Consider the following 72,089-nt stretch of genomic DNA (forward strand, 5'->3'; position numbering starts at 1 on the left):
CCCCGTGCTGATGTCGGTGACAGTTTGTATTGAACAGCTTTTCGCCCGAAGCTTCGCGACCTATTTGGATCGACCTTGCGACCACCGCGCGGCGCACTTCCATGACCGTTCCTTTTTCTGCGGCCAAGTGGATTTTTGCCTTATAGAGTTTAGGACGCTTTGTGGCTAGCAGAAGACTAAAAAAAATCGATGCACGCGGTCGCTCACCGCCATGACTGCGGGGACATTAATGCTCTCATACAATGGGTTCAACATGGTTGCGTGACATAACGGACACTCCGAAAGTTGAACAGCGTCGTGTCGTGAGGCTTTTGGCAGCTGAAGGTGGTTCGCGAAACGAAATGATTCGCCGTATGGCTGCCCTGTACAGTGTACATTATATTTCATTGGCCACTGTGAAGCGGTGGAGCAACAAGATCAAAGAAGGACATGAAAGTTGCAAAGACGATCCAAGGCCGGGTCAAAGCCAACACAATTGCAATGTTTGGTTAGACAAGAACGGAACATAAGCATCGATAAATTGGCAGGGCGTGTGAGCATCAGTCACGGTTCGGGTCACACCTTAATTCATGAACATAATGGTTAGCGGCCCTTGTGTGCGCAATGGATGCCCAAGATTTTCAAACACCGCGAGAAGACGGATAGGCTGGGTGCTGCCTTCACTTATCTAATCCGGTATCACGATTAGGGTGAGGAATGTTTGTCTGAAATTGTTATCGGTCTGAACCATGGTGCCACTACTACGAGCCTGTAACAGGATGACAAAGCTAACAGTGGAAACGTTTAAATCCACCTCCCCCAAGAAAAGCAAAGGCCGTTATTTCTGCTGGAAAGGTGTTGATCACTTTTTTGGGATCGTCAGGGGCAATTATTGATCGAATTTGCTGAACCTGGAGAGACTATCAATCGTTTCCGATATTGTGAAACGTCGGATCGGCTGCGTTCCGCAACCAAGAACAAACGACGTGGAAAATTGAGAAATGGAGTAGTCTAGCTCCGCGGCAATGCCCGTCGCCACGTCGCTGATGTGGTTAATACAAAGCTGGGAAAGTTCAAGTAGGAAACTTCGCAAAATCCGCCATACAGCCCACACCTGTCTCCTTGCGACGTCCACATTTTGAAACATTTAAAATAAACAGCTGAAGGGAACCAGATTCGTGTCGGACAATGACGTGAAAGTGTCAGCTACCGATTTTTGGAAGCAGCAACTGAACGAGTTCTATGAGACGGGAATCACGCGACTCGTTATTCAGTGGGACAAATGTCAAAATGCTCAACGAGACTATTTTTAAATAAAGTGCCCCGCTTGTAACATATTAGCATTGCATCACTTTGACTTGATTCATCCTCGTATATTGTGCAGAACTCCTGCTTTTTCTATGTGCTCTCTCTTGCGACTATAATTTCGGAGCAATTAAACTACACGATCGGTGACAGCTGCTCTTGCGCAATACATTCTAACAAAGGACAGCGTCATTGAGATTTTCCCTTGGTCGTTGCATATGTACAAAAATGTAAACAAGGTTCTTGAATGACAGAGAGAGAGAGCTGCAAAATAGAGAAAGGTAGGGAGGCTAACAAAGTTTTAGTAAAATATTTGTCCTCATCTTGTTCCTTTCATGGCCATTAAATTTTTCATAGCAGCGACATGCACTGCTTTGCTGGCCTAGGTTAGAGGTCCTAGGTGCAGGTTATATAGTCCTAGGTTCGTGCGATATGTGCTTCACTTGTTAAATATACAGAAAACATGAAAGTATTGATATCAGTTATTTCGGGCACAATGTTTTAGACATACCAGTTCATTCTTTAATGAAAAAGATACATATTCTACTTCTCATTACAGTGCGTAGAGTTCAAGAATTTGTTTGCAGCATCTTTCCTTTCGCAATGGCAACGCAGTTATTAATAATGTTTACTTTATTTGATCCGTCGACAATTTCTATAAGAAGGAGGCCGAGCTGCAAAGTCCACTTCCCACTTCCACTTCCAGCGCCTCGCTACCCGTCGCAAATTTCTGTTCACTGCCGAGAGTGTTAAGCATTACTTTAGTTTTCTACAGATTAATCTTTAGACCCACGTAACTTTCTGCTTTGCCTCTCGAGGTCAGTGAGCATGCATTACAATTGTTCCCCTGAGCTACTAAGCAAGGCAATATCATCAGCGAATCGCAAGTTACTAAGGTATTCTCAATTATTTCTTATCCCCAATTCTTCTAACTCCAGGTCTCTGAATACCTCCTGTAACCACGCTGTGAATAGCATTGGAGAGATCGAATCTCCCTGTCTTACGCCTTTCTTCATTAGGATATTGTGGCTTCCTTTATGGAGGTCTACGGGGGTTGTGAAGCTGCTACAAATATCTTTCTGTATTTTTGCATACGGCTCGTCTACACCCTGATTCCGTAGTGCCACCATGACTGCTGAGGTTTCGACTGAATCAAACGCTTTCTCGTAATCAATGAAAGCTACATATAAGAGTTGGTTATATTCCGCACATTTCTCTATAACCTGCTTGATAGCGTGTATATGGTCTATTGTTGAGTAGCCTTTACGAAATCCTGCCTGGTCTTTTGGTTGACAGAAGTCTAAGGTGTTCCTGAGTCTATTTGCGATTACCTTAGTAAATATTTTGTAGGGTACGAACAGTAAGCTGAGCGATCTATAATTTTTCTAGTCTTCGGTGTCCCCTTTCTTATGGATTAAGATTTTGTAGGCGTTCTTCCAAGATTCTACTACGCTCGAGGTCATGAGGCATTGCGTATACCGGGTGGCCAGTCTTTCTCAAACTATCTACCCAGCATCCTTCAACAAACCTGCTGTTACCTGACCCTCCCAGCCACCTTCCCTCTTTACATAGCTGCTAAGGCTTTCCTTACTTCTTCCCGGGTTTCTTGTGGGATGTCAAATTCCTCTAGACTATTCTGTCTTCACCCGCCGTGGTTGCTCAGTGGCTATGGTGTTGGGCTGCTGAGCACGAGGTCGCGGGATCGAATCCCGGCCACGGCGGCCGCATTTCGATGGGGGCGAAATGCGAAAACACCCGTGTGCTTAGATTTAGGTGCACGTTAAAGAACCCCAGGTGGTCAAAATTTCCGGAGTCCTCCACTACGGCGTGCCTCATAATCAGAAAGTGGTTTTGGCACGTAAAACCCCAAATATTATTATTATTATTCTCTCTTCCATTATCGTCGTGGGTGCCGCGGGCACTCAATAAATCTTTTTAGAAGAAGTCAGCCACTTGAATCACTTCACCCATATTAGTAAAGATATGCCCGGCTTTGTCTCTTAGCGCATACATCTGATTCTTGCCTATTCCTAGTTTCTTCTTGATTACTTTCACGCTTCCTCCGTTCCTGAGAGCATGTTAAATTGTATTTATATTATACTTCCTTATGTCGACTTTCTTACACTTATTCATTACCTTGGAAAGTTCTGCCTGTTCTATTCTAGCTGTAAAGTTTGAGGCTTTCATATATTTGCGTTTCTTAATCAGATCTTTTGTCTCCTGCGATAGCTTACTGCTATCCTGTCTAACGAAGTTACAACCGACTTCTATTGCACACTCCTTAATCATGCCCATAAGATTGTTGTTCATTGCTTCAACCCTAAGGTCCTCTTCCTGAGTTAAAGCCCAATATCTGTTCTGCGGCTTGATCCCGAATTTCTCTATTTTCCCTCTTACCGCTAACTCATTGACAGGCTTCTTATGCATCAGTTTCTTCCGTTCCCATCTTGTATGATGCCAGGGTTAGCAAAGAGTGTAAATTCTATTTCATTTCTAGTTTCACCATTCTGGCTCCTCCACGTCCACTTTCGGCTATCCCGCTTGCGGAAGAAGGTATTCATTATCCGCATTTTATTCCCTTCTGCAAACTCTACTAATAACTCTCCCCTGCTATTCCTAGAAGCTATGCCATATTACCCCCTGACTTGTCTCCAGCCTGCTTGTTGCCTACACTGGCATTGAAGTCGTTTATCAGTATAGTGTATTTTGTTTTAACTTTACCCATCGAGAATCTACATCTTCATAGAAGCTGTCGACTTGCTGGTCATCATATACGGATGTAGGGGCACAGGCCTATACAACATACAATTTGTACCTCTTATTAAGTTTCACAACAAGACGTGCTACCCTCTCGGTAATGCTACAGAAGTCCTGTATGTTACCATCTATATCCTTACTAATAAGAAATCCCACTTCTAGTGCACGTCTCTCCGCTATGCCACGGTAGCACAGGACGTGCCCGCTTTTTAGCAGTGTATATGCTTCTGTTGTCCTCCTAACCTCTCTGAGCCCTATTATATCCCATTTACTGCCCGCTAATTCCTCCAACAGCACTGCTTGACTCGCCTCACTAGAGGACGCTCTAGCGTTAAACGTTGCCAGCTTCAGATTCCTATAGGGGCCTGTCCTGACCTAGAGATCCTTAGCACCCTTTGCTGCGTCACAGGTCTGACCGCCGCCGTGGTTAATTGCTTTGCAGCTGCTGGGGACTGTGAGCAGGGGTTTGATTGTTGTATTCGTATAGGAGGTTGTGGCCAAGTACTGCACCAGGGTGGCCAATCCTGCACTGGTGAGTGAGCGCACTGCCAGTTCTGTTCGCCTGGATCAGGCCGCACTCCAGGCCTTCGTGGCAAGCGGCTAGTGCCGCTTGCCACGAAGTCCTCTTTCGCGTGCAAGCGGGCTGTGTTCGTGCTCTCTTAAGGTCCGCTGGCCGCTGGGCGGCACTAACCAAATCGCGGAGCAGAACCCGCTGAAGTGTGCCGTGTTTACTAAGCTCTTCTGCCGTGTTTGCATTGGAAGGCTTTATTAATTTTCTAAAGCACTCGGACAGCATTGGTACACACCTGCGCCAAACAATTAAAATCATAAATATTTAAATGGCAAACCGTCGTTAACTCTCAATATTCACAGCTAATATATTTCGTCATTGCATGACAGTAGTCGCTTCGATTTTCCTAACTTGTGATTAAGTTTAGGGCTCTAGTTCAACTGGTACAAAGACATGGGGGGGGAGGCTAGTATAAAGACAAGAACTTCCTGGCACCATCAACTGTTAATTTTGTTCTTGTGTTGTGAAGCGGATCAACTAAAGCTGGTAGAAGTCTTAGTCAGCCAAAACTCAATGAAAGTAAAAGTTCAACGTCTTGTTTTTACTCACACCTTCCTTACTGGAAAAGACTGACCTCCACACAGTGCGGAAGCGTCAATCTGCAGAAACAATTCTCATCCACAGCTGAAATATTTGCTTAAAGGGCGAACACCGATTCCGGAACATTCAAACGAATGCGCAAATTCACCATCACGAGCTGGTCACACGGAACTTGATTATCACGTATGTTACGACGGCGACACATTTTGTGGCTTACAGACAGAACGTAGAGGACAATACATGTATTTCACTGAGAGTATGTGAAGGACGCACAGAATCTTAAACTGGCTACAGTCGTTTCTTTGAACAGGAAGTAGCCTGCTATTGGTGTTATTACTTGAACTACCTTTCTAATGAAGGGGTGTATTTCTATAGCGATTGCAAGCGCATATAATCTGCCTGTCGTCAAACAATGCGACATATTCATATATACAGAAAAGCACGGCGACTATTATAGCACTGTTTTGACACACCAGCAACGCAAGGCACCGACAAATCACCAAAAAAGAAACACTTAATATCACTCTTGATCACACAAGGGGAATAACCAGTTCGCACGTAACTAGCATTATAGAATATGCTTCTCGTACTGGTATTATTAAATACATTTTCGCCGGAAAAACATAACATTGCGCCTCGTCAATAATAGAAGCGCTCAAAAACTAACACACCAAAGCTGCGCCTAAAGCAAGGGGACGAAGCATATGGTACCATCTAAGCTCCAAAATTCAGAGAAAATAGAGAGCTCCAACCTTCTTCAGTACAACATCTCAGTAATGGCTCTTCAAAACGCAACAAGCAATTACGCACGTGCATCCTTTTGCCGTCATTGCTCATTAAATTTGATAAAATATCACGGCTTTTTTATTGCTTTAGCCTTGGCCGTATGTGTAGACAAATATAAGAGTGCATAAAATGTATAGCCCAACAAACACTCACTCAAGCCCTTCAGTAGAAGTGTTTCACCGGCAGCGTTCAGATGGGCTGTTTGATGACGAACGGGTCGAGCGACACCGCGCTCCTATGTCAGTCCGCTGAGGCTTGAACAGAACTGGTTTACTCACACGATATAAATTCCGGTTCAGAAAATAGAGTGAATTACTTGTGCTTACCAGCTGTCACTAGGAAACGTGAAAAAAACTTCGCAGAACTGTCAATCACGGTATTAAAACAACACACAGCCGCGCAATACATGTCATGCCCCGGGTTAGCCATCTTCGTCGAATGCTTGGTTCACCAGGTTCCCTTCGTCTTCCGTTCGTAGCACGCCTGATCAAGCTTCTCTGTCTTATCTTTCCCATCATCGTGCTTGAGGTGACAACCGAAGCAGATGAGTAAGCGTGATCCGACTTTTGATATCACTGAGCGAGTGGCGAGGCAACTTCGACGGACGCACAAAAACAACCACTTACCGCGCTTCGACCGATTTAAAATTTATAAATAGCAGAAATAAAAGAATGAGTTAGGATATCCTGCAACCGATTGGAGCGTACATGCTCCTTGAAACCTAAACTAGCATTAGTCTTCCGGGAGTTGTTAATACCTTCAAGCTTGGGCAAGGAATACACAACTTTAGAACAACAGCTCACTGGTGCAAGGAAATCAGCACCATGCATTGACTCTGCATTCGTGATAGCGTACAGTACAAGAGAGAGACAGAGAGAGAAATGCAGAGGAAAGACACGGAGGGTAACCAGAAATTGTTCTTTTGTTGTTCTTTTTTCTAAAGCTGTATCAGACTATAGATTAACTTCTCGCACGTCGTCATCAGCAGCTATTTTAGAGAAATAATTATCGGCAAGTAAAAGGGGCTTGTTCTGAGCTATAGCAAATTTCGCGCTCAGGTTGTAATGTCCATATTCTTGTATATCACCAATTCAGCAACTTATTTTTTTATTTTATTTCTGCCAAGGCTTCATAAAATAGAGCTCAAAGTTTTGATGTGTTATATATTGCTTAATGTACTGTGGATTGTTCTCGTCATGCATGTTTAGGTTCAATGCATATTGCACATTGCATCGGTGATAACACGCATGGGCAAGGCCACTGATGTCCACCAAGATCAGCAGGCATTGTCAGTAACTGCAACTTGACAGCTATTTTAGATGCAGCTCCCTGTACACTTAATTAGCTGCCCTCGGCTTCATAGAAGTGAAGTGTGCGTAGTTTTTCTTTTTGCTTAAGTGCTAAGAAGGTCAGTGCTTATTGTAGCTCTGATGCTTTGTATTTCTAAACGAGCTCGAAAATGCAAATGTCACATATGCATTTGTTTAGATATGATAAAATACCAGCTACCGAGATTGTTAAATACATTGCATAACAGAAACATTCAAGCTGAGAACATTATTTTCGAGAAACTTCATGACTACTTAAGTAGCTGGAAGAAAAAAAAACTACGAAACCACTTCGCTATTCCTGCATTTGCTTTACATTATTTACAATGCTTTTTGTACATATTCACTGCGGTAATCTCTTGTCGGAGTTTCTTGAGCAAAACGTTCGTGTAGATTTATCATCGTTAAAGTAGTAACTTTTGTTTGGTTAATTGATTGTAAACTTAGGCTTTGTTAAATTTATGCAGTAACTAGTGTTTGTTTGTCCTGAACTTAAAAACTTTGTTAGACGTATGACGTCATGAAATTTGAATGCATGCGTTTCGTACATCTGGACAATTGAAACGCCATGGCACAAAAGTTGAATGAATCATTTTTCTTTCTTATGCAAGCATTTCAATGCTTCTAAATTTCTATGTGACATTTTAGATGATTTGCTGGCCGTTACGTTAAGTGATGCGGTGGCGTAGATGTAGAGCATCCACCTCGCATGCAAGAGGGTCGTGGTTTGAATCCCGGTGCCGCGCAATTTTCCACAGGATCCGCGTGTTGATAAAACTGTATCAACAGGCCTGGAGTGCGGCCTGGTCCCAGTGACCAGAACCGTTAACGCACTCCCTCGACAAAGTAGGATTGTCCACCCTGGGGAAGTATATGGCCACAACCTCCTATATGAATACAACAATCAAATCCCGGTCCTCCGTCCCAAGCAGCTGCGAAGGAACTGACCACGGCGGCGGTCAGACCAGTGACGCAGCAGAGGGTGCTAAGAATCTCTGGTTCTGAAGAGGCCGCCATTGAAACCTGAACCTGGCAGCATTTAACGCTAGAACGTTATCTAGTGTGGCGAGTCTAACAGTGCTATTAGAGGAATTAGCGGGCCGTAAATGGGATACAATAGGGCTCAGTGAGGTTAGGAGGACAACAGAAGCATATGCAGTGCTAAAAAGCGGGCACGTCCTGTGCTACCGGGGCTTAGCGGAGAGACGGGAAGTAGAAGGCGGATTCCTTATTAATAAGCATATAGCTGGTAACATACAGGAATTCTATAGCATTAACGAGAGGGTGGCATGTCCTGTTGTTAAACTTTATAAGTACAAATTGAAGGTCGTACAGGTCTACGCGCCTACATCCAGTCATGATGACCAGGAAGTCGAAAGCTTTTATGGAAACGTGGAATCGGCGATGGGTAAAGTCAAAACAATATGCACTGTACTGATGGGCGACATCAGTGCCAGAGCAGGCAACACGCAGGCTGGAGGCTTGTCATTGAGGGAATATGGCATTGGCTATACCAGTAGCACGGGAGAGTTATTAGTAGAGTGTGCACAACGGAATAATTTGCGAATAATAAATACCTCCCAGTGACAACAACTCGACTCTGCCGGCTCCGACACCTGCTGCCACTTCGACGACCTGCATCACTCTCCCCGCTCCCCGTGATCCTGGCGTATTCTCGAGCAAAGATGGGGCAGACGTCGATGACTGGATCTGCCTGTACGAACACGTCAGCCGCAATAACCGGTGAGACCCTACTATCATGCTCGCCGACGTAGTCTTTTACCTCGATGGCACACCTCGAGTTTGGTTTCGGACACACGAAGATGAGCTTACCAGTTGGGATTCACTTAAGCAAAAGCTTCGAGACTTGTTCGGCAACCCCTACGGTCACCAACTTGCCGCGCAGAAGCCGCTTTCCGGCCGTGTGCAGACGTCAACAGAGCCCTATGTCACGTACATTCAGGACATCTTGGCTCTGTGCCGCAAAGTTGATGCACACAGGCTTGTGTCAGACAAGGTTTCCCACATGCTCAAAGGCATTGCCGATGACGCCTTCAACTTGCTCGTTTGAAACAACGTAGCGACGGTGGATTCTGTTATAAAAGAATGCCGCCGCCTGGAACTCGCTAAAAGCCGACGTATTGGCCAGCAGTTTGCCCGTCTGCCCAACACCCCAGCGACATCTTCCTGTGCCGACGCTCCTCGTCCCAGCAACATTGCCGATGTTACCAGGGTCGTCCGGCGTGAGATCGAGGCCGTCTATCCGGCTGCCTTCGACTGCAGCCCCACCAACGCATCTGCAGGCACGGTTTCCCTCATCCAGGCAGTTGTCCGCCAGGAGTTCGAAAACATGGGTCTTCACACCATCTGCTCGGCCCATCGCCCTGATACCCGTCAGACTTCTTCGATTCCGCCCCGTCCCGCATCTTCTTACCCACCATGTTTCCGCAACCCATCTGAATGGCGCACTGCTGACGACAAGCCCATTTGTTTTCACAGCCATCGAATCGGGCAAATTTCTCGGCACTGTCGCAGTCGCTGGAGTTCCCCGACGCGGTCTACTTATACTGCCTGCTCTCGCCCCCAGGTGGCCCTTCTCGTCCCTATGCCGCGCGCTGCGCTAATGCCGCCGCTGATTCACCTGCACCGAACCGCCCCTATACTCGTTCGCCTTCGCCACAACTACGACAATCTCGCCCTCCCCAGCCCGTCGCTCCTATTCGCCGACTCTCTTCGGACGCCGCTCCCAGCCGGAAAACTAGACGATGCAGCCCCTCGAGGTGACGCTGCATTGCTCCCTACGCTGCCAAATCCTCCACTGACGTTGCCCACTCATCCGAAAATTCTTGACGTGCAAGTCGACGGTGTAAATGCACCCAATGGTGCGAGAAAGGCTTGATTTTAGTTGAATAACGTGAGTATTCCATGAGGGGTTGTGGTTAAACCAGACACCTAAAAACTTTTGTTCAGTAACCTGTTCCAGCAAGCGTCCTTCAAATCTGATGTTTAACGGGTAGCAGTCATGTTTATTAATTGGCTTAAAATTACGTACTTTGTTTCATGTGTATTTAGACTCAAGCGATTTCTTTGAAGCCATGCAGATAACGGTAATAAGTAGTCATTAGCAGACGTCTCTAAACATTGCATGGTTTCTCAGGTGAAAATAACATTAGTATCGTCTGCATACATTATTAATTGCGGGGATTTATGTATTGCTATAATATATATATATATAGATAAGAAAAAGTAGGGGTCCGAGAATAGAGCCCTGGGGAACGCCCTCTTGCACTTCGAGTTCGCTGGAGGAGCAATTGTTAACACGTACATATTGATAACCTTTCTCTAGATAACTCCGGATTAGTTTTATTGCTACTGCTCTAATACGATATTTTTCTAATTTTCTTAACAATATATTATGTTGAACAGTGTCGAAGGCTTTGCTGAAATCTATAAATAAGCCAAGAGTGAGCAATATTTTTTCTATATTTTCAATTATCTTATCCTTTATCTCAACGAGAGCAATCTCTGCTGATTTGTTTGCTTGTGAGCCGTACTAAGCTTCTGTTATTACTCGGTGTTTATTAAGGAAACCGCTTAGCCTGTGATTGATGACGTATTCAAATACCTTGGAAAACACTGTCAGAACTGAAATGGGCCTATAATTATTATGTTGGTCTCACCACCGCCTTTGTAGACAGGTGTAACTTTTGAGATCTTTAAATCGTCTGGAAAATTTCCGCTAAGAAGCATCCGATTTAATATGTGCGATAATATGGGGCTTATTAAGCATACCACATGCTTAATAGGCAAAACATTTATCCCGTCGTCTCCACAAGCGACTTGGTTCTTTAGATTTCCTATTGTTTCAATTTCATGAGACGTTGTAGGGGCAAGCATGATTGGCTCCATCAAGCTATGTTTATGTACGCAGTCGCTGGAAGTGCCATGCCGTCCTGAATAAACACCTACTTTGACGAAATGCCGGTTCATTGCTTCTAAATTGTGCCCAGTTAGAAGCACATTGTCAATGCAGATTTTCTTCACACAACAGTCAGCTTGATTTCTTGCTAACATGTTGTTTAGTAGCTCCCATGTCTTTTTGCTGTGATTTTGAACGTCCTGGAATTTAGTTTGGAAATAATTGGACTTCGCGTATTTTAGATCCGAGTTGAATTTGTTTCTCAGTTGCTTGAATTCATTCAGTACCCATGGATCTCGGGTTTTAAGAAACTGTTGAAATATTCGGTTTTTCTCTTTTATTCTTCTGTACAGCCAGCTCCCTAGTAACCCATGGTTTTCTAATCCGTTTACTTTTCTGGGCACTTTCTCTGAGTGGAAAGCCAAATCGTAGCAATGCTGGAATTTCATCAAAAGACCTGGTAAGCCAGTGTGGCGTTGCGTTGCTTGAACACATCATCCCAGTTCTCTTCTGCTATATAGCTATGGAACGTCAAGGTTTCATTAGTTATTGCTCGATACAAAATTTTCTCTTGAGGAAAAACTATTTTTCTCGAAAGGAAAGCCCAAGCAGAACACTGGCAAATGATCGCTGATGACATATCTGAGAACAACAGCCGTAACGTTTGCATCATCTATGTTGGTAACACACACATCAAGACACGTGACAGTATCTACTGTGAATCTGGTCGGCAGTGATATCAGATTAGAACAGGCATAGGAATTTACTATGTCATGAAAGTCTCTTGCGCGTGGACTATCTGATATGGTGTCTATATTGACGTCACCAAGAAGCATAAATGATTTTGCTATAGTCTGTAAAGTGCGAAGAGCATTGTCGATGAAGTCAATAAATTCGATCGATTTGCCTGCTGGCGGCCTGTAGATTGCGCCAACAGTGACGTTCGACAATTTGACAAACAGGCTTTCAATAACTTGATCGCATCTACTCAGGTCACTCAGCACTTCATACTGTACACTCCTTTATAAATAGTGCTATACCACCGCCCCTTTTTATATCCCTACTAAGGCTTACGCACTTGTAACCAGGAAGGTGTGGTGGCGTGTCCGTGTGTGTTAGCCAAGTTTCTGTTAATACTATTGAAAAAAACCTAATGGGGGGGGGGGGTGTAGGGACTGAAGAAGCATTTCAAGACTATCCACTTTGTTTTTTATGCTTCGCATGTTTATATGTATAACTGAAAATTGTCTTTTGTTTGACCTGTGCTTTTGATTAAAAGTTTGGCGATCGTAGTACTGGCAATCACTTTGTCCTGCCATCATTTTTCTGAAGTGTGTCGAACAGGTGGGTACACCGTTATCCTTAGTTTATGTTCTCCAGATCAGAATGTTTAGCAATTCTGATAGCAACCGAGCCCTCGTCTTTTCGAGCAAGCATTTTCCCTCCAGAGCACCACACGAACTTCCATCCTGCAGACTTTTTCGTGGCGATCGCAGCCCCCAGAAGCCTCTTGTTTAAGACGGTCAAATGTTCATTCACATATACCGGAGAAGCTTTTCCTCCGTAGTCAAGGTCTTTGGTAGGTATGCTTTGTTTTTTGCAGGATTACATTTCTCTTGGTACACTGTACAAAACGAACCACTATGTTTTTCTCCTCCGAGTTGTGTACAGAGACGCGATGACAAACGTCAATATCTGTGTCAACGTTTGGCTCGCCCAAGAAGACGCCAATTTTCTTAACCACCTCTGTGGCATCTCCTTCTGTTGGCGCACCCTTGATTTCCAGATTGTTAGATCTCTGATGCTGTTCCAGCTCTTTGACTCTGTTGCTCAATTTGCGGTTCTCGGCTGCAAGTTCTTCATTTCCTTTTCACTAACCCTTGAAATTCTTTTCGCAATTCCTTCAACTCTTGCTTGATATCATTTACACCATCACATATGTCACTGCAGAATTTCACACTTTCTTTCAAAGCCCTTAGGTCAACCCGAAGCTCGCGCTTCAAGTCATCAAGGGCCTTAAAAAATCTTTGGCGTCCTTAGTCATAACTAGGTCGAAAGCGGGCAGTTAAGGGAAGTAGGGTAAGGATACGAAGACAGTGCACAGTAGGCTCTCGATCAACGAGAAACAATACGACACTCGTGGCGCACGTTGTGTTCGGCAACAGTGCAAGGACAGTAAGGATTTGTTTGAGGATAGCAAGTAGCCTCACCTGCAGTGTAACAGGAAAAAATTAAGTCCGTGTTCCCTGTACCCTGTCGCCGAACTGTAGTCGCAGCTCGCTGTCGTCCTCCTTAAGTACGCTAGTGTGGCGCCGCCGTCGTAGCCAACTTCTCCATGGAGCACGCATGCGCCAGGTACCCACCCGAACGACGACCGAAGATGATGAGATAGCAGCTGCCTTTGCTGGACGAATCGGCCCTTCACAGCAGTTGATCCGTGGCAGGGACTGCAGTGTAACAGGAAAAAATTAAGTCCGTGTTCCCTGTGCACTGTCGCCGAACTGTAGTCGCAGCTGGCTGTCGTCCTCCTTAAGTACGCTGGTGTGGCGCCGCCGTCGTAGCCAACTTCTCTATGGAGCACGCATGCGCCAGGTAGCCACCCGAACGACGACCGAAGATGATGAGACAGCAGCCGTCTTTGCTGGACGAATCGGCCCTTCACAGCAGTTGATCCGTGGCAGGGACTGCAGTGTAACAGGAAAAAATTAAGTCCGTGTTCCCTGTGACCTGTCGCCGAACAGTAGTCGCAGCTGGCTGTCGTCCTCCTTAAGTACGCTGGTGTGGCGCCGCCGTCGTAGCCAACTTGTCTATGGAGCACGCATGCGCCAGGTAGCCACCCGAACGACGACCGAAGATGATGAGATAGTAGCCGTCTTTGCTGGACGAATCGGCCTTTCACAGCAGTTGATCCGTGGCAGGAACTGCAGTGTAACAGGAAAAAATTAAGTCCGTGTTCCCTGTGCACTGTCGCCGAACTGTAGTCGCAGCTGGCTGTCGTCCTCCTTAAGTACGCTGGTGTGGCGCCGCCGTCGTAGCCAACTTCTCTATGGAGCACGCATGCGCCAGGTAGCCACCCGAACGACGACCGAAGATGATGAGATAGCAGCCGTCTTTGCTGGACGAATCGGCCCTTCACAGCAGTTGATCCGTGGCAGGGACTGCAGTGTAACAGGAAAAAATTAAGTCCGTGCTCCCTGTGACCTGTCGCCGAACAGTAGTCGCAGCTGGCTGTCGTCCTCCTTAAGTACGCTGGTGTGGCGCCGCCGTCGTAGCCAACTTGTCTATGGAGCACGCATGCGCCAGGTAGCCACCCGAACGACGACCGAAGATGATGAGATAGCAGCCGTCTTTGCTGGACGAATCGGCCTTTCACAGCAGTTGATCCGTGGCAGGAACTGCAGTGTAACAGGAAAAAATTAAGTCCGTGTTCCCTGTGCACTGTCGCCGAACTGTCAAAGTGATGCCATTCGGTCTATGTAACGCCCCTGCCTCTTTTGAACGCATGATGGACTCCCTTCTTTACGGTTTCAAATGGTGCACGTGCCTGTGTTACTTGGACAACGTTATACTATTCTTTCCAACGTTCGCTACGCACCTCGAGCTCCTCTCAGCAGTCCTGGACGTTTTTCATCGAGCCGGTCTGCAACTCAACGCATCGAAGTGCCAATTCGGCCGTCGCCGGATTACCGTCCTTGGACATCTCGTTCACGCGAGCAGAGTGCAACCGGACCCAAGCAAGATCCATGCTGTTACGCACTACCCTATTCCGTAGTGTGTCAAGGGTGTGCGCAGCTTCATCGGCCTTTGTTCGTACTTCCGCCACTTCGTGAAAAATTTCGCGCGCCATAGCACGACCACTAACCGGGCTTTTGAAGAAAGACGCCCCTCTCCAGTGGGGCGATAACGAGGCCTCAGCATTCTCGCATCTAATCGACCTTCTGACATTGCCTCCCGTTCTGGCCCATTTAGATCCTTCTGCGCCTACCGAAGTCCGTAGTGATGCCAGCGGTCACGGAATTGGCGCAGCAGTGGCACAACGCCAGCGCGGCCACGACCGTGCGATCGCTTACGCCAGCAGGCTCCTCTCACCCGCGGAGCGCAACTATTCGATCATTGAGCGTGAATGTCTCACCCTAGTTTGGGCGGTTGCGAAATTCCGCCCATACTTATATGTCCCACCCTTCTGCGTTGTCACAGTCAATCACGAGCTTTGCTGGTTATGCTCACTGAAAGATCCTACAGGAAGACTTCGTCGCTGGGCCTTACGCCTCCAAGACTATTCGTATACTGTCACCTATAAATCTGGCTGACTACACAAGGACGCTGACTGCCTGTCTCGCTACCCGGTAGACGAGCCTGACGACGCCGACAGTAGAAGCGCCAAAGGCATTTTCTCTGTGTCTGCCTTCGCTAACATCGCCGACGAGCAGTACCGAGACCTATCGCTGCGAGAACTTATCGAGCGTCTGCGCTCTACACCTACCGACGCATCCGTTCGCCGATATGTCCTCCAGGGCGGCATTCTGTATCGAAGGGACTTCCTCCCTGGCGGCTCTGATCTTCTTCTTGTCGTGCCAAAACAGCTACGACAGACTGTGCTCTTTGAGATGCATGACGCACTCACTGCAGGACATCTTGGGGTAACCCGCACGTACGACCGCGTCCGCCACCGCTTCTATTGGCCTGGTCTCGCTCGCTCCGTCCGACGCTATGTTGCTGCCTGTGATCCCTGCCAGCGTCGGAAAACACCCCAGGTGCAACGTGCCCGTCATCTCCAGCCGATCACCGCCCCTGTGGAACCGTTCTTTCGTGTTGGATTAGACCTCCTCGGTCCCTTTTCCATGTAACAATATAAATGCAAGCCAAGTAAATTGTTCCGGCTTTGACTTCGTCCACCTCGCTACCGCTAGACGCATATATCGGGGACTTCAAACACTCCTGATTGCCAACGATTATCTGCGCTTCGACGATATCTTACTGCCTGGCTGCAAAGTCACAGTGATATGCGACATGTCTACGGGTCATCCTCTACCGTACGTCCCACTATAACTTCGGCAGCATGTTTTGGCGCACTACACTCACACCCTGGAGTGCGTGCCACTCAACCTCTGGTCACTTCCTATTATCTGTGGCCGCGTATGAACGCTGACCGTTTGCTGATCGCGGGCATGCATACAGTGCCAGCGCGCCAAGGTCAGTCGACACACTATGAGCGCGCCTGGTCAATTTGCACCACCATGGGTGCTATAACGTAAAACTATTCAAAATTTTCTATTACAATTCTGAATCAGCTCTGCGCGATTGGTCAAAAACTTTTTGGACCGCCCTCACTTCAATTGTCGGTAACGCGACGTCACGACATCCGCGATAGCTCTCCAACTGATATGTCTTGCGTACACTGATTATGCATGGTTTGACCGAAAAAACAAAAATAGCTATTTCTGAATTGACGCGTCTTGGCCATTAGCCCGCTGCTATTGGGGAAAGTTTTCGGGCTGCACTCACTTCACCTGCCTGTCACGCGACGTCAAAAAACCGCAAAAACTCACTGCGTCAAAGGGACGTGTACGCATTAAAGATGCATTAATATGCTGAACAGAACTGATTTTTTTTTTCTGAATAGCCGCAGGCTGTCCCGTGCCGAAAAGAATAAAAAATGGCTGCCACCGATCGCTCAGGCGCTGGATACTCCCACCTGCCGTAGAGCATGGGTTTACTTGCGTATAATTAAACTTCTGGCGTGGCCATGTAACGTTTTCGAGCACTTTCGGCACGTTTACCACCTCATTCAGTCAACTCTTCTTTGTTGAGCATCTGTTTTAGCGTCATTCTTAAGATTCCGTTGCATGCCGCCGCGATTTTCGACCAGACCAATCGCACACGCCGGCACCACCTTCTTCACCCGGTTATCGATTTTCAGTGCTGTGACTCGGCCCTATCGAATTCCTTTCCAGCGTGCTGCTCGCCTCTTGTCAGCCAATTAGATAAGACAAGCTGCTCAGTGTCGGCAATGTTATTCGTTTTTCAAGCAAACAGAAGTGACCTCCTAAGAACGAGGAGAGCGTTTGATTGGTCTGTTGAGACAACCTTGCGGGTGACCGCCTGGTGCTTGCGTCGTCGTTTACGCAAATTTGGCGTTAGTAGATTGTAATAATAACATATTGGAATAGTTTTACGGTATAGGGCCCCATATGTTCGTTTCAGCCACGTTCACATCGATATGGTTGCTCCGCTGCCACCGTCCTCGAACCAACGATACATACCCACTTGCATTGACTGCTTCGCACGCTGGCGTGAAGTAATGCCACTCTCTCACAATACTGGAGAGTCCTTAGCCTAGGTCTTCTTAAATACCTAGATTTCTCGTTACGCCGTGGCACACACCATAACGTCAGACATAGGAAGACAATTTAGCTCCTCTCTCTTTCCATCCCTCTCCCGTCTTCTGGGTGTAACCCACATATTAATGACAGCTTGTCACCCAAAGCAACGGCGTGGTAGAACGCTTCCATCATCAACTAAAAGCAGCACTTCGAATACCTGTCTCCATAATTCCATGGCCAGTGTACCTGCCTTTGGTTCTACTAGGTCTTCGCACAACTCTGAAAGCAGATACACAGTGCTCCTCAGCATAACTAGTTTTCGGCGCGACATTTCGGTTACCCGGTGATTTCTTCGGCTCTGAACCGTCATCTGCTGATCTACAATCCTACGCCGACCGCCTTCGCATTACAATGGCCACTTTTATACCACCATCTCTTCGTAACGACCACATCAATGTTTACTTAAGCTTATCTTTATAGTACTCACGTCACGACGCTACTCCCGCTTCTTTACAAGGTCCTTACGACGGTCCCTTCGAAGTCCTGAAGCGTGACGCCAAGTTTTCGCACTTCTTCTCAACGGACGCGAATGGGCAATTTCCATCGACCGTGTGAAGCCAGCTCATCTAGACTCTGGCAGTGCCATCTCCACAATTTAGACCGTTCAACAGTAGTGTCTTCATTGCTACGGGGGGCAGCCATGTAGTGGACAGTACTCATCAAGCAAGAGACTTGACTAGCGCCATCAAGCATATCGGCTCGACGAAAGTAGCCACGACATCCAACGCAGTCATCTTACAAATAAATGGCAATTCTTTGTGGGCCTTCTGTTCCTGCACATTTATCACAATAACATATGCAACGTACAGAAAGGCGGCGTCTAGTCGAGAAATCAATAGAAGCACCGCCCACACAATTGCATTCCCGATACACGCAGGTGTGGCCATTTACGTGTGGGATGGCGTCGACGTAAGGTGCATGAAATTAAATGGACTGTTCGACATCGGCAACATGTGTGCCACAAGAATCTCTCTACTAGGTTAAACATACTCTATGCATACATGTTTCAGAACGTCTCAGAAGCAAAAGAAAGTCGCTTCCTGATATTCAATGTTCCGCATACATTTATAGACCAACCCATGCTCCTATTTGACGATCTCAGCCAGAACTCTCAAACTATTGTGGCGTTTGTAAGTGAAGGGGATCGAGAGCTAGGTTTTTAACTAGGTCACTCCCAACAAGATTTTTCACAACAAACAGGGCAACATGCATAGACTTGTTCCAAAACCATGATGGCGTTAAAGAGTTGCAGTACATATGCTACCTTTTACCGAGCGTAAGGCCATGATTATGTCTCCGAACGTCGAGAAAGAAGCCACCGCGTGGCCCCAGTGATGGTGTGTGGTCAAAGGATTTCTTACCACCGGAAGACGATGCAAATGAACGTTCAGTAATAAACAGTCATCAGGTACAACAATCATATGGGGGGTCTTTTTCTGTAATCGGGTTCTGTTACACATTCGTAACACTTACTGGCAACAAGCAAGATGCACCTTTACATTGTGCATTAAGTGCTCGCATGTGTCGTCGAGGAGGCCGTCATAATGGGCTTCATGTGCACTCCACACTGCAGTTCGTTAAGTCTTGCAAGCAGTCGCACCCCTCAGATCACATAAATTAACCCACCACCAAGAGTGCAGTTGGCTTTCGCCTTAGCGTGCTACAGGAGTGCAACATCCTGACGATCTTTTTTGTCTGTTGTGCCGGTGTCAGTATAAGTGACTACACCGACCACTGCACGACTAGTACCACAAAAGCCACGTTTACATGAGCCCGACGAGAGCGCATCGAGTTGTATATCTGGCTAACCGAGCTCGAAGTGAGCGTGTTTACATGAACTCGCCGCTGACGAGATTGGCCCCAACGACAGCACAGAGCGTCGAGCCGAGATACCAACGCCTTCGAACTGGGATTCCAGTTCCCGCTGCCGTCTGCAACAACTCTATTTGTTGGGTCTTATCAGTACGGTGAGGTTGCACTGCACATCATCTTGTGTTGGCCTTGTCCTGGTTCTATCCCCTCTGCCGTTGCATAAATCGCGGCGTCCCAGTATTCCCGCGCAAGTCTCGGCGCTGGTGGGCCGCACCCGCCCGCGTTTACATGCACGCTGCAAACGGGCATGCAGTCGGGTTGACTCGGCCCGATGCGACTCAGTGCGACCGGCTAACGTTTACATGAACTCAGCAGGCATTTTCCAGCCCGACCACCCCACTCGACGCGTTCCTTTCGGAGTCGCGTAAATGACTCGAAAGACGAGAAAAACATGGTGCAAGGTGGCCTAGGTCGAGAGTATAGTGCAGCAGCAAGCACAGCTCTAACTAAATTGTGCTTGAATATTTATTTAATTCAATAGAAACGCTCTATACACATGCTACATTAATTTCAATGCAAACAATATTGTCACGTGGTGGTGACGTTGAATAACAGTAGCAATACTGTGAACGACAAAACTAACTTTTATTGGGCGATCCTGTGCCCACAAAACAGGCTACACTTATAGCACAACGATAGCGGCGAACACGCTCGGCGATCGTCGAAAATCTGATCAGCGGGTCAAGCGCGTCAGCTTTTATACAGCAGTCATCGAATGTTCCAGACTAATCGTTGGGACCCGCATGCCTTCTAAAAGTTCTACATCATTCGTGTCAAGGGATGAAATCAAATAACACAAGGTTCGGCGACAACAGACAGCGGATAGAAGCATCGATAACTTTCCAGAAATTTCGGATACATGCAGGCGCGTCCCACGCTGTGCAATAACATTTCTTAGGCAGCAAAACATGTCGCCCGATAAAGACAAGTACACGTGTCAATACCCCCCTCTTAAAAAGCATCGACCCGATGCTGCAAACAAACGAAAGTAATAAATAAGCACTCGTAGCAAAGAAAAAATACAATATAAGGAAAGTTCGTTAGCGTCCGTAAAACGGTTTAAGACGCACCACGTGGACCACTTCAGGTCGTGCGCGACGTCGCTGTGAATGCTAATGCCGTCTGGCAAGACCTCATAGTCCAATGCGCCAATACGTCGGATGATCTTGTAGGGTCCGAAATAGCGTCGCAACAGTTTCTCACTCAGTCCTCGTCGGCGTATTGGGGTCTACACCCAAACACGGTCGCCGGACTGGTACTCGACAAAGCGTCGTCGGAGGTTGTAGTGTCGGCTGTCGGTACGCTGCTGGTTTTTGATCCGCAGACAGGCGAGCTGTTGGGCTTCTTCGGCGCGCTGTAGATAGTCAAGATTCTCTGTAGACGTCAAGATTCTCTTCGTCAGTTGCGTGCGGCAGCATGGCGTCGAGCGTCGTCGTCGGGTTCCTGCCGTAAACCAACTTGAACGGCGTGATCTGTGTTGTTTCTTGCACCGCCGTGTTGTAAGCGAATGTTACGTACGGCAGGACGGCATCCCAGGTCTTGTGTTCGACGTCGACGTACATTGCTAGCATGTTGGCGAGGGTCTTATTTAGCCGCTCCGTAAGACCATTCGTAAGGCAGTTGTCCTCCTGTGCTTTGTCTGACTGTATTGCAGAATGGCCTCGGTGAGCTCCGGTGTAAAGGCCGTTCCTCTGTCGGTGATGAGGACTTCTGGGGCGCCATGTCGCAGCAGGATGTTTTCGACAAAGAATTTCGCTACTTCGCCGGCGTTACCTTTAGGCAGTATTTTAGTTTCAGCGAAGCGGGTGAGGTAGTCCGTCGCCACGACTATCCACATATTTCCGTTTATTGACATCGGAAAGGGTCCCAGCATGTCCATCCCGATCTGCTGGAATAGTCGGCAAGGAGGCTCGATTGGCTGTAGTAATCCGGCTGGCCTTGTCGGCGGTGTCTTGCGTCGTGACAGTCTTGGCATGTTCTGACATAACGGGCGACGTCGGCGGTCCGGCACGGCCAATAATACTTTTCTTGTATCCTCGATAGTGTTCGGCAAAATCCGAGGTGTCCAGTTGATGTGCTTGAACTCTTGGCTGAAGCTTGTCAGCAACACTTCAGTTTTCCCTCCATGCAGTCGAGCGATCCCTCTTGCGACGGAAATTTCACGGTCTAGCAGTAGACGTTGGTCGCCTTCGATGACGCCTTCTACGTCAGCGGGTGTTTCGGTGCCGACCGAAATAATAATGCTCGAGCGAGGCGGGATGCTCACTCGATCTTCTAGAACACTCAAGGCGTGGTGACTGCGAAAGCTCTCCGGCGGTATCGCTTGATCTTCCGACAGCGTTATTGACTTCGACTTCAGGTCTATGATTGCGCCGTGATGGTCCAGGAAGTCCATGCCGAGAATGACGTCTCGTGAACACTGTTGGAGGATAACGAAGGTGGCAAGGTAAGTCCGGTCATGAACGGTTATTCTTGCCGTGCAGATTCCAGTCGGCGTAATGAGGTGTCCTCCAGCGGTCCGAATCTGGGGGCCCTCCCATGCAGTCTTAACCTTCTTCAACTGGGCGGCGATGTGTCCACTCATTACAGAGTAATCTGTCCCTGTGTCGACTAAGGCAGTGACTGCGTGGCTGTCGAGAAGTACGTCGAGGTCGGTGGTTCTTTGTCTGGCGTTGCAGTTGGGTCTTGGCGTCGGATCACGGCTGTGTCGTGTTGAACTGAATCTGTAACTTCGCGTCGTCAAGCCGTCTTTCGTCGGTGTAGTCTTGGCTTCCTGAGTTCGTCGGGACGGCGGCGTGTCGTCATTAAGTTGTCGAGATGGTTTCTTTGTCGTCTTCGTCGGCAGCGGAGGATCTTCGTCAGTTCGACGAACAGCACCCGCACCTCCGTCGGTTGCTGCTTTTAGTTTTCCGGATATGGGCTCGCTGACCGGCCCGGGCTGGGCCTGTGTATGGACGGCGCTGCGGCGACAGATAGCGTCCTAGTGACGGCTAACGGGACGGTAGTCGAGGGCTCCACTGAGTAGCGGCGAGGTAGTCAGCGATGTCACGAAGGTGTTCACCTTGCCTCGGGCGCTGTGCGTTGACGGCGAAACCTCGCTGTCCCACCTCGCGGTATGGGCATCGGCGATACACATGGCCGGCTTCTCCGCAGTGATAGCAGGTGGTCGGGGGCTCGCCAAATATCTGTCTTCCTCGGGTAGCTGCGCTGGGCGACGGGTGGGCGTGCTGGCGGCGGCGTCGGTGGTCGACGGAATTGCGGCGTTGCAGGGCCCTGGCTCGGTCGTGGAGGGGGACCCTGGCGGCGTCGACGTCGGCGTAGGTCATCGCTTCTGGCTGGGGCTGCGATGACTGCGGTTGTAACTCGGGAACTCCGAGCGATCGCTGAACTTCTTGTTTGACAGTTTCGGCTACTGTGGCCACTTGAGGTTGCGATGAAGGGAAGATCCTTTGAAGTTCCTCTCGTACGACTGCCCTGATGGTCTCGCCCAGGTCGTCGGTGGCCAGTGACTGAACTCCGGCGTAGTTTGTCGAGCTCGTGCGGCGGTTGAATTGCCGGCTCCGTATTTCGAGTGTCTTCTCAATGGTGGTGGCCTCGCGAAGGAACTCTTCTACGGTCGTCGGTGGGCTTCGTATCATTGCGCCGAAAAGTTCCTCCTTTACACCACGCATCAGCAGGCGGACTTTCTTCTCCTCGGACCTTTCCGGATCGGCATGGCGGAACAGACGGTTCATTTCTTCAGTGAAGATCCCGACCGTCTCATTCGGCAGCTGACCTCTGGTCTCCAGTAAAGCTTGGGCTCGCTCTTTTTGCACGACGCTTGTAAATATTTGCAGAAAGCCGCTTCGGAACAGGTCCCACGTCGTCAAGGTGGCTTCTCGATTCTCGAACCACGTCCTGGCGGCGTCCTCCAATGCGAAATAAACATGTCACGGCTTGTCGTCGCTTGCCCAGCTGTTAAACGTAGCGACCCTCTCATACGTTTCCAGGCAGCTTTCCGGGTCCTCAAATGTGGAACCGCGGAACGTCGGTGGTTCCCTGGGCTGCTGCAGCACAATGGGGGACGCTGGGGCTGCCATTGGAGTTGCCTTGGACACAATTTTCTTGGTCTCGGGTAGACGTCCGTGCTCCGGGGGCAGCTGTTGAAGACGGCAGCTTGCTCGATGTTCCGGGACGGCGCTGGTGTTGTCTTTGCGATCCGGGCTTGAATTAAGGCTTGTCGGGGGCGTCCGGTACATGAACGTAAAGCACCTCCACCGGATGTCACGTGGTGGTGACGTTGAATAACACAGTAGCAATACTGTGAACGACAAAATAACTTTTATTGGGCGAACCTGTGCCCACAAAACATGCTACACTTATAGCACAACGATAGCGGCGAACACGCTCGGCGATCATCGAAAATCTGATCAGCGGGTCAAGCGCGTCGGCTTTTATACAGCAGTCATCGAATGTTCTAGACTAATCATTGGGACCCGCATGCCTTCTACAAAGTTCTACACCATCCGTGTCCAGCGATGAAATCAGATAACACAAGTTTCGGCGACAACAGACAGCGGATAGAAGCATCGATAACTTTCCAGAAACTTCGGATACATGCAGGCGCGTCCCGCGCTGTGCGATAACATTTCTTAGGCGGCAAAACATGTCGCCCGATAAGGACAAGTACACGTGTCAATATTAAAATACTCGTTTTAAATCAGGTATGGTCACGAAGTGCACGCTCCAGACCCCGAGGGAGATCGCCGATCTCCCTCGACCAAAAGCTCCAATAAACTCCCTTAGCGGAAGGGGGACCACCTGACACCAACTGCATATCCCTCTTGATAAACATGGCGGAGTTAAAGGAGTTTGCAAGCGCCCATGTGACGGGGGTATTCTACTCTTGGGAAAAGGGAGATAGGCACTGGAAAACTTACGTACACGCGCATTTATAGGCTTATATTTTCACGATGGCGATAATGCCAGGTATCTGTAAGATTGAGCTTTTGTTTCGTGTCATAGTCTGGGTTAGCAGTGAGGAACATCGCTTGACCATGCCAAGACAGGCACATTGGTCTCAGCAGTGTTTTAGTGATAGGGCAGTGAAGTGCTAAAAATTTCGCTGTCCATGCGTGCCCGCGTATTCTTTTAAGCTGACGACGACCGTTGTCCTCAGGCCGCCGCCTGATTTCCTGCTGCACCACCACCAAATAGCTCAGAAAGCTTTTGTTACAATTGCCGTAACCGGTATTGGATCCCATGTAACTGCAGCACTATGCATTTTAGAGATGGGCACGCTGACTACTACGCCACCGCGTCACCACGCATCACCTTGCGGCAATTGTTATTTCAGATTTTGTAACATAATTAACTTTATCTAGTTTATCGCTCATAGGAATGATAGTGAAACTGGCTTTAATTCGTACATTGCAATACGTGACCTAAATTAATTATTTAAGAAGCAGAGTAGCGAACTTTTGTTAGTTAGACAATTACGCACTTTAAGTTTTCACTGCAATAATATCTACCTTATCGAGTATTCCAGCTCACTCAGTAGTTCTGTGATGTATGCCATAGGTGATTAATTTTTTAAATTTCATGAACACTAAAAAAAATTGGCCGACGATTGCGCGTCTTGGTAAAGCGATCTTTGAACTGAGCTGGTGCGTTATTTCAACACCAGGCAACCGCAAACAGAACACGCAGGGCCGAATTAAGGCTGTGCCGCGTTTCGGATTGGGCAGCGCCCACCAGGATCCGCCGCAATTGATCCGACACTCCGGCAACCCGCCACCGCGTCATCGCCACCGCGTCACCGCGTCAGTGGGCCACCGCCACGGAGAGGGGGGAGATTAGCAATTAATAATGTTTCTTCTGAGGTGGGATGACGGAACAGGTCGAGAACAGCGGTATTGAGTAGAGGTCACACACTCATTCACTCACGGGCAGGCCTCAATGCGGCCGCAGAAGGTGCTGGTGAGCAGTAGAAGTAAGGGGATGAAACACTATAATTGTCTTTCGAGTCGCCGCAACGGCGCTGCGCTAGGTAAGTGGAGCTATGGGGCAAGAGTAGAGGTGGAAGGACAGTCTGGCGCAATCAGTGCCAGAAGTGACAAATGCCACTGAGGAACGCGCCCCGTAAACAGGGAAGCGAGACACACGGCTGAGAGCCGTACAGCCACGCGACGCGGAGACGGAGGAGGGAAGAGCCGTGGGTCACGCGCGAGGCGGCAAGGAGCGTCCACCGCCTGTACGGCGGCAGTGCCTCGACAGCGGGTGAAGGAACGGCGAGGGCGGAGTGGTCAGTAGCGGCCAGAATCACGGCAACGGCGCTGCGCGGAGGAAGGGGACGATAGGATAGGAGAGAACACGTGATCCGGCTTTGGAGGACAAGTGGAGAGCAAGACTCGCGCTGCGCGCGAGAGGTGGCAGTAGGAGCGCGCGGATGATGACCTCGGTTATGGTGAGGCCGACAATGAGGCAGGACGGAGACGCGAAATGCAGCAGCGAGCGCGAAAGAGCTTCGCTGTAGAAACTCAGTCCATTTCACTCTGCGAAAAGGATGACTAGCGAAGCTGTGTGATCCCCCTATAAACGCGCGTGTACCTGACAATTTTCCGGTGTCGATCTCATTTTTCCTGAGTATATCATTCCCTCTGCTGGTTGGTTAATCTTCGTGAGCCACCACGTCGGCTTGCACGTTGGACGCTTCGTTTACAGTAGGACGATTTGGCCCTTTCTTATAAAGGCAGCCGACGGCACATCGATGTCGACTGCCTCTCGGTGATGCCACTTCCAGCGACAGACTGCGACGCGGACGCCTTCGATTACTTTATCAAATCATTGGAGGCAGGATTTCCTAATATTAGTACACTAGTGAAAGGAAATCAGCACCATCCACTTGACTCTGCGTTGGTGATGGGGTACTGTGCAAAAAGAAGTATTCTACTGCAGGCCCACAATATCTCCTGGCGGTCCTGGAGAGTCTCTGTGTTTCCATTTTACGCGCTGTGCACGACGATCCAATATCTCATCATTTTAGTTCTGCATGAGCATTCTACCCTGTCCATAAAAAGTTCTACTGGCCTAAAATGCGTCGGACGATCGACCAGTACGTGGCCAGCTACAACGAGTGTCGACGTCAAAAGCGTCCAACGAGTGCTCCTCCTGGCCGACTACATCCACCACCACTTGCAAGATCTCCATTTGAGCAAGTCGCCATCGTCCTTCTCGGTCCTTTCCAGCGGTTATCTCATGGGAATCGCTGGATTATAGTATGTCGATCAGATGGCATGCCACCACGCGACAGCGGCTATACCATCGGCTACTGCAACACAATTGTGCATTTTTCTGCAGCGTTTCATCATTCTCCAACATTGATCTCTGAGAGTCATCGTCAGCCATCGTGTGTGGCGGTTCACTGTATGTATTTCAAGTTTTCGGCATTCCACCCCGTATCACATACAAACAAATAGTCTGCAGAATGCACACACAGAACTTTTACTAACAGCGCGCTACCTTTCACTACGTGCGCATTTAAAACCTCACAGCAAGAAACTACGGGCTACACAACCTTCTTTCTTTTTTTGCTCGTCCGTCTAGTTAACATTGGACACTATCCGCTTTCAAGCCATGATCGTCTTTGTATATCCGAGATCGTCAATCTTGCTTCTCTGCGCACTCTTGTTTCACAACACCGCTTGAAGGCACGCTACGACGGCCGACGTCGGCAGGTCGTATGTGACGCTGTTGACTTACTGCTGCTATAGAAACGACCTAGAGAACGTGGATTGGTTGAAAGCCTTCTAATTCACTATATTGCACCCTACGTTATTACTGATCGTGTAAGCGAATTCACCTAACCCATTCACCTTCACCTAACCTGTAGGTATTCACCTTCACCTAACGCCTCAAATCAAATGGCCGACGGTCAGCAAAGACCGAACATACGGAGGCCGCCCGCTTAAAGGCGTTTAGTTTTACAGACTGTTTGATTTTATTGGTGGGTTCGGCCTGGTCGGAGGGAAACGTGAAACTCTTACGTGCATTTTGGATCTGCGCCTCAACGGGACGAGAGGGCATTCAAGACAGGTGAACAGAAGAAGGGCGACATGCAGTGGGATAGCTCAATCTCGATGGCACTCAAGTGAAGAAGACCGTCGCGACTGACTCCATCTGGCTTTTCAAGAAAACGCCTCTCGTGGGCGAAACAGTATGCTATAGATGTCATTCCAAAAGATATGTAGGTTACAAAAAAGCAGGTGAATGAAAGAGCACACGTTTTAGAATTGTCGAAAAGATATCTACAAATGTGCTTCAGTGAGTGCCTTGCGAGCGGTGGTTTGTAGAAAAATTGAGGAATCACAGAAGATACGCTAGAAGAAGGTTAAGTAAAGTAAGTCTAAAATTCTAAGCGCAACAAAAGTGTACTGGCGATAGGAATTGCACAGACCGCAAAAGTCCTATTTGTTTCTTTTCTTCCGCCGTCTGGTATTAACGCGACAGGAATAAATGGCTCATCATCATCATCATCATCATCATCATCATCATCAGCCTGGTTACGCCCACTGCAGGGCAAAGGCCTCTTCTCCCATACTTCTCCAACAACCCCGGTCATGTACTAATTGTGGCCATGCCATGCCTGTAAACTTCTTAATATCATCCGCCCACCTAACTTCCTGCCGCCCCCTGCTACGCTTCCCTTCCCTTGGGATCCAGTCGGTAACCCTTAATGACCATCGGTTATCTTCCCTCCTCATTACATGTCCTGCCCATGCCCATTTCTTTTTCTTGATTTCAACCAAGATGTCATGAACTCGCGTTTGTTCCCTCACCCAATCTGCTCTTTTCTTATCCCTTAACGTTACACCTATCATTCTTCTTTCCATAGGTCGTTGCGTCGTCCTCAATTTGAATAGAACCCTTTTCGTAAGCCTCCAGGTTTCTGCCCCGTAGGTGAGTACTGGTAAGACACAGCTATCATACACTTTTCTCTTGAGGGATAATGGCAACCTGCTGTTCATGATCTGAGAATGCCTGCCAAACGCACCCCAGCCCATTCTTATTCTTCTGATTTTTTCCGTTTCATGATCCGGATCCGCCGTCACTACCTGCCCTAAGTAGATGTATTCCCTTACAACTTCCAGTGCCTCGCTGCCTATTGTAAATTGCTGTTCTCTTCCGAGAATGTTAAGCATTACTTTAGTTTTCTGCAGATTAATTTTCAGACCCACTCTTCTGCTTTGCCTCTCCAGGACACTGAGCATGCATTGCAATTGGTCCCCTGAGTTACTAAGCAAGGCAATATCATCAGCGAATCGCAAGTTACTAAGGTATTCTCCATTAACTTTTATCCCCAATTCTTCCCAATCTAGGTATCTGAATACCTCCTGTAAACACGCTGTGAATAGCATTGGAGACATCGTATCTCCCTGCCTGACGCCTTTCTTTATTGGGATTCTGTTGCTTGCTTTATGAAGGACGACGGTGGCTGTGGAGCCGCTATAGATATATTTCAGTATTTTTGCATACGGCTCGTCTACACCCTGATTCCGTAATGCCTCCATGACTGCTGAGGTTTCGACAGAATCAAACGCTTTCTCGTAATCAATGAAAGCTATATATAAGGGTTGGTTATATTCTGCACATTTCTCTATCACTTGATTGATAGTATGAATATGGTCTATTGTTGAGTAGCCTTTACGGAATCCTGCCTGGTCTTTTGCTTGACAGAAGTCTAAGGTGTTCCTGATTATATTTGCGGTTACCTTAGTAAATAGTTTGTAGCCAACGGACAGTAAGCTGATCGGTCTATAATTTTTCAAATCTTTGGCGTCCCCTTTCATATGGATTAGGATTATGTTAGCGTTCTTCCAAGATTCCAGTACGCCCGAGGTCATGAGGCATTGCGTATAGAGGGTGGCCAGTTTCTCTAGAACAATCTGTCCACCATCCTTCAACAAATCTGTTGTTACCTGATCCTCCCCAGCTGCCTTCCCCCTTTGCATATCTGCCAAGGCTTTCTGTACTTCTTCCGGCGTTACCTTTGTGATTTCAAATTCCTCTGGACTAATTTCTCTTCCATTATCGTCGTGGGTGTCACTGGTACTGTATAAATCTCTATAGAACTCTTCAGCCACTTGAACTATCTCATCCATATTAGTAATGATATTGCCGGCTTTGTCTCTTAACGCATACATCTGATTCGTGCCAATTCCTAGTTTCTTCGTCACTGTTTTTAGGCTTCCTCCGTTCCTGAGATCATGTTCAATTCTATCCATATTATACTTCCTTAAGTCAGCTGTCTTACGCTTGTTGATTAACTTCGAAAGTTCTCCCAGTTCTATTCTAGCTGTAGGGTTAGATGCTTTCATACATTGGCGTTTCTTGATCAGATCTTTTGTCTCCTGCGATAGTTTGCTGGTATCCTGCCTAACGGAGTTACCACCGACTTCCGTTGCACACTACTTAATGATGCCCACAAGATTGTTGTTCATTGCTTCAACACTAAGGTCCTCTTCCGGATTTAAAGCCGAATACCTCTTCTGTAGCTTGATCTGGAATTCCTGTATTTTTCCCCCTTTACTCTAACTCATTAATCGGCTTCTTATGTACCAGTTTCTTCCGTTCCCTCCTCAGGTCTAGGCTAATTCGAGTTCTTACCGCCCTGTGGTCACTGCAGCGCACCTTGCCGAGCACGTCCACAACTTGTATGATGCCAGGGTTAGCGCAGAGTATGAAGTCTATTTCATTTCTAGTCTCGCTGTTCGGGCTCCTCCAGGTCCACTTTCGGCTATCCCGCTTGCGGAAGAAGGTATTCATTATCCTCATATTATTCTGTTCCGCAAACTCTACTAATAACTCTCCCCTGCTATTCCTAGTGCCTATGCCATATTCCCCCACTGCCTTGTCTCCAGCCTGCTTCTTGCCTACCTTGGCATTAAAGTCGCCCATTAGTATAGTGTATTTAGTTTTCACTCTACCCATCGCCGATTCCACGTCTTCATAGAAGCTTTTGACTTCCTGGTCATCATGACAGGATGTAGGGGCGTAGACCTGTACAATCTTCATTTTCTACCTCTTATTAAGTTTTACAACAAGACCTGCCACCCTCTCGTTAATGCTATAGAATTCCTGTATGTTACCAGCTATATTCTTATTAATCAGGAATGCGACTCCTAGTTCTCTTCTCTCCGCTAAGCCCCGGTAGCACAGGACGTGCCCGCTTTTTAGCACTGTATAGGCTTCTTTCGGCCTCCTAACTTCACTGAGCCCTATTATATCCCATTTACTGCCCTCTAATTCTTCCAATTGCACTCCTAGACTCGCCTCACTAGATAACGTTCTAGCGTTAAACGTTGCCAGGTTCACATTCCAATGGCGGCCTGTCCGGCATTGGACAGGCCGCCATGGCTCAGCATGCAGAAATGTGGCTTTGGTGGCGTGGCAACGCGATGGTACAGAAAAGGCTACGAAACCTCGACCTTTGGCGGGAGTTAAGCACACCAATTTTGATGTTAATTAAGGTAAGGTAATAAGCAACAGTTAATTAAGGCACTCGAAAAATTCTAAGCGCAACAAAAGTGTGCTGGCGATAGGAACTGCTCAGACCGCAAAAGGTCCTATTTGTTTCCTTTCTTCCGCCGTCTGGTATTAGCGCGACAGGAATAAATGGCTCAGGATGCGGAAATGTGTCTTTGGCGGCATGGCCACACGATGTTACAAAAAAGGCTACGAAACCTCGACGTTTTGGTGGAAGTTAACCACACGAATTTTGATGTTAATTACGGTACGGTAATAAGTCACATTTAATTAAGGCACTCGGACCCACGAGTATTAGGGACTCGATCCTATGACCTTTGGTCTTAAATTAAGGTGCAGTGTATTCAGGCACTCGTACCCACGACCTATGTTAGTAGTCAAACCCTTTACCTTCAGTGGGAGTCGAACACAGGGTCTTGTGTAGCGGCATAATATCTAAGCATTGTGCGGTGGCTGCAATGTTATCGAATTGAACGACGTCGGGATAACTAAGTAGGCGTTGAATTTTGTCTTGTGCTCTGAAACTTGCCTAGTGGTCCCAAAACTCGATGCACAATGGAAAAGCAACCTATAGCAGTGACTTTTTCAGGCTTGTTGCGCACCTCAGAAAGAGCAAAAAGGGAAGGAGGTTCGGCTAATTAAAGGGAACGGAAAGCAGAGTCAGCGCTAACTCTGTTTTACGTTCCCCTTCATTACCCCTACCTCCTTTCTTTATTGGTCTTTCTGAGCTGCGTTAGAGGCCTAAAAAAGTCACGACAGACCAACTCGCCCAAACTGCCACGCTTTTAACCTATACCAGTACTGAAAAATTTCACATTTCGAATATTAAAGAACCAATCGTGCTGCGAGCCCAGGCTTCCTAAGCTTGATTATAAGAGAAGCCATGGACCACGATAGACAGAAAGAAGAGAGAGTGTGCAGAGCTGATAGTGCTGGTGATAAAAGCTGCTCTGCGAATGCTTAGGCCCAATCGTAAAAATCGTGCACATCACACGCTTTTGTGCCCGGCGGCCCTCCAGATCGGGGAAGGTGCCACATCTGCGAGATGTAGTTGTGACGCCTCAATTCGTCACTCCTGTCTGCATCCCAAGTTGGCCTGTCCGCGCCGGAGTGAAGGTCGCTGCAAGACTGCGACTCATCACGCCTATCAGCAGCCCAAATTGGCATGACCACGCCAGGAATCAGAGTCAGCGTGCGTGTCCCCTACTTTCCCGTTTTGTGCCCAGTGATGTGCACGTATTTCCTACCGTGCGCACCGAAAGGGGCACCAGCTCACCGATAACACCAGTGCACCGAAAGGGGCCACCGCCTCACCGACGCCGGGATTGGTCTCCTGACACCGTTTGCCGCCTGACGCCGGTTTGGTGGAAACCATGAACAATGGCGCCGCAGGCATTAAAAGCGGATCCAGACAAAGGAGGAGGTCGCTCGGAAACAGGGCGACTCGGACATGCGAAGACGCTACCATAGTGTGCTCCGATAGTTCGAGCACTTTTTTTAATCTCAACTTGTGCTTTTTTGAATATATTGCTTTTTCTTCATTCTCTTAAACGTTGCTCGGAACCCTTTCTTTCGGCACCTGGCACGGCACCGTCGGTGGAACTTCCCTAGCCGTTCGGACCCCGACATCGCAAGAACGAACTGCGCGAATCGCTTTTATTCGAAATATTTTATCGGCAGTTGGCTATTCAACTCCGCTTAAAAGGCCCCTTTTGCAGCAGACAAGCGTCAACTTTAAATGACAAGTGTCTTTTAAAGGGTCATTTTGAGCTGACAAGCGCGGAGCATACATTTAGGGGTAAGGATCGTGTCTCGAAAGTATGACATCGCTACGCGCCGCCGAAAGATCTCGAATTCGAAACCGAACGCCGTTTTTCCTTCTCGTGGCCGCCGCGCTCCCAACCGGAGGATGACGTACTCGTGTGCCTGCGCCTACGTAGTCGTATCCGCAGGGTACACGCCGCAGCGCGACAACACGTGACTTCGAGAATTATTCAAGACAACATCTCTTATCTGCGTGATCTGTTGCTTGAATGGGCGAGTCGAAGTTTACAGAGACAATAAAAGACACAAACAGAATGTCTGCGAATTTTTTGTTTTAGTTTGCACCGAAGCAAGAAAGATGTACTTCCGCTTCGTCCGCTTGTTCCCACGGTCATGCGGTAACGTGCGTAGGTACCGAAGTTATGCAATTTTCTACCATGCTCAGCGCGTGATCATGCTCTGCGATCCGCTTGTTCTGCCTCAGTATTCCTGTAGCACTGAATTATACCACTAGTCATGTTTCCTTGTACACAGCGCAGAAAATCGTGCGATGCGCCAACGAGACAACGCCTGGCGCGCGACGCCTTCAGCGGAAATGCGTAGCGCCTGAAAAAAAAGCGAGGAAAACAAAAAAATGAAGGCGGGGCCTGTGACGTATGTACACGCGATCCTCGACGTCTGGTATGGGAAAACGCAGAGAAGGAATTTCGCTTGCGAAGGCTATAGGAGGCGAGTGGAGAGGGAGTCTCGCTTGGCACTGGAGCCCGCCTGCTGAAATATTTCTATCCCGGCTATTATTGAGTCGATTTGAAAAAGTTTTGCTGCAGAACGCTTCCTAGAGGACACGTAACAACTTCCAGCGTATAACGAAAATTTGCTGTGGGGCCTGGTGAGAGGCCCTTTAAGGTACTACATCATATCACCATGCAAATGGACACCCGTTTAGAAAAATTATGCGTGCAAGGCGATCGCGTGTATGTTTGCACGAGACAAGTAGAGTTGCCTATTATTAAAGCAAGAAAAAAAAGCTATAGTGTCCTGCAGGTATGAGTATCGGGCTTCACTTCCTTTCAACGCGATAGCATTGTAGGCGGACTTCGCCAATTTGAAGGTACCACACTCCTCTAACGAAAAGTACGGGAGAATCCCGAAGGCTGAGCAGCGATAGCGTTGCTTCGCTTTACAGACTGATCTCCACTGAAGCGAGCAAGATCGCACTTCGAGTGCGCGGGCGTGAAGCCGCTGGAAGTTGCCGGCCTTGTCCCGGAAGCGAGCGCCAGCGGCCGCTTGATTGCTGCCGGAGGGCCAGCGCTTTTCTTTTTAGAGCACAGCTTTTTTACAGCGAGCGGCAGTGGTGGACGCGTCGTAACCGAGCGAACGAGCACGGCTAAAGATGAAAGAGCGAACGCGGAGCGGGATATGAAAGACGCGAGCCACGAACAGCGGAGACCAATGAGAGAAGCCGCTTTAGTGACTGGCGCGCGGGAAACTTATGTATACGGGCCCACCCAACCGCTCAATGCGTACCCGTAATCCGCCTTTGGCGACGCCAACAGCGATGCGCATGGTGCAGTTGCCCCGTCATCGCCCGCGCTATGCGGACGAACCTACCTTGCGATGACGGTGCAACTGCACCGTGCGCACCACTGTTCGCGCCAACAGCGCTTGTGGTAGCGCGATCTGTGCGACAAGACTCGCCGTAAACTACAATACTTTAGCTTCATTTTTATTTTTCATGTTCTCCCTTTGAAATGTAGGAACCAGAAGAGAGGCGAAATTATCTCACTAAAGGGGTATCGCGCAGTGCCGCCAAACCGGATGTGCGCGCCTGTCAATGGTGACGACTGGACGGCGCGCACTATATCTTCATTTATGCTTGGGCCACGCGCTCCGCTGTTCAAGTTTGGTTTGGCGCTGATAGTACAAACACTTTATGTGAGTAAATAACGTATGCAACTTGGCATTGTATTGGCCTCCTCACTTGATGTGTATGTATGTGCGCCTAGCACATGGCACAACATAAAGCAAGACATGAAATGCTGAAACGTGATATTCGCTTTAAGAACTACACCTCATGCCCTATTCGAGTCATGCGTTTTTGTGCGTACTCATACTGTTTTCTTACTTATTCACTTAACGCCCGAGAAGCGGTTTCAGGCCAGGGAGGAGCTTGTAAAGCGTTGCCGAAACTCTTCTTGCAGCCGGTCGTTCCGCTGAAGAAACCTCCGTTAAAAGTATTCACGAGCGGGCTCAATGGCTAGTTCACGATGAGGAAATATGACGGCGCATACGCGTTTCGGTCTCGTCTGTAGCGTTTCTTGTTTGGTCGCGAGTCTCACGTGGGATGGCTATCGCGGCTCGCAGCGGCGCCTGCCAAATTGTTTCTCCTTGCCACCGCATGATGGCGCCACAATGCATCGCAAAAGGCGGATTGGTCTCAGCGGGGCCGTTTGGTTCGTACTGTCGTCTGCTCGCGTCATTTTTGCTGGCGCTTGTTTGGCTTGCTTGGTTTAGTCTCGTTCGAGCTTGTTTCCATTGTCCTCTTTTGCGGTTGTTTTGTAACCAGATTGTACGCGCGACGCAAATTGTGTAGTACTTTCGGGATGCCACGCGGCAACGGCGATTACACTGGAGCCGTCGACGATCGCCGACTCTGCTACATGACTCTTTAATATTGATTACATCAATATATCGCAGAATGAAACATGTTCAGAGCTGCGCTCAAACTTCGTATTAGGAAGTATCGTAATTAGCTGTAAATTTCTTGAAACAGGGCCTCTCCGCTGCGCAGTTAACTGCACAAGCCGACCAGAAATGTAATCGGGAAGACATTTGATGTGATGGTATCCCAAAATAAAAAGTAGTGGGATGTCGCTGATTCCTTATTGGTTCCTGTTAAGAGACACGAGCTCTCAGGTGGCGTTCAAAATTCTATACACATTGCTGCATGAACGCATAGTTACACAGAATTGAATTCGAGTACTTTAGGTGCCAAAACGACGACTTGATACTGAGTCATGCCGTGCAGGAGGACTGCAGAATAATTTTGACCACCAGCAGATCTTTAACGTGGCCCCAATGCAGGGACACGAACAATTTTGCGTTTCGGCCCGATCAAAACGCGGCCGCCATGTCCGCGAATTTCCCCCGCGACCTCCTGCTTAGCAGCGCAACACCATAGCCGCTAAACCACTGCGGCGGATAAGCGCATGTTTCAGTCAGCTGCTGAGTCGAACCACTTCGTCCGTCTTGTGAAGTGTGTAATCGCATCGTACGACAAAATTAAACTGAATCACTCCGCAATGAGGCGGGCTGCCGAAATTAGCGAAACAAACATTCATAATCTGTTGACGATACTGATTATTTTTAGTCAGTCACTCATGCGTATCGACCTTACGTGACTACTACATCAAAAAAAAAAAAAAAGAAAGAGCGGTTCTGTTGTGTACGTTCTTTTCTGTTTCGTGCGAAAATGTAGCAGTCTTCTACCTCGTGATCAGCAGCAACTTAAGAGCAACTATTATCGGGTAGGGACGCAGCTTGTTCTGAGCTATGGGCAAATTTCTCGCCCAGCTTGCAATGCCGGCATTCCTACATATCACTAATTCAGACACACACTTTTTCAATTTTATTTCGGTCAAGGCTACAGCCTATCATGAATTCGGATATTTTGTCATCTTCATAAAATAGAGCTCAACGTTTTAATGTTTTTTATATTGCTTAATTTATTGTGGATTGTTCTCGTCACGCCCATTACAGTTCACTGCGTATTGTACATTGCATCTTTCATAACACGCATGACAAAGGCCGTTGATGTCCACCAAGATCGGCAGGCATTGCCAGTAACTGCAACTTGATAGTTACTTTAAATGCAGCCCCTTGTACACTGAATTTGCTGCCCTCGGTTTCGTTGAAATGAAGTGTGAGCAGTTTTTTTTCTTGTTTACGAGCTAAAAAGCTTACTGCTGATTATAACTGTCATGCCCTGTAACTATAAATGACCTCGAAAATGCGAACTTTTTTATTTATGTACGAGTGGCAAAACGGCTTCCCGACTGTTATTTTATAATTTTTTTTTGCTTTACAGATGAATGTGCACTTGAGGGCACACAGTGGCATTTCTAAAACCTTTCCCTTGTAGGCAAGATTGAAACGGCACACACTACCCCAGAAACTTAATAGAAGCAATAGACAAATCTAGCCGTTGTAAGCGGTCGGTGACTGCGCATATTGCGAAAAAAAAATATGATGCCGGTGTGAAACCACGAGGACAAGCGTGGACGTCTCTGGTAGTAAGGCGCACTTCGGGAAGGACGGAAGGCTGGTGTGTCTTTACCGCTCAATAGGCACATCGAGCAAAAATTTATTTGCATCTGTGGTCGCTCCATGCTTTTTAGTCTTGCTGTAACAACCGCGAGCAAACAATATATATATATGTATATATATATATATATATATATATATATATATATATATATATATATATATATATATATATATATATATATATATATTGACGCAAACATTGCATCCGACAAGCAGCCGCAGCCTGACAATGCATCGATTGCGTGCGCGCATTCAGAAGCGCAGAAGACTCCATCTTCTGGGACACGTTGCAGAACTTTCAGTGGAGGTAGGTGGCCTTGGAAGGTGTCTAAACGTTTTGTTGTCACGAGACCATGAGCAACATGAAAACACGATGAAAGCAGGATCCGTTGGCTCCTGCACTCACCTTGTTTTCGTGTTGCTCATCGTCTCGAATTTGCATCTCCGACATTCCCCATGTTCTCCCTAGCTGTCGCGAGCCGAGAGGGCAAGAAATAGGCACGTGACCCACGTGCTAGCGGTTTCAAGCAGCGACTTCTGCGTAACACCCGTGCTATCGTAGCCTAATCGTTAAAGGCACGGGACTGCCACACTGCTGAAGGGTCAGAGATGCGACAACACCTTCGGTCACGCACTTCTTCGCAGCAATATGCGGGGAGAAAATGAATAATTGCCATCAGGGGGTATTCGTTTAACCATCTCAGATAAACATGGAGGCCTTTGCGCATGTCCCTACGCGCTGCAATCTGCTAGGTTAGTCTAGTGAACGGCAGTACAACCATTGTTTTTACACATGCGCCTCACTAAAATGTTAAACACGGAATCTTTCACGTAAAACTTTCGTCCTCTATGCCTCGCCCCCTTCCCCCCACTTATAATTTAGACACTATATGCTCCCATTGCCAGCACTGTTGCTGCAGTTGTGGCGTTCAAGGGTGTTCGAAAGCGCTTCATAGGCTTGTCTCGGTAGTAAATGTGCCGCGCTCCTGGTCATTTGGGCTCCGTCATGTGTTTGCAATGATGAACCCCACGTGGCGACGACAGCTAAAGGGCTTCAAACCTGATGCGAACCCTACACCGACACACCACGCGCAGAGCAACGCTCGCGAGCCTGTCAAGACCGAGAAAAACAGAGAGACAGCCTCTTTTGGTTTAACTCACGTTTTGGTTTACTCACGAGGTTTTGGTTTACTCACGAGACAGACATGTTTCGGTTTAACTCACGAGGTGCATTTCTATCGCTGTAGCCTCCTTTGCTGCCGACTACTTCACAGCGGCGCCACAGTTTCCTGTTTGCATTAAGCAACGTGGCTTGCCAAGCGTGTGCCACAAAACATCATCAACTACGAGCAAAACAACGCAGCGTTCGCGCTGCTCATCTTGAACGGACAATGTAAACGAACGAACGATGAAAGGTCTCCTTGCGTATCGGTGAGCGAAGATGTGAACAAAATCTTTGCACAAAGCCAGGGTAGAGCAAGACGGCGCATAAGGTGGTAGAGGTTAGAAAAACAGCGACGGTGTGATCATGCGCTGAGGAGGAGCCGTTTAAACTTGAGCAAACGAAGGCCGCCGAAGCAGCAGTACAAATATATTTTTGAAGTGTAGGCTTTAAAAGAAGTTCAAAGCTTTTTTCAAGTACTTCTCTTTATACGAATGTTGTCAGCAGCGCAAAAGTCGTTTGTGGCCTTTGATAAAGATACATATAATTCTGACGTTTCTATTAGTAAATAGTCTGTTGAGGTTGCCATGTGTCAGGTCCTATCCAATGGGCGCAGGGATAGCAGGGGAAACGTAGACGCGTCCGCAGTAGGGATTAATGAGAGGCGATTGGAAGTTTGCTGGCAGAAAAAGTATGGATGCCGCAAACACGGGAGGCGTACAAAAACAAAGTTCACAATAGTGGTTAACAACTTAACACTGGGAATTATTTGTGTATGTGTGTTCTCATTTTTTTATTTATAGGTAGGACATTAGGCCAAAGAAGCAAAAGAAAGATGGGATTTTCATAGAATCATCTATTCATTCATGCTAAACACATCAGCAAAAACAGTAGTTGAATCTTCAAAAGGTAACTACGTGTTTTAATCCCGCCACAGAGCTACGTGATAGCTGCTGCTGATCATTTATTGGAATTATCTTTAAAACGGGACGATCACAAATAATCACCTTGCCGGAGCACTTAGGTAATCAGCTATGTTGTGCGTGTTGTTTTCATTCTAGCAGTTTTTATTTCCCTTAAACTCATATACATAACTTGTACCACTACTTCTACCTCTGACGGATCCAGTTCTATCCATCTCTTCCCAATTTTTGCTTCTTCCATCAACACTCTAAACGTTTCATGCTTACGTCGACTGCTGGCCGGTTAAAGCCTCCATCCGCTTTAAATCCCAGCGCTTCTGGTAGGGTACCCTTCTTACGGGCTTCGCTGGTGAAAATCTACCGCATTTCATAAGGATGTGCTGAATGGCCTACGAATTTTTCTGCAGCGGATAAATCTTTTGCGAATGTACGCTCCGTCATGTTTCCAGAAAATGGCATTTTGCACGACATTTCTTGGTTGACGCAGCCAAACCGTCTGTCGTTGTTTAGTTCCGTGATGAATACACTAATACGGAACCGCTTTAAGTTATATGTGTATCAGTTCTCAATTGAGTGTATTCGAAAAAAATGGCTGCATTGATTTCTTGCCGCAAGCTTCGAGACGCTTCGAGAGCAACCGGCAAGACGCTTTGCCAACTGGACTTATTCGACGTGGTCAATTAAGAATGTTCCCTCGTGTGATGCCACTACCTAATGTAGACCACTGACTACCCGCTTGTCGAAGAGAAAACTTTTTCGGGCACCTTTTCTGAAGACCAAATACACTTCCCTACAGGAATTGCTGACAATACGGAGCGACCACCGACTTTATTTATATAGATATTCATTTATCTCTCGTGAACGGGAGCTATCGCATGGCTATGGACATGTGCAGACATTGGTTTCGTTCTGCTCCAGGCAATTCCAAAAAGGCGCTCACGGCAGTGTGGACTTCACTTTTCTCGCAATACGCTTCTTTAATTTGGGTACAAAGCTGCCAAATCACGAATTCAACGTCCTGAAACTCTTGGTATTTTTATAACGAGCCAAGAGGTGGCATCATGGAGCTTCACTGTGGACATTCACTTATAATTTATATGCGAATAAAGAAATTGTTGACTCTAATCTGTCGCATCGAGAACATTTCTTAATGAAACATATGTATTGCTCGGGCCCAGTTAGAAGTAATCAGACATTAACATATCAGCAATGCTATACTAACATCGCAACAGCAGAAAATGCATCTTGAATTACACTTGAACTTTTCAAAATCTATATATTGGTTCAGTGCAAGCTCCGTTTGGAATCTACGTTGTGTGTTCATTGATTTTTGAAGAATAAACGTCTGGAAAGCAGTGTTCGTGTTCCTCTCAATACGCTAGATTAGGTCCGAAATATTGTGCAGCATTCTGCAATCTTGGTATTGGAACTGAGCACAAGTCCCTCGTGTTCACTCCTTTATGCAGCAGAATGTCTTCTGGGCTAGTTGTACGTATTTGTGAACAAACAGTAAGCCGGTGAGGCGTGCATTCGTGCGCACAAGGCACGAGTTCACTGGACTTCAATTCATCGTATTTACTCGATAGTTGTGGCTGGATGAGCGCTGCACTTGCATTCCCTTCATGATCCTTTTTTTTTCTTTTTGTCACAAATGAAGCACCCGTTCTTTTTGTGCACGCTCCCACTGGTTTCCATACAACAAACATAGGCAATGCACGGTAGATGCAAGGGTAGAGACAAGGTCGTGGAAAACGCGTACCGCACGTCTAAACCTCGAGCCAGCTGCGCTACATAATACCACACGCAGTGACGTGCCAGCGACTACTCGAGGGGTAAATTCCATGCGTGTACGTACGAGCTCATTGGTAACGGTTCCCAACTTAAGCAAACATACGTTCACAACAGGACGTGGTTGAGCAGCACGAACACATTTTGCAGGTGGAACGACACAGGATATAGGGGTGACTATCTTACGTCACTGGTGCCGCAATTACCTACTGAGATGTCGTAGTGGCCCCGGAAAGCATGCCAAATTCAGTTCAGCACAGTTGCGAGTGTGCACAGTCAACAAGTACTATCAAACGCACTCCACGCTATGCTACGCCCGCTGCGCATGATCGGGCTTTCTGCCCCTAGAAATATGGCGACGACCACTTTAACATTCAGAGAGCTACCTACACTCTAGAAGTCTAGTATATAACCTCCTTGATACTACTGCGCTAGCTCTGCTATATACCAGAAGCACTAAGACCAACCGCGTGCTCTCACATGACAATCACTGTTTGGTCGATACGCTTTGCTTGAATCGTGTTGCATAATACCGTTTTCTTTTCTTCCCCCATGGATGGGACCATGAAGACAACGAAGCGCGGCGTCGCAAGAGGTCTCCTTGTCGAAGCCGGATGCCCCGCCATGCTGATTCCTAGCGGTTTTTTTTCTCCTCCATGCAAAACAAATGGCCACTGGCGACAACAAGCTGAAGCGCTCCTTAAAGCTCCAAGCGGCGCGAAGTGACATCTGCTCCAGACTAGTGCGTCGTTTGTTTGGTTTTAATTTTTGCGACACGGGAGTTACGCATCAGTTCATAGGAACCAAATTGACAATATAGTGTGAAGTAATATCGTTTGTATTAAAAAATTCAAACTCCAGAGTGTCTTTTGATATCTCTTGTACTTCATGCGGACGAGCCGGTGCTGCGGATTGGTGGCGCCGAAATTTTAAGGGAATATTCCGCTTTCACTAAAGTTGGTGGTGACCGGTATTTTTCGAATAGAAAAGTTTTCCCTCTAAGCAGTCGAGGTGGTATCGGTAGTTCAATAAAAAAATTTACTGACCATCCCGGCCGTGCGAACGTGGATCTCCAGCGAATGTGCTGCAAAATCCCCGCTAAAGCTGTTGTAGGGTGCGCACTCTTTATTGATGATTCTGATGCTTCTTTTGAGCAACTTTTTTATTGAAACCTACGCTGTTTCCATTGTTGTATGCGTGATTCTAATGAATGCATGCATTGTTTGCATCACTTTACTGAGTGATTGTAGCCTCTGCATTACGAAGGGGACGAGCAATAGCATTTTTGCTCGCTTAGAGCCATTGCCGACGATGATAATTTTTGCTCACAGACGGCAAGAAAGTAACTCGCCATCCTGGACCTGTGAAATTGGATGTCCATGAAGCTGTTGAAAACCACCACTGTATTTTTCAAGGGCTGTACGCAATACCTTATGGCGCTAATTTAGAGTAATGATTGGAATGGGAGCAATCGTAATCTTTACGGAAGGCCACCGACCATAGCGTTGCTGCAACAATATTGAAGTCAGTTGCTAGGATGGTTATGTTATAAGCAAGGCTAGAGAAGTCGCAACCCACGTCGCAAGCTGGTGTCGCCGCTGCAGATTGCGCATCAGTAATCTTTACCGATATATGTATGCGTATTCGCACATTCTTCCTTCCTCTATTCCTCATAGGCTCCTCCAAAGTAGGGAAAGAAATTATGGGGATCCCTCTCACCGTGGGAAATCCATGTAAGCGAAACTTGGAGCAACGATAATTGGAGTTAATATTTATGGTGAATGTTTAGGTTCATCAATTTTAGTGCATCAAGGTTTAGTGCAATACTATAGGGGTGAGTTGATTTTGAATGTTACTTTCGTGTACCACTTGTGCTTGTCTGTGCAAGTGCACTGAACACACAAGGAGGCGTGTTTGCTTGAGGCGTTGTTGTGCGCCATTGTTCATAGCATGCGAGAAGGTTAGAACTTTCATTGCCACGCACGGAGCAACGTTGAGCAGACCACATTAAGATTATGAGGCACGTGACAGTGGCGGACTCCGCCTGCGATTAGGTGCACAGAAACATGAGTACACGAGCGTTTTTGCATTTTGACCCCATAGAATAATGCGTGTTCCGTGGTATGCGTCAAACCCGCCACCCCCAGCAACGCCGTTGCCACGAAACTAACCGCTGCAGGGGTAGATGTGTTGATTTCATTGTCGGCCACTTCCTAAGTGTCGTCGACGCTGTCTGTGGTGGTTTAAATCCTGTTTTTCTCCGCACGCTCTACGTCAGTTGTCCGCTTGACCAATTTGCACTTTATTTTTGAGAAATAGTGGAAACGTGCAGTGGGGCGCATCAAATTCAAATTTATCCGGTTCATCCGCAATTGGCTGCCGTGTCTGGTAGTAGCATTTCCTTGCCTCCTTACGTCGCCTTTCCCACCCCCTCCCTGAGCCCCTTGTACAGCAGCTGAGAGCGAAGACTGCTATGGTGGCTATTCGCTAGTTTCCTGATTGCCGTCGGTCCTACTCATTTTCGTTCTCCTCTCGCTACCTCATCCGTGCCATTCTATTTACCTCCCCTCTGGAGTGTCGCAAGTTAGTGCAAAGGTCAGATAGTTTCTACAACGCTTTTGCGGGGACTCGCAGATAATTAGAGCAGCTTACAGAACAGATGAAAAGGCTGTAGTGCCATGAGTGTGAAAGGAAATATCGTGAGACGCGCGCTCGAGGATAATCTGCGGCGACAACTCAGTTTCTGGTATGTCAGTGCGTGAGTCACGCCGCTTTATGCCACTCTCTGACCGAATGTATTAGACACTTTAGTGTGCTTCATGTGAGTCCTAAAGTTTTCATGCCCAAACCATAACCGGATTACGTGGCATGCCGTAGTATTCGACTCGGTATGAATTTTTAACCACTTCCGATTCTATAATCTGCGCCTAAATTTAAGCGCACTGGCATTCTTGCAATTCAACCATAAAGTACGGCCGCCGTGGATTGGTTCGAGCCCAGGACCTTTACCTCAGCAGTACAGAGCCATAGATCCTGGGATACCGTGGAGTGTGTCACTTAAAATTAGGTACTCATGAACGCAGCACTTTCTCCAGGAATTTATATGCCCTAGCAATGCCTTCGATGGCGTGGCAGGTTAGAGAAATTGTTTTTCTGAGGTCTACACTGGTGCGACACTGGTGTAGGTACTGGAGCCTGCAACCCCATGCGCGCAACCCCAAGTCGGAGCATTACACCCAGTTCCGAAGCTCCACATCTCGTTACGACTCCAGCGCACCGTTTCAATCGGGGCCTGCTCAGCCTGAGCCCGGACTTTCCTCCAGTTGCGACTCACACCAGCATGGCTACATCATCGGAGCTTCTCTCTCCTTCACAAACGGCGTCAAGCCTTTCCCCGGAGACTCTTGAACATCCTCGCGTCCCCGAAATATTCTACGGCGATGCTTTTGAAGATGTCGAGGACTGGCTTGACCAAAACTGGAAGACTGGCTTGAACAAAAACTCACCCATGCTTATTTCGCGGTAGAGAACAGCGCTCGTAAATGGTACGCAGCATCGAAGCGATAATTTTCGTCGTCTGCTCCTCGATACATTCTTAAGCTCGCACGGGCTAAATTACGTGCAGGAAGTTATTGAGGCTCGTGTACAGAAACCTAACGAAACCGTCGCCATGTATGCGGATGATATGGCTCGTCTATTTCGCCGAGCTGACCCCGATATGATTGAGGCAAAGAAAGTGCGTCATCTGATGCGGGGAGTTAAGGAAGCCCTCCCTGCCGGTCTTGTACGAAAGAAGCCAACAACGGTCGATGAATTAATCACGGAAGCGACTGTCACCGAGCGGGCGCTTCAGCAACGTTGCCGCCACTCTGACCGACAGCCCAACAACACGTCAATCAGCTCCACAGCTCAAATGTTTTACTACACTTCATTACGGGTCATGATTCGGGACATCCTGCGTAAAGAGATGCGACACCTCGGCATTTTGCCTGCAGATTCACCGGTCGTCTCCGTTGCCGAAGTCCTGCGCCAGGAGTTGCAGCAAGCCTTCTCCTCGCCAGCCCCATGTCCAGCAACACGTCCGCCGAGCTATGCCGACATGGTCCGACGTCCTCCCCCTTCAACGCCGGTAACGCCACTTCAGCGACGGCCCGTTTCCGTGCCGTGGTGGAAATGGGAGCCTGTGACATGACCTCCAGTTCGCCGCACCAACTTGTGGCACACGGCCGACCTTCAACCACTCTGCTTCCATTGCGGCGAGACAGTTCACATTGCCCGTTACTCCCATGCAGACGCTAGAACCGGCACCTTTCTGCCTTCCGCTTCTCTGCACTTCGACGACCGTCGCGCCCCGAGCAGTCATCAGCTGTGACCCCGCCAAGCAGCTTGCACGTCGTCGCTGGCAGTCCCATTCACCTGAGCTGTCCACTTCCTCAAACCCCAGAGTTTCACCGCTGACGTCGAAAGGGATGGTCGCTCCCTTAGTCCGCGCAGGGAAAACTAACGGCAACGACCTCTGGAGGGGGGAGAGAGGTTTCGTTGCGTCGAGATGCTAAAAATACCCCCCATGCTCCCGATGAAGATGATATGACGACGAAGATTGCTAATGCGAATGAAGATGACATGACGACGACGAATACTCTTAGAGCTGAGGTTAAACAGCGCGAAAACGACGAGAACACAAGGAAACAAATACCACAGACAAGCGCTGACTGCCAACTGGAAGTTTATTTGAAATTCACCGGGCATATACACCTTTTTCAGCATAGGCATGCGCATATCAGTCGCAAAAACTTCTGCAAATCAGCAACATTATAATTTTTCTTCCCAAAATGTGGACAAGGCAAGAGAGGGAGTGCTTACACATTTATCTCCTTCCTTTCTCATGTGAAATGCCTCTACTATTTCCCTTTCCCTCTTACCTTTTCCTTTCCCTATGAATTTCGTCTTTTCAAATATGGGGGTGCAGTGACACTTGTTACAGTGTCCGGCAAAATTACTCCCATAGCCATTCTTTAGGTTAGTGCTGTGCTAATGAGCGCTTTCATTGAAAGAGTGTGCCGTTTGACCTATATAAGATTTTTAACAGCTGAGCGGTATCTGATGGATAATGTTGCGCCTGCACTCAGTGAAACGAGTTTTATGATTTGTGGTTGCACAGGTGCCTTTCGCGCTTGTTCATACGATTACATATCGAGGACAACTTACATGGGGCACTGAAATCCAAATTAATATTGTGTCTTTTGGAAACATTCTTTAGATTGTGTGAAAACTAGTGTAGGTATGGCACCACGTGCACTTGTCTTTTTCTTTTCTTTTTGGGAAGTTTCGGAACTTCTCTCTTTCTTCAAAATGGCTTCGCATACTGAAGTGATCACAGAACTGGGAAAGCCTGCGTTCTGTAATCGCGCTATCTGATTTAGAAAACTTTGATCGCACTCATGCTCACATGACTTACTAAGTGCTGCCTTAAAGAACGTTGTTGCTATGCCTCTCTTAATCAATTTAGAGTGTGCGCTGTCGTAGCACAACAAGGTTTTCTTAGATCTGGGATGATATCCTCAGCATACATGCTCGTCGAAAGAAAAACAGAGGTTAATATCTACAAACTGCATGCGGTTGTTCATTGGCGATTCATAAGTTAACTTAAGTCCTGCCGATGAGTTGATGAACAAGTCCAAAATTTCTTCGACCACGTCATGAAGTGCATACAGGTATCTTTGTTCATAACAGTTAAGCAGTCGTCAACATACCTAAACACTCGCGTTACAGGCATGTCCACCAACTTAGCAGAAATTACATTGTCAACCGAGGATAAAAAATGTCACATAATAAATAAATGTCACATTTTTTATCCTCGGTTGACAATGAAAGTTCTGCTAAGTTGGTGGACATGCCTGTAATGCGAGTGTTCAGAAATGTTGATGACTACTTAATTGTTATGAAGAAAGACACCTGTATGCATTATCATGACGCGGTCGAAGAAATTTCGGACTTCTTCATCTACTAATCGGGAGGACTTAAGTTCACGTATGAATTGCCAATTGTTGCACTCTTGCTCACGCAAGGCGTTTCCATTGTTAGAGGTGTACTCGACATGACTCATGGGTATGCGGAAGTCCTTCTCACGAACTTCAGCAACGAACGCTGTCACATCCAGAAGGCTGCTGCAATTGCATACTGTGACGACATCACCCATATAAAATATTGTTTCGCTCTACAAGAAACGACCGTGCCGCCCTCACCACCTTTGTTTGTCGACGTGAGCTCCACCCTGTCGCCTTTAGAGCGGCAGTGCCTATTTGAGCTGATAAACCAGTTCAAAGGTTGATTTTTGACTGCGTCAAGTGTCAAACGAACACCACTAACCAAGCGCCGTATCATCACGGATGATACTACGAGCCCGATTCGACAAAAACACTACCGTGTAGCTCCAAAGGAACGTGGAGAGATTAAAAAAAGGGAAGAAGATGCTCGAGGATGGTGTGATATAGCCTTTGAAAAGTCCGCGGTAAAACAATTAAATTAAAGGGTTTAACGTGCCAAAACGACTTTCTGATTATTAGGCGCGACGTAGCGGAGAACTCCGGAAATTTCGACCACGTGGGGTTCTTTAACGTGCACCTAAATCTAAGTACACGGGTGTTTTCGCATTTCGCCATGGAAATGCGGTCACCGCGGCCTCGTGCTGAGCAGCCCAACACCATAGCCACTCAGACACCGCGGCGGGGGGCGTCACCCGTGGTATTAAATAAAAAGAAAGACGGCAGTTCGCGATTGTGCATCGATTACAGCAAGTTCAACCAGGTCACGAAGAAAGACGTCTGCCCTCTGCCACGCATCGACGATTCGCTGTACAGGCTGCGGTATGCTCGTTATTTTTCATCAATGGACCTACGAAGCGGGTTTTCGTAGATCGGGGTCAACGAGAGAGGTCGCTAGAAAAGTGCCTTCGTGACGCTCTACGGCCTTTATGAATTTAAGGTCCTTCCTTTCGGTTTGTGCTAAACATCTCCCACTTTTCAGCGTGTAATGTACATCGTACTAGCAGGTCCGAAGCGGCAAAAATGCTTGGTCAATCCAGACGACGTCATAGTGTTCTCAGTCACATTTGCGGAGAGAGAGAGCAAGCTTTATTTTGTCCAGTAAGGGTTTAGCGTTCTGTCTTCGTCTTCATCGCTGCAGACGCTTGACCTTCTTAGCAGGGTTGGGCCCCTAGCCCAGGGCTCCACTGAGCCGCGTTGCTTCGCTTGCGTGCTGCACCATAGACCTTTGGCAGGCGAGCTCGCAGCTGGTGAGCCGGCTCTCCCACTGCTCCGCACTCGGGGTTTTGTGTTGGCGGAATGTGTAGTTACGCTTACATTTGCGGAACACCCAAGCCGGTTACTCGCTTTTCTACAAGCCATAGGCTTGGCTGGCCTGACGGTATTAAAGCCCGAAAAATGGCATTTTGGTTTCAGTGAACTGTGCTTCCTCGGCCAAGTCTTCAGTCACGAGGGTGTACGAGCTGATCCAGACAAAATGGACGCTGTGGCAAAGTTCCCCGCACCGTTCGACAATGAGGCAGTGAGGCCCTTCTTGGGGCTGTGCGGCTTTTACCGACGCTTTATTGCGAACTTTTCATGTATTGCTATGCCGTTAACACGCCTGACACGCGACGATGTTCCCTTTGTGTGAGAGGAAAACGAGCAAGTAGCATTTAGCGATCTACGCCAACGCCCGCAAATGCCTCCTGTTCTTGCGCACTTAGAGCAGCATGTTCCCACAGCACTTCACATGGATGCGAGCAGTATTGGTCTGGGTGCCCTACTGGAGCAGTGACAAGACGACTCCGAAAAAGTAATCGCCTGCGCTATCCGAACTCTCTCTCGTACGAAGAAAAACTACTCGACTACCGAGAAGGAATGCCTGGCCGTGCTGTGGGTAGTTAACAAATTTCGCCCGTAATTGTACAGCCGTTCATTAAAGGTTCTCAGCGATCATCATTCTCTATGTTGATTGACAAACCTGAAAGATCCATCTGGCCGTCTGGTGCGCTGGAGTCTCAGGCTTCAGGAGTTCGGCATGACCATAATTTACAAATGAGGGAGCAGGCACACCTAGGCCGACTGCCTCTCGCGGCAGCCCGTCGAGTCCGCAGTTACGGATGACGTGGACGTGGTCGCTGCATTTCTGGGCGTTGTGGACGCCGTCACCATTTCACAGGAGCAGCGTCAGAACCCAGAATTGCTCCCACTAATTAATTCCTTGGAAGGCCGAAGTAAAGACGATCCGCAACATATGCCAGGGGACTGCCGTCCTTTTATCTCCGGAATGACGTTTGCTATAAGGACTATTACGCCAGTGGCAACACGTACCTGCTTGTCGTACCGGCATCACTTCGAAAAGATATCCTAACAGCATGCCACCATGAAATCTCCGCATGTCATCTAGGGACGCTATATCGTAAAGCTATTTCAAACTTTTCTATTCCATTTCTGCATACAGCCCACCGTGATTCGTCGAAAACGTTTTTGCACAGTCCCCCCCCCCCTTCGCCTGTCTGTCACGCGAATTCAGGAAAAGCACGATAGCTCCCCATGTGAAAAGTCGTGCATACACTGATTATGCATGATTGGACCGAACAAAATAAAACTGGTTCTTTTTGATTCGACGCCATTTCGGCATTAGCCCTCGGCTATTGGACAAAAGTATTCGGGCTGCAACCTCTTCAGCTGCCTGTCACGTGACGTCACAAAATCGCGAAAAATCATTGCGTCAAAGTGACGTGAACGTGTTAAAGCTGCATTAATATGCCGAACAAAACTGAGTTGTCTTCTGAATAGCCGCCGGCTGCCTCGTTCCGAAAGGAAAAAAAAAGATGGCGGCCGCCTATCGCACAGGCACTGGCTATCGCACCTGCCGGAGAGCTTGGGTTTATTTGCGTACAATAAAGCTTTGTTGCGTGGCAGTTTAGCGTTCTCGAGCATTTTCGGCACGTTTCCAACCTCGCCCTGCCAACTTTTCTTTGCTGAGGATCCGTTTTAGAGGCATTCTTGGCCTTCCGTAGCATGCCGCCGCAATTTTCGACCAGCCACCGCAAGATAAATAAGGGAAAGCGTACCTATTGCAGACGCCGGCACCACCCTCTTTATCCGGTTATCAATATTCAGTGCACTGGCTCGGCCCCATCGAATCCCTCTAAACTTGAGCGTCCTGCTCGCCTTAGCCAATTAGATAAGACAAGCCGCTCAGTGTAGCCGATGTTATTCGTTTTTCAATCGAACAAAAGTGACCTCCTATAAACAAGGACAGCATTTGATTGGTCTGTTCAGACAACCCTGCGGGTCACCGTCCGATGCTTGCGCCGGCGGTTACGCTAATTTGACGTCAGGAGATTGGAGTAAAAACATATTGGAATAGTTTTGCGTTATAAGGCCCTAGGCTACATGAGTATATTGTCCACACTCCGATGCAAGTACTACTGGCCAAAGCTACCCGCTGCTGTAAAACATCACTTGCAAACATGTGCCGACTGCCAAAGACGCAAAGCCCTTCCCGGTAAGCCTGCAGTTCTCTTACAACTGGTCGAGGTACCAGGCCAGCCATTCGCCCAAGTTGGAAGGATTTCCTGGGGCCATTTCCAACTTCTACAGCTGGCAATAGATGGATAATGGTTCTCAGTGATGACGTGACGCGTTACGCGGAGACGAAAGCTACCCAGTGAGGCACAGCAGCCGAAGCAGCTCATTGTTTCATCGAACACACCGTTCTTAGGCACAGCGCCCCAAAATTCGTCATCACAGACAGGGCAACGGCCTTCACAGCCGAACTCCTTCACTCGGTTCTAAGACTCAGTGGTACAAGCCATCGGAAAAAAACCGCATATCATCCTCAGACGAACGGACTAACCGAGCGTTTAAGTAAGACTCTCGCAGACATACTTTGCTTGTATGTCGACGTAGAGCACAAGAACTGGGATCTGATTCTGCCCTACGTTACCTTCGCCTACAACACTGCTCGACAAGAAACTACTGGAATAACACCGTTTAGCTTGGTCCACAGTCGCGAAGCCGCGGCGACGCTGGATGTCATGCTGCCGCACGAGTTTGACGACATACCTACCCACATTGACGAGTTTACCCAGCATCTCCACCAATGTTGCAACGTCAGAATATGGGTCGTAGAGCAGGAAGCACAGCGGCGGGCCGCTTTTTTATTTATGAGCGCTACCATGACTCACTGCGCCTTGACACATACACTCATGCACACTCGCGCTGTCTTCTTCTTCAACGAAGCACAGGCGCGGCAGTATTGTCCATCGAAAGATTGAGCTTGTAGCTTAGTGACTTTTGTTGGCCAATGAATGTTCAGTCTATGAGAATCATGCAGTCGAAAGTCTGTGGCCCGCAGCAGAGGCATGTAATTATGCTTGATGCTAACTATACTAAATAGACTGCACATACAATGAACAATTTCATGTGAGGGCCAAGAGGGCCACACACAGGATTCAAATCTTTCATAGAGTGACAGACATACCTTGGATTAGGTCTGGGGTTGGTGATGTGGTCTGAACAGCTATTGTACGGCGGCGTGGCGTCGCTCGGTTCGTCGGTGGTGGCGGTGTTGCCGTGACGACGAACTGCCCCGAGGGTCCCGAGGGTCCCGATGGTCCTGAGCTTCCTTCGCCTCCCCCTGAGGACTCGCTGTCCCCGCTGCCACTGTCAAAGCTAGCTGTGCGACAGCATGTACACAAGTTACAGCCCACTCGCATAATTCCTGGGCTCGATGGAGGCCGTTACAGCGCTACCAATTTGTACCATTTAGTTATCATTAAATGAATTATTCAACCTTGTTTACTGGTTTTCCCAGCGTCCTAGTTGGAAAATATTTGCTAGAAGTCACTGAACCTTTTCACATGATAGAACTGTTTGCGGGTCAACGCGAAAAGCATCTCACTCACCTCCAGCGGATGATCCGCTCAAGTAGATGGCAAGGAGTGCCGCGATCAGGAGAAGCAGGATGATCACTGTGCCCACGAACACTTTGTCGCTGTAAGAATGGGAAAATGCAGTGCGACGTGCTTATGACAAACTGTGTATGGGAGTCTCTAGTCGGAGTTGGATAGGAGTGCGTTAAAGCAACTTCCATTCAAATGTACTGCACATGAACCAAAAATATAAGTCAAGCATGAGCCTGTTTAAAGAAATATTATTGTATTTACGAGGAGCATTTAAATTCGACCGCTGACTTTAAATGACATTTCTTTAATCCCGGTCGCAGCAGATGCATTTCAAAGGGGGTGGAATGTAAGAACATTGGGAACACTGGGTGCGCGTTAATGAACCCCACGTCCTCACAAGTAAATCGGTGTCCCCCACTTTGGCGTGCCTCATAATTAAAACGTGGTATTGTTGGATAAAACACCCGAATTAAAATTTTATTTATTTCAGACAAAAACAATTGGTTCATCAACCAACTTTTCTAAATTTAAAATACAAAACAAGTCATGAAATATAGCACAAAGTGCTCCACTCCAACGGGTACTAAATTCAAATCCTGCGCAAGATAACTAGACAAAAGTGACCAAAATTACTGAACGGACAATGAACGCACCCTGTTTCCCACTATCCTTATGAAAATGGATTTAGAGTTCCTTTTGAACTCCTATTGAATTCCTATGGAGTCAAAAGAGACTCTATAGGAACTCGCGATCTATAGAGTCGTCTGCATAGAATCTCTATAAGAAGTCTATAGAAAGCTTTCTATAGAAACAAGTCATTTCACACACAATAGATGTGCAATAGAGGGTGTATTGACGTCCTATGTACTGAATTCTATCAAGTAATTTTTATAAAATGTCTTTAAAACTTCTAACGCGACCTGTCTATAGAATGGCTCTCCATTCGTTCTCTATGAATGTTCTATAGAGAGTGTATTGATATCATATGTACCAAATTCTATAAAATAATGTCTATAGACACTTTTTAACACTTCTAATGCGGCTTGTCTATAGACTGACTCTCCATTCACGCTCTATAAGCAGTCTATAGAGGGTTTATTGTCATCATATGTACAATATTCTATAAAATAATGTGTATAGAAAGTTTTTAACACTTCTAATGCGGCTTGTCTATAGACTGACTCTCCATTCACCCTCCATAAATGTTCTATAGAGGTCGTATTGACATATTATGTACCAAATTCTATAGAAAAATGTTTATAGAACGTTTTCAGAAACGTTCTATAGAGGTCGTAATAACATCTTATGTGCCAACTTCTACAGAAAAATGTTTATAGAACCTTTTCAGAACTTCTAATGCGGCCTGTCTATAGAGTGGCTCTACATCCACCATAAAAGTTCTATAGAGGTTGTGTTGACATCTTATGTACCAAATTCTATAGAAAAATTTATAGAACGCTTTCAGAACTTCTAATGCGGCCTGTCTTTAGACTGGCTCTCCATTCCCGTTCTAAAAATGTGCCATCATATGGCATATGCACTGAGTTCTATAAAGGAACGTTTATAGGGCATTAAAGAAGCTAAAATGCGGCCTGTCTAAGAACGGCTCTATATTTCCACTCTATAAAAAGTACCCAGTGCATCGCCGGATTATGGGTCCAGTGCCGCGCCCTGGATGCATTGGGCGCTGGGCAAGCCGGCGTACTGGGAGGCGCTGGTTACTGGTGCGAAAAACAGCTCTAGCGCGTTAAATACGCGGTTCCTGGACAGCGTATGTATTTTTTTAATACAGAAAGCAACAGAGAGCGTTTTAGTGCAATAAAAAACGAAAAAGAACATGTAAAAACAGGAGTGCTCTGACCAGGATTCGATCGTCGCACCTGCAGATCCCCAACCCGGCTCATTACCGCTACGCCACGCCAGCATAGGGACGTGGGCGGATAATATAGCATACCAAAATCGAGAAGCAGTTTTAGTTTCACAGAGAGAAGTCTTGCACAGACGTGGTAGATGCGCTATCGCCCAGCAACAAAAACTCACGCCTGTACCACATAGAAAAATTTGCTCTCCGTATTCAATAGTGTGCTCGGAAGTGCCCTAATATCGACTTTCACGTGCGATTGGTATTTTAACTTCGAAAAAAAGTCCGAAATGAACCACCGTCCCGGGACGCTGCATGAATGGGCTGTTACTGCCGATTTCGATAGCCGTTTCTTGTTCTTCACGCGAGGAGTATGCTATGTTTTCTTAGTTCAGTCATGTCTTTCAGTCTACACGTCTGTCTAGTCATATATATTCGTCAGAGAAGCGCAGGCTAGTGCTGGGAGCCTTCGGCGACAGCACATGCATATACCTGCGTTTATGACGCGTCACATCGGCGCTCCTCACTTCTGTGCTGGCACTGTAGACATGAAAAAAATTGTTTATTTAAAAGCACCGATGCGAAATCTGAAATATAAAGTAATTTATCCTTGTTAGACTTCTTGATACTTGAGGTTAGACGCGCCAATAGCGTGCAGACGGACTCGGCGGATACGCAATGCCTAAGCTTCGGTGGGGACTGATCTAGGCGCGGGGAGCTGGCGAAAGCTAAAATGTGTGTATTTGAGCCTCAGAACTCTTTTTGGTACAATAGGGAAAGTGGAAGCGCACCAATCGCCTTAGCCTTGTTATCGGTGCGATAATATCAAGCAGCGGTGGGCTTCGAACTCGGGGTCCGTTCGAGCGCATCTGAACGACTTCTGGATTTCATGTCCACTCCACAACACTGCGACAATGGCGATAACTCCCAATCAAACGTTACGTGCGAACTACTAAAAAAGCGGCGTCCTCTGCGTTTGCGTGGTTTCGTTCAAGAATTTAGCTATCCGCCCCGTCAAAAGGCAAAATGCAAAAAACGAAAGTGATTTTTATTGTCACATGTGCAGGAATAAACAAGGCAGCTCACGCACCTTTATTCCATGCTGCGACACGAAATAGTTCTATGACCCTAAGATATAGCGTTATTTAGGACAAGAGACTAGTATGAAGTGATGACATTGTATAAAGCATTTAATATTCAGCAGCGCTCGTCCTTGCGTACTGGAGCCAGCGCAGCACAAACACAACCAGCGCAGTTTCCAATGCAAGCGTCTCTTCCAATGCGACCCAGCTCTTATCCAGCGTTCTCACTGGTCTCGAGTGAGTTCCAGCGAGCCGCTGCATACACAGTGCGATCCAGTGATAAAAAAAAACGCGCTGGTTTCACATTGGACGGCACTGGAAGACGCTGGTTCTTGCAATCGGCATTTCAGAGGTTTTTTACTATCAAGTAAGAGCATCGTTAAAAAGACACTCATTGACGAAGGCAAACATCACAGTAATCGAAATTAGGAAAACCAAAGAAATATAACGGAAGCGCGCATTGTGGTTTATATCGCATATGCAGGTAAATCACAAAAGAGTAAATCGCAAAGATGTATACCAAGAAACATAAGCAAAACTGCGCCTTTGCAATCGCGTCATATCTATTTGCTGGCATGCAGTGACCGCAGCAATTGGGGCGGAAACACATCGAACGCCGCCGCACGTTTCTGGCACACACCACTCAAATGCGACAAATGCACGCTGCAGAAACGATTTTTTTTTCAAGGAATTTTGAAAAGTCACGGAACACATGAGCGCGATCCGCGCATGATAAGCACATCGCCACGAAAGCAAGATAGGGAACACATAAGCGTAACCTGTGCCTCACGGGTAAAATTAAAAATCATCGTATATATGTTGCTGTGCGACGGACACAAGCACACGGAAACATCACACACTGCACATGTGTACCTGCTAGGTTGTGTCGACAATTTCTGGGCTACATTTAAACGACAGCAGGAAGTTACTTCAATGAGAAACGAAGTGAGGGCGCAGGTAGTGCTGGTAACGGCTGCGCATAAAGTCAGTTAGGGTTTTAAGGCCAGTGACCGAGGTTGAAATCGTTAAAATCACACCCCAGCGATAGCTTACACAGGGTAAGTTGTCTAGATCTTGAAGGCCATGCTTTTTGCTGACTACATGTGGCATAAGCGATTCAAAAGCAACAATACTGCATGTAATTTATTTCTGCGCTAAACTATAGCACACAATATGAGCATGTGAATGTTTCTTCTTGTCTAGCAACATATGTATGCAGTTCGGCCCAAAACGGCACAAAACCTGCTGTAGTGGGTATTATTGTAGGAATCATCGAGGCCACAACAGCCGCACTATTATACAGACGGCGCTGGCGGCGCCGGTATTTTCGTATTCAAAGCGACAGGTAGAATACGAAGATACGGCGTGTTGTTACTGCTCCGTCTTCAACGGTTGTTGTGCGAGCTACATCGATGTGTTTGTTTGATCGTGTGTCATTAGGTTTGCTGTAATGAAATGAGACGTAGTTCGCGAGCACGAAAGTGCCAGAAGATGGCTTGAGTCTCGCTGTAAGCACGCCGTATGCGTGGCGCGCCAGCTAAATGTGGACCAACGATTTTCATGCCGTGGAGTGCGTTCCCTTTGTCTCCGCTGGTTGCCGTGGAAAGTTTGGTGGACGGCGCAAAGAAGTAGTGCGTATTATTAGCGTGCCTCAGCTCGTCCACTACCCAGCGGCTTGTTTGCTGCAAGTAACATCGCAGACGCATCACTGGAAACTTGGAGAGCGCCTTTTGACCTCGTCGTACTGTTGAAACGGTAAGCAATCGTGCTCGCCAACTACACGTGCGTTCATCCGTGTTGTGTGTGCTTCCCGTGTGTGTATAGAGTGCCTTGCGAACGTAGCAAGTGGGACAACCACGTCAACAGTGAACCCTGTGCTGATACTTGCTACGCGCTGGTTGTAAAAATTGTGTACGCAACTCTATTGCCACAGTGCGGAATTGATAATCCTGATAAGCGTTTGCTTCCGTTGAGAAAAGTTTCGGAAATCGTGTTCACCTTGTGCAGCTGTGTGTGAGCTCTCGCTTGTCTGCTAAAGTTGCATAGTAACGACCCGTCTACCTCTTCATAGATTCTTTCTTCAATGACGTTTCCTCACTTATAAATGCTTCGACGTTGTGCACAATCTCTGCTTACGAGGTTTTTGGCTAACGAACAGTTCTAGGGAAAAGATGTAAGCCAATCACAGCTTGCTACTAGTACAGCTTTATTTCCAAGACAAGATGTGTTGACATAACTGACTTAACTAAACATGACAGGGGAACGTTGCCTATACTAAGTAATGGAAAAAACATTAAATTAGATTGTAATCTGCTGCTGCGGCGCGTCCGAAACTTTATTTGATGTAGAGGTCCCTATTGTCATGAAATTCGATGATTTCAAGCATTTTTTCTCTTTCCACATTAGTGCAGACATTCTTTTCATGACTCCTTTAGGTGCTGATTGCATGTTTTCACGATATCACAGCTTTATTGTGCCACTGCTATAAGCTAACATAGAACTTATTTTGTAGTGGCGAGGCCGTGACCCGCAACCTAAACTACAAGATCGAGGAGCCCCCAGAAATGCAGACCCTGTGGATATATGGCTGCAGCAGCATTGCGTGTGATCTGGATGATCATGTTAGGTATGTATGAAATGTATGTGTTCCAAAAAGGGGGCTTGATGTCATTCATGGTGAAGTTTGTCAACACATTACTTAATGCAGCTTACTAAAGAGACTAAATATTTATGCAACCTTATTGAACTTGCTACCTATTTGTGTGCATAGCCATTATGCCCACATTATTGTGTTCTGTATAAAACTATACCTAACCTTTCCTGATGTTTAGTATTTCTTTTGCGTAAGTTGCTTACCTGCAAGTTAAATATAATTTTTGCTTTGTACGTAGTGTATTTATGACATTTTATTGTGGTTTTATTCTTTGAAAACTTATGCTGGTACCCCTTTTCGCATCGTTTTTTCTGTTTGTGCTACAATCTCGTGCAGTTTTCTGTGCATGTACGAATTTGAAGTTTAGTGGACTAAATATGTCACAGGTCTAAGCACGTAGTGTGCACACCTTTGTTTATCATTGATATTTTTACAGTTACTTCTCTGTTCCCATAGTAACAGCCACTGCAAAATACACATTTGGTGAGCTTTAATTTCTTGAAAATTAATATGGCAGTCAGTATTTACTATGCTGCATTTACTTCAGTAGTACATAGGCACAGACTGATATGGATACCTTTTGACCTACACAGGATGCCTTTTTTGTTTGTTGCATTAAAAATGGGGACTCACCCACATGTCTTACTATGTATGTGGTATGCCTCATCGATTTCACTTGTCAATTTTTACGGTGGATGAAAACAGATGAACGATTGTAATCCAACATGAAGCCCCGTTGTGGAAATGTACGGCCAAGTTGGATGACCATACTTGTCTTTTGAATGAAATATGGTGATCTCTTATATACATACGATACCGGCCAGTTTGCCCTATGTACGCTTGACCACATGTGAAAGGGATACAGTACACTGCCTGTGGCACACACGACAAATTTGGTGGTATATTTCACCGAGCAAGCCTCCCTTGCCTGCTTGCCTTTCTCAATTCTCTTGCACACTGCTGTGCATATAGGCACCCTGACAAGAAAGGCTTGCTTAGATACCACTAAATTTGTCTTGTGTCTGCCAGGGGCAGTGTAGTCTATTCTTGTGATCATGTGTATATTTGGTCAAATGTACATGCAGCAGATTGGCCGGTGCCTCAACACGTGCCTAAGACAGCACCATAATTTACTCCCCGGATCAGTATGTTCGTCCCACTTGACCATGCACCGATGGGACTGGGGCTGCACGCCAGATTTAGACTGTTCATCTGTTTTGTTCAGCTGCGGCAACCAATGGACCAACAAATTCGCTAAAGAATGCCACATAAAAAGACTGGGTCACAATCTGTTTACTGAATTGTCTGCAACCTTCGTAGTAACAAATTTGTTTTTTGCAACTAGTTTTAGGTACATTATTTCTTCTTAAATTTTCTGCTTGACCTACAGAGCAGTTATGCAATCAATTTTCAAAGTTACATGATTAGTATAATTTTTGTTTTCTGTTTTTCACATGCCATGTTGCAAGAAGGACCCTTTTTAATTAAAACTGAATTAACTTTTCAATTGCAATTGGGAAGTCTTATCATTGCGTTTAGGATACATATCAGTGTACATACCTGTACTAGATTAGAAACTAATTGTTTGAATAACTCAAAAAGCATGAATATACTGTGTCCATTGTATCTGACAGTGACACTGCGACTGTGTTCCAAATACCACAAATTGGCAGTTATCCATCATAATTTGCGAAAACAACTTAAAACATTATTGTTCCCCATACAATGGATACTTACATGCATCATCATGATTGCTCAAGCTCCAAAAATTTTGTTTCCTATGCACAGTGTGACGTCTATATAGGACTCTTAGCTCATGGGTGTTCCTGCTTGCTTATGTTATAAATGGGGAATGTGTTGTCATTGCAAGATGAGATTAATGTGTGACTAGGCTGTTGTCGTTTGGAGATGCTTTTTGTCATCAGCAATGATATTCTACTGCCAGGCACATTGGCCTAGTGCTGATGTCACAGAATCTTGGGAAAGTAAAGATATTGTCAAAAGTGATTCTCAGAAGAACTGCCCATGTTCGGCAGAGTGGTGGGGAGGTGGGGTGTTCTGCCACTTTTTTGTTATAATTTTTTTCTGAAATACTGAAATGAAACTTAGCATAATGCTACAACTATATAGATATTTGTGGCATGTTTGTGCCTGCTAATACATTATGGCTGAATGTTCATTACACCTTTTGAAAATTAATTTCAATTGTATTTTCCAGGCTCCAGCATCGCCGTTGCTAGACGGACCAAATGAGGCCAAAAACTAGCCTTTCCTCGCTCCTTTCCTGGGAAGTGAAATAGCAGGTGATCATGTAAGAATGAACTTGCAACATGTGAGCAGTAGCCAAAGCTCCATACAGGTCATGCTGGTGGTGGAATGATAAGACAAACCGCAATATTTATTTGTTTACTTATTCACTTAATATTTATTTATTCATATCTCGTGAATACTGTGCAGATTTTCAGCAAGGAATCAGGTAAAATAAAGAAATATCATTGCATCAAAGTAAACATGTTATTTGAAAAAGCATAATTCGCGTAGCACAGTACCATGAAAAAACATTTTCAGACAACTAGTCTGCTTTTGATACGAATTCATGAAAACTGAAAATTTTGAAGAAACAGAGCAGTAAGGTTAACAAATCCTACTTATAACTAAAGAATGAGATCACATTTCTGTTGGACCTAATACCATAATTTAATCTGGCAAATTAGAGATACCATATGCTGCTCTAATATACAATCACTAATTTATGAGTAGATGTGCGAAACTCTCAAACATTGCAACGATTTCATGTAAGCTGTAAATTCATATATAAAGTTTGTTGACTTTAGACATAGCAGATGGAGTCTGCAGAACTGTGATATCTCTTTCTGGCACAGAGACGGGGATTAGTAAGCTTCGTGGTGTTATTTTTCTTAAACCTGCCAAATAGTTCTTCCTGCAACAAATTAAATTCTCAAATGCCACAAACTTAATTCAAATTAGTGCTGTGGTTGTTTCAAAAGTATTTCTGTATTTTGGATGTATTTGAGTAGGAAAATTTACAGAATTAACGAACTTTTGCTAGTTCTTTTTTATTTATTTACAGTTGCAAACTAAGTCCTTTTCCTTCAAGTTTTGCTATTTTCAGCAAATTTAATAAAAATTGATGGTGTTAATGTCAAAACTATCCTTTAAACATTTTTAAATGTATCAAACCTCATCGAATTTGGTTCCATAGTTGCCGAGAAAAACTATTTTACTGTTCATGTGCATTACATAGGAGCTCCTGAGCTAAATCTCTTTTTTAGTCATTGCGTGTGTCGGTGTGGTTTGTATTTCTCACCCTAATTAGAATATTGGCTCTGATCTCAAATTGTTTCCCTTAGAACGAAATACAAGCTTTTAAACTTTGTACGATATATGCTGTACTGCTCTATGAAAACCACTGTTGGCCACATTTTAGCAGGGCCTGCCAGTGCTAATTTTACACATAAACATAGACTAAAATGCTGTGTGGTTTCGGTATATGCTGTACTTATCTGTGAAAGCCATTATTTGCCAGATTTTTGCAGCAACTGCCAGTGTTATTTTCGCACTAAAACAGACTAAAATGCTGTGTCGTTTCGTCAGGCTGACACATCATTGCAGTGCACATTCATATCAGTCTATTTTCAGGCTTTAGTATCCAACCGTTCAATGTGCACTGCTGGAACAGGCACTCCTTTTGCAGTTTTAATGGTATGCTTTCTTGTCCTAGTCAAGCCTGTTATTGCCAGGTGTCAACTGTAATCAAGTCTGCCACTGATTCTGTTACATCATGTTTCGTGTGTTTGCACCTCCAGCTTGACCTGAGAAGTATGTTGGCAGCTACAGTTTGTGTGTTGCAAGTTCTAGTCTGAAGCGTGTATGTCACATATATGAAGTATGTATCTAGTCTGAAGTGCAATAAACATTTCAAACTGAATACTTTGTGGTTGTAGCACCAATTATTTTGCCACTGCATTTACTGTAGTCCTCATTGCCTACAGTAGAATTTTGGTAAATTGCAAGTACTTTACACGCATCGGCCTAGCTTTTATAGGCATTTGCTTGTTGGGACTCGAAAGCAACTGCATAGAAATATTCTATAGAATTTTGTCTTTAGCATCTCTAAAGCAACTCGATAGAAATATGCTATAGAAATTTGCCTTTAGCATCTCTAAAGAAACTCGATAGAAATATACTATAGAAATTTGTCTTCAGCATCTCTAAAGAAACTCGATAGAAATATTCTATAGAAATTTGTCATTAGCATCTCTAAAGAAACTTGATAGAAATATTCTATAGCAATTTGTCTTTAGCATCTCTAAAGCAACTCGATAGAAATGTTCTATAGAAATGCGTCTTTAGAGTTCCTATGAGAATGCGGTGGCCAAATAACTTTTCGAACTCTATAGGAAAATTCTATAGGCAATCAAAATAAACACAATAGAGTTCTATAGAGAAAATTCAAAAGACTTTCTAAAAAGACATTAAAAATTTTTGTAAGGGTACACTCTTCTATTCATATGCCCCGCCATTGGGGGCTCCTAATAAACGTCTACTGGATAGATGCCCCGTGAGTTGGCAGTTGGTTAGATGACCCTGACTCTGTGAATCGGCGAAATAGATGAGAAACATGCCTATGACAGGTTCTCCCTTCTGCTGAAGCAGTGACTAAGCTGTAACTACCATCACTGCAGGCCAAGAATGAGGAACAAGCCAGAAACGTTGGAGCCAGGCATACTCCACGGCATCACCTCCGACATTAAGGGCACGCTGATAATCTCGGAGGCCAAGTGTTGGTATTTGACTCACATCCGCTAAAAAGCGAGGTAGGTGCGGGCGTCGTCTGCTCAGTTAATATCTAAAGGCTATAATGACTAAATTACACAGCTATTAGAGCTCAGCCTCTGCCAAGTTTATTTCAGCAGCATACACTGCTCATGGAAAACCAACTTATACGAAGTGAAATTTCGCTGCACTTGTCTATTAAGCATACGATAGCAGAAAAAGGTGATGCCACAAGTGTTTACTGGGAAATCATTTTACCGGAATATACAACACAAACTGTACTAAATGGCAAAGTGCCAAAATTTGAACACATAATGGACCACTGCGCATTGATACTGGATCGCAACACCAAAAGGAAAAGAAGTTGAAGTACAAGCCAATGAATTGAAGCAAAAGTGTCTATTCATTTCGAAATATGACAGTCGGTGATCTGCAGAACAAAGTTCTAATTTCTGAGATCATTCTCAGTTGTACCTTACATTTGCTCTCCCCTGGTTATTATTTTCTGTTTAATCTTTTGCCGACATCGACCAGTGCTTATTCTTTAACAGTGTTTTAAATTTCTTACTTGCGTAAGCAGCAGTGCCGGCGTGAGAAATGAACGTCTTTCTTTATTTTTTTCATTTTAAATTTCAGTTCACCTGCGATTGAGCGCTGGTGTCTTCTTTCTTGTTACAAGTCGGTCCCACGATCCCCAGTTTATTTTTATTCGCCTTGCCATGAAGGTGTACATGAGGTTGAAGTTAACGTAGTTTGATGGCTCAGTTCATCTGGAAATTTCTGTTTCCTTGCTATCCTTGGTTTGTGCCGCTGGTTCAACATTCCAAAGCAATAAAGGGGATCTAGCCCACGTATTCTCAAACAATCCTCGACTCGAACCTCTTCCTCCTCTGTCAACATACCACAGCCGTCACTGCTATACAGGAGCAAGGTTTGAGTACGGGCTAGTTGGTATTCCATGGTTCAATCGTCACTTACAGCGCATACATAGACGGAGGACAAAACAGAACGACGTAGACAAGCGCTGACTTCCAACTGATTTTTATTTTCGGAAACAAACGTATATACCCTGAAACACCAAGACAAAAACGCCCTCTACAAGCAGCAACCCGACATGAGAATGCATTCAGAATTTGTTACCTAAGATGAACGAGAGCGCATGTGCGACCTCAGGAAAACCAGTTCTTTGTCTGTTAGTGCGATTGATGGCTTACTAACCGAGTCGCCATCGGCGATCGCTGCTGCTTCAATGATAATCCTGGTACTTTCATTGGAATGCCTAGCTAAGATAGTCGTCTCCTGAAAAATTGGGACACAGCCGCATTGTGCGCTATGAACACCTAGGAAGCCTTCCCACCCTTTGCGCACTTTATTGCTGTGTTCTTGTAGCCTAACGTTAAGACATCTACCAGTCTGTCCTATATAAGACCTGCCGCATTTCAGGGGTATCTTATACACTACACCTTTCGAACAACCTGTAAACTTCTTCCTATGAATAATGCTGCAAATACTACCTTTCTTAGCAGCAGGATTGGTTCTGACACAAAGCTGGGCAAGTTTTTTTGGAGCAGAGAAAACAACGTCGATACCTGCTCTTTGTCCTATTTTCTTAAGTTTGTGGGATATTCCATGGATGTACGGGATAACAGCTGTATTTTTACTTCGGTCATGTACCTGAGACTCAAAGCTGTGAGGAACGGTAGTAACCTTATTACGCAGGCCTTCCGAAACTGAGACCAGAAGGTTGCTCGGGTACCCTGCAGCCCTCAACCGAGCTATCTGCGTACTGAAACTGGGTTCTATCAAATGATAACATGATTTCGTTAGAGCATTATGCAAGCAAGCCTGAACGATACCTCTCTTAACGATTTTTGAATGGGCAGATGCATAGGATAGCAGAGGCTTGTTAGCTCGCGGCTCATACATCCAGCAAACATGTTGCCGGGTAAAAGGTAACTTCAAATCTTAAAATCTAAGTGACCCATTGTCCTGAAGCTCATGAGTGAGTGAGAGGGGAGATAAGCATTCTTCGAACAGGTCTAACACTTGACGAACAGAGGTCGCTACACAGCTCTCCTCACAATTAAACAGAACCAAAAAATCATCGACATAGCGAAAGGCTTTTTTGATTTTTGTGTTGCCCAACCGTGACATGACGTTCCTGTCTAGATAAGCCAAAAATAAATCGCTACACAAGGGTGCGATACATGACCCTACACATATCCCACTTTTTTGAAGGAAAACACTTCCATTCCATTCGGCGAAAGTTGAGGAAAGGTAAAGTTGAAGCAATTTTATAAAGTCTGAAACCGACACACCACATTCATTCTGGAACGCAATGTCACCAAAACTACTGATGGCTTCTTCGATAACAACCAGGAGCGCCTGATGCAGAATGGAATACAACAAGTCTTTTATATCTATGGACATAGCCTTAAATGGTACATCAGAATGTTTTGACAGGTAGTGGATCACCTCGATAGATCCTTTTACCAGAAACGGATCACTAACATCTAGCTTCTTAAGGTGACACTGAAGCCAGCAGGAAAGAGAGTATTGCCACGTGCCCTTCTCTGAAATAATGACACGGAAGGGCGCTTCCGGCTTGTGGGCTTTTGCGGAGAAAAACATGCGAAGGGCCAACCCTTCCTTGCTGTCTACAGATTGTGCAAGATTACCCAAATTCAATTCCAATAAAGTGCGTTTTGCCTGCGATTTTACCTTCCTCAGATCAACACCAGTTCGCTTAATAAAGAGAGAATCAATGAAAGCATTCGCTTTTTCCAAGAAATTAATCCTAGTTGTGACAAAAAACCCACCTCCTTTGTCAGCTGCTGCAAGACAAAGACTATTGTCGGTGAGGTAGGAACACACCCTTTCAACTTGAACAGAGCATATACGGGGAGAGTACGACCGGAGCACGTCCACACCCTCAGACACGCAACGGTCACCCTTAAATTCCGGAGCACGCCTCGACACATCACGCACCATAGTGAGAAGCTCCACTGGGGTGTTCCTTTCCACTGTGGCGAACTTTGGCCCGAGAGCGAGAGTCTGTGCGACGAAGTCCGGCAGGGACACACCTACGTCTGTATGAACTTGCTTCGCTGTCTTGCGGATATAGGCCACACGCCGGTTGCGAAGCTTAGTACCGTTCCTCACTTCTTTGAGTCTCAGGTACATGAACGAAGTAAAAATACAGCTGTTATCCCGTACATCCATGGAATATCCCACAAACTTAAGAAAATAGGACAAAGAGCAGGTATCGACGTTGTTTTCTCTGCTCCAAAAAAAGTTGCCCAGCTTTGTGTCAGAACCAATCCTGCTGCTAAGAAAGGTAGTATTTGCAGCATTAATCATAGGAAGAAGTTTACAGGTTGTTCGAAAGGTGTAGTGTATAAGATAGCCCTGAAATGCGGCAGGTCTTATATAGGACAGACTGGTAGATGTCTTAACGTTAGGCTACAAGAACACAGCAATAAAGTGCGCAAAGGGCGGGAAGGCTTCCTAGGTGTTCATAGCGCACAATGCGGCTGTGCCCCAATTTTTGAGGAGACGACTATCTTAGCTAGTCATTCCAATGAAAGTACCAGAATTATCATTGAAGCAGCAGCGATCGCCGATGGCGACTCGGTTAGTAAGCCATCAATCGCACTAACAGACAAAGAACTGGTTTTCCTGAGGTCGCACATGCGCTCTCGTTCATCTTAGGTAACAAATTCTGAATGCATTCTCATGTCGGGTTGCTGCTTGTAGAGGGCGTTTTTGTCTTGGTGTTTCAGGGTATATACGTTTGTTTCCGAAAATATAAATCAGTTGGAAGTCAGCGCTTGTCTACGTCGTTCTGTTTTGTCCTCCGTCTATGTATGCGCTGTAAGTGACGATTGAACCACTGCTATACAGAAGCGCTACTACTTTCTTGAGCACAGGTGCAGTGGTGGGTGGAGAAGAATGGTTCGAGATTTTGTGGCTAAGGCACATCACACAGGATTTCTTCAGATCGATGCTGACCACCCGGGAAACTTCTACTCGCACCTCATTTTCATTACTATGGTTCATATCTTTCATCCAATCTTTAGTGCACGTCTACCGAACCTTCATCATCATCATCATCATCAGCCCGGTTACGCCCACTGCAGGGCAAAGGACTCTCCCATACTTCTCGAACAACCCCGGTCATGTACTAATTGTGGCCATGCCATGCCTGCAAACTTCTTAATCTCGTCTGCCCACCTAAATTTCTGCCGCCCCGTGCTACGCTTCCCTTCCCTTGTAATCCAGTCCGTAACCCTTAATGACCATCGGTTATCTTCCTTCCTCATTACATGTCCTGCCCATGCCCATTTCTTTTTCTTGATTTCAACTAAGATGTCATTACCTCGCGTTTGTTCCCTCACTCAATCTGCCCTTTTCTTATCCCTTAACGTTACACCTATCATTCTTCTTTCCATAGCTCGTTGCGTCGTCCTCAATTTCAGTAGAACCCTGTTCGTAAGCCTCCAGGTTTCTGCCCCGTAGGTGAGTACTGGTAAGACACAGCTATTATATACTTTTCTCAAGAGGGATAATGGCAACCTGCTGTTCATGATCTGAGAATGCCTGCCAAACGCACCCCAGCCCATTCTTATTCTTCTGATTATTTCCGTCTCATGATCCGGATCCGCCATCACTACCTGCCCTAAGTAGATGTATGCCCTTACGACTTACAGTGCCTCGCTGCCTATTGTAAATTGCTGTTCTCTTCCGAGACTGTTAAGCATTACTTTAGTTTTCTGCAGATTAATTTTTAGACCCACTCTTCTGCTTTGCCTCTCCAGGTCAGTGAGCATGCATTGCAATTGGTCCCCTGAGTTACTAAGCAAGGCAATATCATCAGCGAATCGCAAGTTACTAAGGTATTCTCCATCAACTTTTATCCCCAATTCTTCCCAATCCAGGTCTCTGAATACCTCCTGTAAACATGCTGTGAATAGCATTGGAGATATCGTATCTCCCTGCCTGACGCCTTTCTTTATTGGGATTTTGTTGCTTGCTTTATGGAGGACTACGGTGGCTGTGGAGCCGCTATAGATATCTTCCAGTATTTTTACATACGGCTCGTCTACACCCTGATTCCGTAATGCCTCCATGACTGCTGATGTTTCGACAGAATCAAACGCTTTCTCGTAATCAATGAAAGCAATATATAAGGGTTGGTTATACTCTGCACATTTCTCTATCACCTGATTGATAGTGTGAGTATGGTCTATTGTTGAGTACCCTTTACGGAATCCTGCCTGGTCCTTTGCTTGACAGAAGTCTAAAGTGTTCCTGATTCTAATTGCGATTACCTTACTAAATAGTTTGTAGGCAACTGACAGTAAGCTGATCGGTCTGTAATTTTTCAAATCTTTGGCGTCCCCTTTCTTATGGATTAGGATTATGTTAGCGTTCTTCCAAGATTCCGGTACGCTCGAGGTTATGAGGCATTGCGTTTACAGGGTGGCCAGTTTCTCTAGAACAATCTGACCACCATCCTTCAACAAATCTGCTGTTACCTGATCCTCCCCAGCTACCTTCCCCCTTTGCATAGCTCCTAAGGCTTTCTTTACTTCTTCTGGTGTTACCTGTTGGATTTCGAATTCCTCTAGACTATTTTCTCTTCCATTATCGTCGTGGGTGCCACTGGTACTGTATAAATCTCTATAGAACTCCTCAGCCACTTGAACTATCTCATCCATATTAGTAATGATATTGCCGGCTTTGTCTCTTAACGCATACATCTGATTCTTGCCAATTCCTAGTTTCTTCTTCACTGTTTTTAGGCTTCCTCCGCTCCTGAGAGCATGTTCAATTCGATCCATATTATACTTCCTTATGTCAGCTGTCTTACGCTTGTTGATTAACTTCGAAAGTTCTGCCAGTTCTATTCTAGCTGTAGGGTTAGATGCTTTCATACATTGGCGTTTCTTGATCAGATCTTTCGTCTCCTGCGATAGTTTGCTGGTATCCTGCCTAACGGAGTTACCACCGACTTCCATTGCACACTCCTTAATGATGCCCAGAAGATTGTCGTTCATTGCTTCAACACTAAGGTTCCCTTCCTGAGTTAAAGCTGAATACCTGTTCTGTAGCTTGATCAGGAATTCCTCTATTTTCCCTCTTACCGCTAACTCATTGATCGGCTTCTTATGTACCAGTTTCTTCCGTTCCCTCCTCAGGTCTAGGCTAATTCGAGTTCTTACCATCCTGTGGTCACTGCAGCGCACTTTGCCGAGCACGTCCACATCTTGTATGATGCCAGGGTTAGCGCAGAGTATGAAGTCTATTTCATTTCTAGTCTCGCCGTTCGGGCTCCTCCACGTCCACTTTCGGCTATCCCGCCTGCGGAAGAAGGTATTCATTATCCTCATATTATTCTGTTCCGCAAACTCTACTAATAACTCTCCCCTGCTATTCCTAGTGCCTATGCCATATTCCCCCACTGCCTTGTCTCCAGCCTGCTTCTTGCCTACCTTGGCATTAAAGTCGCCCATTAGCATAGTGTATTTAGTTTTCACTCTCCCCACCGCCGATTTCACGTCTTCATAGAAGCTTTCGACTTCCTGGTCATCATGACTGGATGTAGGGGCGTAGACCTGTACAATCTTCATTTTGTACCTCTTATTAAGTTTCACAACAAGACCTGCCACGCTCTCGTTAATGCTATAGAATTCCTGGATGTTACCAGCTATATTCTTATTAATCAGGAATCCGACTCCTAGTTCTCTTCTATCCGCTAAGCCCCGGTAGCACAGGACGTACCCGCTTTTTAGCACTGTATAGGCTTCTTTCGGCCTCCTAACATCACTGAGCCCTATTACATCCCATTTACTGCCCTCTAATTCCTGCAATATCACTGCTAGACTCGCCTCACTAGATAACGTTCTAGCGTTAAACGTTGCCAGGTTCATATTCCAATGGCGGCCTGTCCGGAGCCAGTGATTCTTAGCACCCTCTGCTGCGTCGCAGGTCTGACCGCCGCCGTGGTCAGTTGCTTCGCAGCTGCTGGGGACTGAGGGGCCGGGGTTTGATTGTTGTGTTCATATAGGAGGTTGTGACCAAGTACTGCATCAGGGTGGCCAATCCTGCTCTGGTGAGGGAGTGCGTTACCGGTTCTGGTCACCGGGATCAGGCCACACTCCAGGCTTGTTTGTGCAATGTTATCAACACGCGGATTTTTTTTAATCCGGTGGGAAATTGCCGGCACCGGCATTCGAACCACGGACCTCTTGCACGCGAGGCGGGTGTTCTACCTCTACGCCACCGCTGCAGACTACCGAACGTTGGGTGTGGTCTAATGTGGCCGCGGTGGGTTGGAGTCGAACCCGCGACATCGTGCACGCTTACCAAGAGAAACGTCATGGTGCCGTGTGAGCTATAGTTTGGTGCAAATAAACAAAAGACCCCTCACCAGGTTTAGGCACTGCGAAGGAATGAGCTCGGCATGTATACGACGGGGAGCCAATCGTGCCTCCATACAAGCCGCCACAAAACCTGAAACTTCCAACTGAAGCCCACACGTCTTTCCTTTCGAGGGAGCAATGATTCAGCGAAAAGAGTGAACCTCTTTGATGATATCAGTGGCCCACCAACTACTTCTCGATTGGATTGGAGGGACAAACCGTAAACGAGCTGACCTCTCTCTCTCTCTCTCTCCATATATATATATATATATATATATATATATATATATATATATATATATATTGTTACGAAGAGTTGCAAGGGAATTGCTTTATTTACAGGAGATGGACGATGATCGTAGCGTGATCGTAGCGCAGCCTGGTCTTTCAAACTCCTCGTTCTCCTCGTCTTCTCTTGTCTCTTCTTGTCCGCGCCTTTCGTAGCCGTTACATTTCCCCGCAAGCAGACGAAGCCCGTGGGGCGAGTCAGGATGGACAAGCAGGTAGAAAGGCTTCAGGCGAGCAATATGAGTCAGCTGAGTTCTGCTTGATCACCGACCATTGCAAAGGAGGTGAGATATGACGTAAGTGACTTCGCTCAGGCGGTCCACTACAAATGGGCCTGAATATCGTGACAAGAACTCTTCGCACAATCCACGCTAGCGTTGCGGTGTCCAAAGAAGGACCAAGTCACCTTTTTCCAACGATACTTGTACATGACGGTCTTCGTATCGCTCTTTCGAACGACTTTGCGAGGCCAGAGTACGAAGACGAGCTATTCCACGGGCTTCTTCGGCTAGACACAAAGTCTTCGATACAGAATCGTCACTGTGCAGTACAAAGGGTAAGAAGGTGTCCAGAGGGCTTCGCGGTAACCTTGCATACAGGCGATGAAATGAGCTATAGTTCGCGGCTTCGTGTTTTGCCGTGTTTTATGCGTTAGTGATGAATGCAAGCACGTCGTCCCAGTTCTTATGATTGGAGGAGACGTACATGGCAAGCATGTTGGTCAGCGTTCTCTTCGTCCTTTCAACGAGGCCATTGTTCTGTGGATGATACGGCGTGGAATGACGGAACTGTGAAGTACAAAAACGAAGTAACTCTTCAATGGCATCAGCAGTGAACTGGCGACCACGATTGCTGATGATACGTGGTGGGCCATGACGAAGGACCACGGAACGCAGCAGGATGACCGCCACGCAGGCAGCGGTGGAAGACGGTATGGCTGCAGTTTCTGCATACCGTGTAAGATGGTCTACGCAGACAATTATCCCACGGTTCCTTTTCTTAGATAACGTGAATGGACCCAAAAGATCAATGGCTACTTGCTCGAACGGCGTACTGGGCGGTGTGAATGGCCGAAGAGGTCCTGGGGCTGCGGTGGTCGGTCGCTTGTGACGTTGGCACGTTTCACAACTAGCGACATAGCGTTTGTTTCGTACATCTTGGGCCAGTAGAAGCGCTCCTGCGTGCGGTGCAGCGTTTGTTCGAAGCCGAAATGGCCGGATGTCGCATCGTCATGCATGGGGCGTAGAACGTTGGAGCGGAGACTCTTTGAGACAACAAGCAGAAAACGCTCTCCATGTCCGGAGTAATTAGTTTTGTAGAGCAATTTATCACGAACAGTAAAGCGACCGCTGCCTTTAGAAGTACGTGCAGCGACAAAAAGCGGATCGAGGTTAACATCATTCCGTTGTTCTCGCTGAAAATCTGCCGCGTCAGGGAACGTAGAAGTAACAGCAGCGAGACAGTCGTCAGAATTCTCAGCATCGCAGTCGATATTCGCAAAAGGAATCCGAGGGAGGAGGTATGCGTCAGCGTGACGGCAGCCACTCTCGTACGATACCACAAAGTCGTATTGCTGGAGTCGCAGCGCCCAACGTGCGAGGCGACCAGAGGGATCACGCAAGCCGACCAGCCAGCATAAAGAATGATGGTCGGTGATAATCTTGAATGGTCTACCGTAAAGATAGCACGGAAACTATTGTATGGCGAAAACGGCTGCCAGGCATTGCTGTTCTGTAACCGTATTATTGCGTGCAGATTTGCTCAGGCAACGCCTGGCGCATGCGACAACAGGTTCTGCGCCACTGTGACGTTGTACAAGCACCGCTCCTATCCCGATTCCGCTAGCATCAGTGTGAACTTCAGTCGGGCAAGTGGATCGAAGTGACGCAAGAGGGGTGCTGACGTTAGTATAAACTTCAGTTGAGAGAATGATGCGTCACACTCTGGTGTCCAATAGAAGGATGCATTTTGTCGCAAAATACTTGTCAACGGGTAAACGAGGTCGGCATACCGGGGAACAAAACGACGAAAATGCGAACATACGCCAATGAATGAGTGGAGTTCTCGTGCTGACTGCGGTGACTTGAAGGAGCTCACCGCTTCAATCATACGATGA

Source organism: Dermacentor variabilis, chromosome 6, assembly GCF_050947875.1.
Source record: "Dermacentor variabilis isolate Ectoservices chromosome 6, ASM5094787v1, whole genome shotgun sequence".
In the NCBI taxonomy this organism is placed as follows: Eukaryota; Metazoa; Arthropoda; class Arachnida; order Ixodida; family Ixodidae; genus Dermacentor; species Dermacentor variabilis.